Source organism: Cibotium barometz, chromosome 39 (genome assembly GCF_041138505.1).
Source record: "Cibotium barometz isolate CiBa-2024 chromosome 39, ASM4113850v1, whole genome shotgun sequence".
NCBI classification, from domain to species: domain Eukaryota; kingdom Viridiplantae; phylum Streptophyta; class Polypodiopsida; order Cyatheales; family Cibotiaceae; genus Cibotium; species Cibotium barometz.
The window spans coordinates 21,394,561-21,455,508 of NC_141084.1; the positions used below are offsets into that span (position 1 = coordinate 21,394,561).

The 60,948-nt window shown below is 41.8% G+C and overlaps 1 protein-coding gene across 12 annotated transcripts; it reads left to right on the top strand.

Moving 5' to 3' along the window:
- The first annotated feature begins 16,024 nt into the window (after window positions 1-16,024).
- Window positions 16,025-44,883, top strand: LOC147615865 (putative pentatricopeptide repeat-containing protein At3g15130). Of its 12 annotated transcripts, none has more exons than XM_086778476.1 (9): window positions 16,025-16,171; window positions 27,712-27,867; window positions 28,025-28,083; window positions 28,176-28,266; window positions 39,475-39,638; window positions 39,759-42,950; window positions 43,972-44,072; window positions 44,227-44,404; window positions 44,547-44,883. In XM_086778476.1, exons 4-6 carry the CDS (start codon window positions 28,243-28,245, stop codon window positions 41,872-41,874), a joined length of 2,304 nt encoding a protein of 767 aa, XP_086634602.1. In that variant the 5' UTR covers window positions 16,025-16,171; window positions 27,712-27,867; window positions 28,025-28,083; window positions 28,176-28,242; the 3' UTR covers window positions 41,875-42,950; window positions 43,972-44,072; window positions 44,227-44,404; window positions 44,547-44,883. The 12 variants fall into 12 exon arrangements, with proteins under 12 accessions (XP_086634602.1, XP_086634601.1, XP_086634603.1 ...); XM_086778475.1 differs by having other exon boundaries at window positions 44,269-44,404; XM_086778477.1 differs by lacking the exon at window positions 44,227-44,404 and having other exon boundaries at window positions 39,759-42,367; window positions 42,495-42,950.
- Window positions 44,884-60,948: the final 16,065 nt, after the last annotated feature.

Sequence of the window (60,948 nt, forward strand, 5' to 3'; positions counted from 1 at the left end):
TCCCATGCATCCTTGGGACTCTCAGCATCATGTATATGTATGAGTATAGCATCTGAGATACACATAGACAAGTAATGCAAAACTTTGTATCCCATGCATCCTTGGGATTCTCAGCATCATGTATATGTATGAGTATATCATCTGAGATACATATAGACAAGTAATGCAAAACTTTGTATGCTCTCTCTGACCATTGTTTATGAGCTACAACTTATTGTTGTGTAGCTTGTCGGGGTAGATCCGGCTCTGGCTCTGCACCTGTACAAGTTTTCAAAATCCTTTTCCTTTCAGAAAGCTTTTAATCCTGTACTTCCATACCTGAAAGTTCTTTCTATCCAACTTCTCACCCACAATCTGTACTGGGTTGTCTGACATATTTGCTCAATGCAAATGCACCTTCCATACATGTTTAATTCTATAAATGAGCCTTCCTCAGCTCAACCACACTCTAATAAGTGTTCCAGATACTCCAAAGTACTCAACGAACTTCACTGTTGATGTAGAAAATCACACTAATTGCATTCAAATTGAACTAGCATACACAGTCCAAAGTACCCCATTTTGGTACGCTTTCCAAGGCTTTAAATTGCAATGTAGTGGTTCAATCAAGTGTGGATAACTTGCATTGACACCTAAACAAGCTCAATGTTGCATATTAACACCAACCAAGGTGCATACATTCCAAAAATATCAAATCCCCTTCTCTGTTTTGAGAAAAACCAGTAGTAAAAGTACTCTAATTTCTTCAATTCTTATCTAAATTGAGAGACCAGGCATTCATTAGCTTAGCAATGATGTCTACTAACTCCATGTAAAAGGAATTAGATCAATTGTAAAAGTTGAGAGAGTAATTAGCCAATTGATGACCCTCTGTTTCACTAATCACTGTATATAGCCTGTTTAATCAGCTCATAATTAGCTCCAAAATGCATAATTGCTTCAGCCAACCACATAGAAACCTTCTCATCTGTGTGTATCACAAAATTGCTAAGAAAATTTTGATGTTAATCAATCAATCACCAAGCCTGAATTCGGCCTCCACTTTGCAGCAAGACTTCCAACATATTTCTGGCCTTCAGGCTGCGCCGCCTGCTGTCGAGGAGAATTGGGTGGTTTGTTGTGGCTATTGAATGCATATGTAGGTTCCCAACACTCTAGGCATGTACACAATACACCAATGTATTGATTTTTGCAAAAGACCGGCTTCAATTGCATCAAAAATGGACCTCTCTTCTCTGTTTTTGTGAGGGCTTCAAAACAGTAATTTTTCAATCACTCAAATGCATCAAACTTGCTCCAAATTCATTGTAGGGCTTGCACATGAGTTGCCAACACATTCCCATTTTCCAGATACATGATTCTTTGTGTCAGATTTGTTATTTGCCTCATACATTCACCACACTCAAGCTTCAATGGAGAGCTTGCAAAACAAAAATTTTTCCTTTGCTTTGGGCAACTCAAATCTGATGTTGTTTGTGTTTTTGCACCTGCAAGCCGCTCAAGGATGTTTAGTATTCCTTACCCGGTAGGCCAAGCTCTCAAATTTGATGAAAATCAGTGTGCTCCAAGCTTCACAGCTCCAATGGCAAGCTTCCTAGCTTTTCTTCACTCACAGCTTCTTCTCCCTCTTCTCTCATAAACCCTAATAGAGAGCACCAGGCTCTGATACTATGATGAAAAACAGGTAGAGGGAGAGGAGACACACACACAGGAGCAAACCCTAATGTATTAATCAAACCCTAACCATAGAGGGAAGCCATGTCCCTTCTCACACAATGCATAAAACCATAATCCATAAGCTACAACACACTACATGTGTTGTGTCCACACATTGCTAACCCTAGCTAATGTCCACACACTATGACCAGCTGGATGTGGTCATTTATGTCTCACACATGTTACTACCTAACATGCCAACACATAGTACACTTGGCACAAGCTGACATCGAGCTTGAATCTCAACAAGGATGACTGCTACTAAGAATTTGGAAGCGGGGAGAATAGGAGTACTTGCATACATAGGAAAAACTAAGTGGGGTATCTTAACCAATTGTGAAGAGAGTAGAATCGTTGTGTCTAAATAGGAGCTATGGCAATGACATGAGGTTCTCAGAAGTTGTGCAAATGGAAGCCACATAGAGGATAAGGGACACTTATCTAAAGCACCGTGATATCTGTGCAAGTAGCCAAGACCAAGCATAAATGGTGGTGAGCCACAACATACTAATCAACTCTAGGAGAATAATAACAATAGTGAATTCCAAGATCAAGAGGAGGAAGACCAGGTAATTTAGGACAATCAAGAATTTCAAGAAGAAAAATGCAATGGTGAAGAATTGCTAAGTAACAAAACAGAGGGTGGGAAGATCAAAGGGAAGCCATGCAACTTTGACCAATAGCAATGGCACCAAAATCCGGATGCTCATGTCTTCTCATTTGAAACCATATTTTTGGCCTCAAGATCTCTAGTAGCCTCAAGATCTCTAGTAGCCTACAAAATAGAGTTCTTTGCAACAACATTTAGTGTGGTAAGGCTACCAGAAAATGGTATGCATATTTTGGCCTCAAGATCTCATTTGAAACCATATTTTTGGCCTCAAGATCTCTAGTAGCCTACAAAATAGAGTTCTTTGCAAACATTGAGTGCTAAGGCTACCAAAAAATGGTATGCATTATGGTCTAGATTACTTCAAGATGTTTGATGAGCTTAACAGTGACTTCCTGAAGAGATTTCAGAAGGACAAAACGACCACGAAAGTGCTAGTGAAGGTATAAAGGCTCACTCAAAAAGACAAGACCCACAGAAGACTATGCTACTTAATTCAGATGATGAGACTATATTAATTTGATAAGCAGTACCCTAAGTCAATGGTTTGTGGGTGGTTTGTAGATAGTGCTCCAGATGGTTGTGGTATCATCTTACCTAGAAACTCTCACATTTGAACAAATAGTAGAAGGAGTAATGAGAGTAGAGAGGATCTTAAGAAAAAGTAAGAAAGAAGAAGAAGAATTCTGAGAAAGGTAAAGAGAAAGAAGGAGAGTCCTCAGTGTCAGAATTTGATGACGACACTTTTGAGTTAGACTACAATTCAAGCTCGGATACCAAAGAAGAGAAAAAACCCCATAAGAAGAAAGGAAGGAAGAAGTAGTGGATGTTCATGAGGAATTAAAGCCTTAGCCAATCTTGTTGGACGTGCAATGAAAAACCCCATATGAAGAAAAGAAGGAAGCAGTAGTGGATGTTTATAAGAGAAAAAACGCCATAAGGAGAAAGTAGGGAGACAGTAGTGGATGTTCATGAGAGGAGTTAAAGCCTTATCCAAGCTTGTTGGACATGCGATGAAAAACAAATATGGACCAAGGATAGATTTCTAGTGTACAATGTGCAAATATCAAGGTCACACTAAGGAGGAGTGCCAAATCACAACAATGATCGTATTATTATGATAATACTTCAACTATCATGTACAATGCTTTATATAGGCACCAAAGCCCTATCATATGTTCTCTTAACCCTTTTGAATGGGAAGGAGTATCATCTAAGAGAAAAAGCTTTAGTATGCTAATTTGGGCTTTAAATTGCAATCCTGTGATGTAAAAAAAGAACACAATGATTTAGATTTTGGGGGACTTCCTATTGGACAGAGAACCCATGACTTATGCCAAACAAAAAGGACTAGAAAGCCAAATCATAATATTCCTCGTTAAGAGAAAGATTCACCATGATAATGAGGGCTTTATCTTTGGTTGACATAGATATTTGAACTTCATCTTCATCTTCATGCTCTTGCACCAAGTTTGCATGATCTTTTAATTGCTCTTTGGCCATCTTCTTAAAACACGTCTTCTGTATATTTAAGATTTTTTCAATAGGTACATTTGATGGTCCTTCTTTCCTGTTTGCCTTTTGTCTTGAAGAGGAAGTCTTTCTCTATCTCAAGTGTTGCTTCTTTGGTTAGCTCTCTAAGATGACGATGATCTTCATCAATAAAGAACTGCTATTAATAACTCATCAAATCTCATCTCAAAGACATCCTTAGTATTAGTAGGATCTTATTGTACTTTGAAATCCCTTCTATGATGGTGAATTAGATGGCTTTCATATCATCTTCATCAACTTGTGCTTTAGTGGCAACAAGTTATTAAACAATGGAGCTTAAGTTGCTCAAATATTCACACAGATGGCTTTCATATCATCATGGTGAATTAGATGGCTTTCATATCATCTTCATCAACTTGTGCTTATGTGGCAACAAGTTATTGAATGATGGAGCTTAAGTTGCTTAAATGTTCACATAAAGTTTGATTCTCATTCATCCTTAAACTTAAAAACTTCTTTAAGTTGTTTATTCTTAATGCCAAATAGGTTCACTAGCTTCTCCCATAATTCTTGGGCTGTTTTGTCAAAGTCCACATGGTGCATAGGGTTGTTTTAGTAGGCCCCCCAAGCCAACAGTGCCATATATTTGTCATTCTTATCCTCCGTTGTGAGGGTTTTCTGGGCATCTTCTCTAGGCTTCTTTGTCATTCCTTTGACAATATTCCATAATCCTTCTTGCATTAAGGGAAGTCGGATCTTAGTTTGTCATGTCGGGAAGTTTCCCCCCGTAAACTTCTCAATTGACATATTGCTCATCTGTCCCTCCATGTTGTGTAGGAAGCTATCAAGTGGTGATATGGCTGAGTTAGAAAGAAATTCATATGTTGGTCGGTTGCTTTTTGATGAAGAGATAATCATGTTACGGCAACATTATTGTGTGCAAAAATGCATGTCGGAGACAGTAGCAAGAGACATCCCATGATGAAGAGGTGACATGTATGGCTAGTTATAGTAGGGGACATACTGCTTTACAAGTAGAAAAACAAGCTACCTTATACTTAGTTTCTATAGAAGAAAGTGCCAGTATAGATTGTGTCTTGCTGGTCTAAGAGAAAGCACCAGAACCAAGCGAAAAACAATATGTAGAAACTAATTTCTTGGAATCACAATCTCCTACCCAATCTGAATCACAGTATCCCATAAGTGTGTCACTTGCACTATAAGTGATGCCATAGTCAAGAGTATCTTTGATGTACCTAAGTATTCGCATCCCTTACTTCCAATGACTCTCCCATGGCTTGTTAGAAAACCTACTCAAAACACCAACTGTGAAGCTGATATCAAGTCTAGTGTTAGTGAGAAAAAATAAACTCCCCACCAGTTTCTTGTACTTTCATGACGTCTACTAATGCTAAAGAATCTTCTACAGAAAGCTTCACATTCACCTCCATAGGAATTGACATAGGTTTGTAGTCAAAGGTCTCATCTCAAATGCTATGTAAGAATATCCCAAGCATACTTCTACTTGCAACAACGGATTCTTGGAATGGATTGGCTCATGTAGAATCACGCTAATATTCACTATCACAAAGGAACCATTTCCTTCATGGATATTTATGGGTCTAGCACATCATGTAAAAACATGACTCAAATCCAATCCAAACAATCATACACGCAAACCTGGTCCCAAAAAAATTCATCTTACCTTTCCAAACATACACTAGGATTCCACCCTTACTCTCTAATCCAAACAATCATACACTCAAACCTGGTCCAAAAAATAATAATCTTGCCTTTCCAAACATACACTACGATTCCACCCTTACTTCTCTCAATGATTTTGGATAGGCTGCAAGGGGAGTAAGGCCCTAGTAGGGCACACAAGGGATGGGAAGTAAGTTGTGCTGGGTTTTCCACCATGAGAGAAGGCAAGGGCCCCTATTTCTGCAACATCGGGATGATGTCGAGATCCCAAATCTTGATTTAGCTCTAAATCAGCTGCTCATCTCTTCTTTCTAGTCTGAATTTAACTCCTAGTTACCCTAATTAGAACCATCTTTGCTTTTCGTGCACCATGTCACCCCAGCATCTAATCTCTTTTTTGGAAAGTTTGTGGGCGCATGGACTTGTACCTCTTTGGGAATACAATTATTTAGGACTAAGGAGTACCAGATTGAGTCAAGGTGGAGAATCTCCCCAAATTTACATAGGTTTCTAGTGAAGGAGAGCAGAAGTTTTAAAGAAACAAGGATTACGAAATAAGAAATAAGGAATTTAGAAAAGCTGCAGAAATATAGGAGATACGTGGAGGGGAGAGCTGACAACCATGATAAAGATATAGAAATCAACCCCCCTTTATAATTAAACAAAAGCTAAAAGTCAACTTAAGAGGAAAAGTATGAGAAATTAATTATTGATGTAAAAAATAATATTTTGGTGCTCTATTTAAGGTCTATGCATATTCACTAGAAATTTTGTTATTTATGCATATTCACTAGAAACTATCTCGCATAGTCCCAAATTAAAAGGAGACTAAGGGCGAACATTAACCATTAAGAGAACCTTATAAAATTAAAGCAACCAAACATCAAGAGGAATCCACTCAAAAAAAACAACACTATAAGGAAGGTCATCATCAATACTTGTTGGGGCCAGTGTTGATGTGGGAGACATGATCCGCTATGAGGTGATGTCTATTAGGCCGTAGTAGAATTTCAATACTTATTGTTGGGGACAGTGTCGATGTGGGAGATATGGTCCACCATGACGTGATGTCTATTAGGCCGTAGTAAAGTCTCCTTGTCTATAGAGCGCAGCCTGTCTCCTTGTCTATAGAGTGCACACTGCTACAATGGACAGCGCACCGGTCACCGTGTAACATGTACCGACCACCGGCGAACACACCGACACAGCAGCAGACAGGTGAGCATAAGGGACACCTAGTACAACTAGCAACAAACGCGTCGGCAATAACAAGCAGCGAGACAGATGGTAAGCACTTAGGTGACGGACGACAACAGCATCGCTAGGCGACAAGCGCACCGACGACCTCACCTCCCCACAATCTTCAATGTGGGTGTCTCCTAAGAGAAAAAGGTAAGACTACTCTCTTCTCCCCTTTATACTTAGCACGTTTCCCTTCTCCAATGATATGTGGGATTATAAGATGCTTGTGTGGTAGCTTGTGGTGAAACCGTGAGGAGAAGAAGAAGTAGGAGAGCAAAAGAGAAGAAGAAGAAAGAGAAGAAGTACATTCTGGCCAACTCCACATACTAGCACTACACTAAGCTCAAGCTTTCAGAAGCTTTCGACATTGGATTTTGGTATTCATTGAGTTTTTACTATTATTACTACCTGTCTGATTACTGGCATTCAGCTTTTAGCATTGGACTTTTGAGTGCGTCAATTTTGTCTGGTCAGTCATTTTCTACTCCGGTAATGGACTTCTGTGTCCATCGATTCTTTCGGGTCTACCATTAAGCTGCGTCCATCAGCTTAACCAGTTTTATAACTAAAATTTTAAAATTTTGAATCTTTAAATTCAAGGCTAAGCAAAATTATAACATTTTTTTTCAATTTGAGTCGTGAAAATCACACTAGAGGACGGTTTTTTTTTACAATGCTCATGACTATACTACATACCCATGTATTTACCTATATGTGCATCATAACCAAGGAAGTGCATATCTTTAATGAAGATGGGAACTAGATAAATATGGTATTTCACTCGACCATGGTTAGTGGCTCAACCCATGGCTTCATGGACTATAAGTACCCCCCTCTTAAGGCACCCAAAAATCATACCCCTCATACCCAATTCAACCCCAAGCACCCCATTAGCACATTTTCCTTACCCCTAAGCACACCCAAGTATCCACAGCACATTTGCACCTTGCATCTCATGGAGCACCCATCATAAACGCGCACTCCAACCATGAATTCTCTCCATGATACTTGAATAGTATCTACTACTAAAGTGTTCAACTTGAAACTAGTAAAGTACTCATCCAATTTGTTAGAAGAATTTGTGAAATTCTCTATAGTGTTGAAAACATTATCCCCTAAGTGTCATCCCATGTGGGTAAGGTTGAAACAAGTGTTATATCCACTTTGGTAGTCTCCGTGTCTTCAAAGAAGTCTACGGTTAACTCATCATGTTGAGATAAAGAATCTAAAGACTTTTCAATATCATCCTACTGTTCTTCTGAAGTCATGTTAGAAGAATGTGTGAAATTCTCTACTGTGTTGAAAACATTATCCCCTTGCTTGGTATCAACTATGTCATCCCATGTGGGTGAGGTTGAAACAAGTGTTGTGTCTTCATAAAGAAGTCCACTGTTGGTGACTCATCATGTTAAGATAAAGAATATAAGGACTTTTCAATATCATCCTCTTGTTCTTCTGAAGTCATGGAAGAATCCTCAGTGTTATCTACTTAATAAAGTTTATCGTAGATATGTCAAGGTTAGGAGAGCCAACTTTACTTTAAAAAACATGTTCCATGTCCGCATGTGAAGTCTATGAAGAAATTATTAAAGCCAAGCTATTATTAACATGAAGTGCATGCACTATTGCATGTTTTCCTTTTGAATTATCCGAGTAGTCTTCTGAAGTTAAAGGTTCCACATTATGGTTTTGAATAACATTAGGTCGTTTAGGACATTCAAACCATCTATGGTTTTGCCATGACAAATTGTGCACAATCCCATTTTTTGTTGTTCACAACAAGAAGACGAGGTTATTATAGGGGTGAGGATTACGAGGCTGATCATGTCACGAGTCCTACATCCATAGTCAAATGCACGTGGTTGAAAGAACTTATGATGCTGAGAATGATAAGGAGATGACCCTTCCTGTCGGCGTCGAGGTTGCTACAGATGTTGCCAAATGAAGTTAGGCTGGAATTCAAAGTTGTTTGATGAGAATTCTAAAGAGAATGTGGGGAAGAGATAGAGCCTGAGTTCCTTGCAAGCAAGCACACATACACAAGAGAGAGCAAGACATAAGAGAGAGATGGATGGCTGAATTTTCTTCTATCTTCTTCTCTTCTCTACAACCATAAACTAAAGGGATAAGAGTACATACTATAAGGGAAAGTACTCTCCTACTATAACATCAGTCCATAGCGTAAACTCGATTATATGAGTTGGCACTATAACTATGCCATAACTCTAGTACTCCACAGTGGTGGCTGCTGTCACATAGCCTGTCATCCACTGTTGGTGGCATATCATAACCATAATCTCACAAACTATGCCAAAGGGATAAGTGCAGAAGAAATCACCCAAGTAGGTCATCAATGTCCACATCACTAGTTGAGCTCGATATCTCAACACTCCCCCTTGAGCTCAACGTCACACACTATACTCCAAGTAAGCTCCTAAACCTACGAAGCTCCTCTATACTAAGTGCCTTCATGAAGATGTCAACCATTTAATCCTCTGTGGTGCTGACATATACCAAATCTATATCACCTGCTGCTAGTAGAATATTCTCTCTCAAAAAGTGATAATGCATCTCAGTGTGCTTCATCCTAGCATGATAGAGTAGGTTTACTCACTAGCTCTATACTACTCATGTTGTCACAATAAATGACAATAACCCTATCCCACGGGCTCATCCATATCACCAAGTAGCTTATAAAACCAAGTTACCTCATAAGCTGCCATATCAGCACAATTATACTCTGCCTTTGTACTCGACAAGAGAATTATCAGTTGTTTCTTGCTCCTCCAACTCACAGCAACACTCCTAAAAGAAAACATAAAGCTGTTAGTAGATCTCCAATTTGCAATACTACCAACCCAATCAGCATCTATGTACCCATGTAGCTGTATCACTGTGCTAGCCTCATAAAAGAGTCCATAATTAAGTGTGTACTTTATATATTTTAGAATCCTTCTAGCCACATCTAAGTGTGGCTTCTTAGGGGCCTGCATAAACCGACTCACAAGTCCAACAACATAGCTCAAGTTTTGCCTAGTAATGGTCATGCACCACATGCACCTATACCTAGTAATGGTCATGTAGATTAAGCTGCACATGTACATAGAGAGATCCTCCAAAATCTCACATGTATCTATAGAAAGCTTTGTGTTCTTCTCCAATGCCATTGAATATAGGCTTACAAACTATCATACCATTCTTGGAATCCTAAAAAATCTCACCTATATCTACGAGCGAAAAGCTTTGTGTTCTGCTCCAATGGTACTAAAATAGGCTTACAGCCTATTGTATTGCTCCAATGGCTTACAACGTGTCATACTTAGATAACATGTCTAAAACATACTACCTTTGTAACAACAAAATGCGGTGAGGTGATCTCACCATCTCTATACCCAAGAAATACTATAGCTCATCCAAATCCTTCATCTCAAACTTCTACTTCAAAAGCATCTTGACATCATGTATGCCAGCATCACTATCACTAGTGATAATCAAGTCATCCATATAAATGACCAATAGCATGACTCCTCTATCTACCTTTTTCACATAAAGTGAAAAATATGCATTAGAGATCTGAAATCCAATGGTAACAAGATACTCCTTGATCTTATTTGACCATGCTTTGGGTCCCTGTTTCAAGCCATACAAGGCTTTTGCGTGACCTATACACAAAATTTAGGTGTGCATCACTCTCATAACCTGGTGTGGCTGTATCATGTATACTTCTTCTTACAAAAATCACCATGTAGAAAAGCATTCTTTACATCCATCTAATGTAAAGACCAACTTTTTGTTATAGCCATAGCAATGACAGCTCTCACGGTTTCCATTCTCAGAAGCATGTTGAATGTCTCCTCATAGCCAATGATATAGGTTTGTGCATAACTCTTGGCAACGAGTCTTGCCTCATAGCCAATGCTATAGGTTTGCGCATAACTCTTGGCAACCAATCTTGCCTTATACCTACTCAATGATCCATCTAAGTTATGCTTGACCTTATACACCCACTTACATTTAATTGCCTTTGCCTTCTTTTCCTTATACCTACTCAATGATCCATCTAAGTTATGCTTGACCTTATACACCCACTTACATTTAATTGCCTTTGCCTTCTTTTCCTTAGGCAAAGGCACTAACTCCCATGTTGCATTTGCATCTAACACTACCATCTTCTTATTTATGGCATCTTTTCATATTTTATTTCTAAGTGCATGATTAAAACAAGTGGACTCCAACTCCTGTATTGCTTTAACCATGTAAGCATAATGATGGGATGTATATCCATCATATCTCAACCTGTCGAGAAAAGAGGGAATCTAACCCTCATAGACCTATGCACACCTAGATCATTTCTAGGTGCCACTGGAGTCACTATCCACATATGAGTGGCCTAGTGATAGATCATGCACAAAAGGTTGTTCTACATTTTCCTTCCTTTTGTGTGATACATGTGTATCTATATTTGTCCTCAACCTGCTTGACCATGGACTAACATTGGATCCACTGCTAGAGGACTCTCTAGGTCCACTAAGCACCTGTGTGATTGTTGCTGCACTACATGTGGGCAACATCATTACTTCTTACATCTACGTCTTTTATTGCCTTCACCGATGCATACCAGCTACTCATCTCATCATAGACAATATCTCTACTTACTTGTGGTAGGGTTATAACATCTATAATCTTTCTGCTCCAAATCATAAAACCAATGAAGATGCATTTCTTTTCCTTTAGATCCAACTTTTCACCGTCGGGAACATGCACATATGTAATACATCCAAACACTTTCGACACATATGGTTTTATGCCTGTAAATGTTTGTTCATGTATCATACCATGAACAACTACAGTGGGGTGAGGGTCGTGTTCATAAAATAATGCTTCTATCCAAAAATAATGGCATATTCTTTTCAAACATCAAGGCATATACCACTTTTGTAATGTGTCTATTTTTTCTTTCTTCAACCCACAAGTAAACTACCTCTTAAATTCTTGCTTTCTCAGAACTCATTAGAAACATACTCTCCCCCACCATCTAATCTCATGGATTTTATTTACAAGTCTTTTTCCTTCTCAACCAAGGCTTTAAATCTCTAAAAGTGAGCAAATACCTCACTTTCCTCCTTCATGAAATAAGCACACACTTTTCTAGTGTGATTATTAATGAATGTAATACCTATAACTTGGAATTGTTATAGTCTTGGTTGGTTCCCATATATCCGAATGTATAACATCTAATGGCCTTGTACTGACATGCTTTTTATATGGAAAAGCATGTTTGGCCTACTTATTACCAAGTTGGCATGCCTTCACATACTTTTTTGCATACCATCAACCTTAAACTTCGGTAAAGCTGCTATTTTGGATTGGCATAGACTTTAGTCATTGTATATTCACATGACTAATGAACTTGTGCCATATGTCAATATCTACAATGACACCTGTCCCATGCGCAAACATGGTTGCCTCTACCTCAAGCATGTTCATATCCAAAGTAAACATCCTGCCATTTCTGTTATCTTTTTGCAACCAAGTGGCACCGATTTTTGTCTTCCTCCACAAAATATCCTTCAGGAGTAAACCTCACTTGCAGCCCCTACTCAACCATCTGCTGTCCAACAGAAACCAAGTTCTTTATAACATTTGGAACACAAATTATGTTTGCCAAGTACTTTATTTTTCTATCCTGCATAGACAATGGCACTTTACCAATATGCACAATGGGATGCACAATATCATCGCTTGTTTCTACACTTGTTTCTACATAACTTGGTCTTTTCACTTTCTTTATACCTCTAAACCACTCTCACCACCCATGATTGGTCATGCGGTTAGAGGCCCCAGAATCCACATACCAAATATCTCTTGATCCTGATACATCTTCTATTATGGAACTGAGGATGTGTAACATCACAAACAACTGTTGACTTCTGTATTCACCACCTTGTTTACTTGATGATGCAAAGTTACCTTATTGTAACTTTTTACTTTTACTTTTGATATCATTTTGCTTTTTATAACAGTCCTTTGCCATGTGCCGCGGTCTGCCATAGTAATAGAACTCTATGCTATTTGCACTCTGATTTCTTTGACAACCACCTCGGCCTCCCTGGCTTCTCTTTCTTATTTGTGCATTTGATTCCTCCTATTGTTTGGCTGCCCATGATTTCTGTTCCCAAAACAACCTCCACCTCGGCCTCTAGATGATGATCTCCCTTTGCCTTACTGTATCTAAGTAGAAGGCTTGCTCATTTAAATTTCTAGAGAATGAACCTTCCCCAATATTTATCTCTTCACGGATGGAGGAACAATCAATTCGTGAAAATTAGGAAAGTTCTCTTGAACTCCAATGGAGATCTAAAATTGATTATATTCTTTTCTAAAACCATTCAAGGTCATGGACAATGCCATATCATCATCATTACTGGTGATCCAATAGAAGAAAGGTCATCTGCAAGCCCTTTAACCTTCATTGAGTAATCATTTATACTAAGTTTTTCCCTGGTCACATTGTGTAGCTCCTGCTTTAGCTGCATCTTCTAACTTTGGATATTTGTACTGTACATCTTCACCAAGGTGTCCCAAGCTTCCTTAGGTGTTTATGCATCATGTATATACACAATTGTAGAGTCTATCACACTAACAGATAACCAATGCTTTATATGTTTGTACTTGCTGAGGGAGGTGTAATTTTTTTCACTAATCTCTGGCTCCTTTTCATCACTTCTGATAAACTTCTAATATATTTTTCCCATAAGGAAATTGGGTATCTTGAACTTTCATGCTTGCAAGTTATTCTTATCTAGATTCTCGCTCACAATTTGAGACAAGCTATCAAACATGATTACGCGTAACAAACTTACATGATTACGCGTAACAAACTGACCAAATGATGCTTTCCAAAAACTTCTACACTTTGCAACAAACCTATAATCTCTAACAATGTTGTACTATAAACCTGTTATACAACAACTATATGTGAACCAATCATATAAACATACATCCACCAACGTCTGTAATACTTAGACTATTAAAACAAACTTCTCTGCAACCAAATTTTTGTTGCAACTTTTGCTTCGACCAAAAATTGGGCATATATAATCAAAATTGACACTTTCACAGAGTGCAGTGAAAATCTTGTAGAGCCAAAACGGGGCATGAAACACGCTCGAATAGCGCGGAACACATTTATCTAGCATGATGTTGTTGCCACCAAAGTAAGGTAATATCCTTAAGTAAGGATACGACAAATATAATCTTCTTGGCATCGATAAGAACCATCAAGTCAAAATATAGGTGAAGTTTGTAAAGCCATTGTCCAAGTGTACGCTTATTGCGTTGTCCTCCATAGGATATAGGGGGATTGATTCCCAATTTCTTTGTTTACTAGCTTGCAAAATACGATAAAGAGTCTTAAGATCGTCACCTTCCACCTCATGGAGAATGTTGTCTTCATAGATCGACTATTGGTATAGAACTGGTATGAGAATGGCGATCCTTCTGCACAAGTATTAGATCTAAGAAGCCAATGTGGCCATGGACTCTTGAAGCTGCTCTGTTGGAACTTTTGATACATCTATTGTTGCAAAGCTTGCAGCTAGTCAATTGGAGTAAGATTGCCAGGCTAGTGGATTTGGTCCTCCAGAGTAGTAGGCTGGAGATGAAGACTTTGAAAGTTGAGATTCTGAGGGTTGTGGTTGCTACGCTTTTAGGCCCTAGTGAGAACAATCAGTAAGTAGGCAAAGGCATATTGTGCATTGGAAAGGGGCGGTTTTTTTTATTTTTTTCAACACAGAGAAGTACCTATTCAAGGAGAAGGGTGGGGCTGATCGTTTTGTGTGTGGTCCCTTTTTTTTGTGTGCGCTAGCTATTTGCATGAATGGTTGTTTTTTTTCCTCTTAAATGTGTGTAACACGTTTTTTAAAATTTTTTAACCGATATGGCACCAAAATGTTTTTCACATTTCCATTAAATATATTTTGTGAGATTTTCAAGAATAAGAGTGTTTTTCTAAGGTTTCATTTTAGTATGTAATGATTGATGCTTGAAAAGTCAATGAAATGATGACCCCCCCCATATCCTCTCTATTTAAGGTAATAAAATGATGACCCCCCATATCATTTCTATCTGCATTCATTCACCCATATCATTTCTATCTGCATTCATTCACCCATATGCTTTCTATTTGCATGCATTCACCCATATCCTTTCTATTTAAGGTCCACAATTCTCTATAAAAAGCCTCAAAGGGCTCACTCAACGAGTAAAGGGAGGGAAAGAGAGAAGGAAGAGAGAGAGGGGTGGGGAAACTCATGTTCTAAAGTTGTCTAAATATGCGACCAAAATCTTTTTCTGCATTTAATTAAACAAAAACACACCATAATATGTTACCGATTCTAAGGTTTTTTAAGTAATTTTCAGCTAGTTTGAGAGAGAATAAGCAAGCGCCCATGCCCTTCTAATTTTGGGAAGTTCGAGAGGTGGATAACCACGAAGATTCTTCCTTGCTGCAGTGCAAGGAGGGATAGATCGAAAGACAGAGGGTGCGCACAAGGAGAAAGACGGAGTGACCCATGTCGCACAGGGAGAGAGAGAGAGAGAGAGAGAGAGAGAGAGAGAGAGAGAGAGAGAGAGAGAGAGAGAGAGAGAGAGAGAGAGAGAGAGAGAGGGGGGGGGGGGGATGGGCGCATAGGGAGGCTACCTGCATAGAGGGAGAGTTGAGGATGAGGGGGGAGAGACAAAGAGAGAGAGAGAGAGAGAGAGAGAGAGAGAGAGAGAGGGAGAGACAAAGAGAGAGAGAGAGAGAGAGAGAGAGAGAGGGACGTGCGCACGAGGAGGTTGTGAGAGAGAGAAAGAGGCAAGCGCGCACATGGAGGCTGACAAAGAAGAGGAAGAACCTTAGTTGTGTCCGTTAATGCCCGGTAAGGCATTAATTAATGGGGATAACATATCAATTTACCAGCAGCGCAGTAGAGCAATTGGTAAAGCATGTGTGTGTTTGGGGTAAGGTCTCGTGATCAAGTCTTACTTCCAACTCTCATCTGTAAGGATACTGCTTGGTACAAATAAAAAATCTCGCATTACAAAAAAAATTTGATGGGGATAACATATCAATATACGTGTCAAACAATTGTCTAAAACTGCGTTCAGAGGGTTTATTATTATTATTTTTTTTCTTTCCTGTGGCTTAATAATGAGCCTTATTTAAATAACGCTAAGGTAAGAGCCTTAGTAACATTACTCATAATCTTTTTTTTTTTAAAAAAGAGCAAAAAGTCGTGTCATTTCGGAGTGAAGAGCGGACACTCCTTATGGGTGACAATTCAACCTGGGCAAGGAGATATGCACAGAGCGATGCTTCGTACAGATGGAGAGGGAGCCCCTGGAAGGAACCCATGCTTCTTGGTAAACCTAAAGCTTCCTTTCGTTTTTTTTGGTGATGAAGGCTTACTGCATATTTGGGAAAAATCATAAATCATGCAAAATTGGGAAAAGAGGTAAAAATTGGAGCACGTTCTTTCATACAACCCTTGCTAAGGCTGATTTTTAGGGTTAGGGTTTTCTGATTTTTAAGGTTTGGTTTTGGTTGCTATCATTGTTAAGCTCTTAGTCTAATCAAACATTATAAAACATAATTGAGTACATAGCAGAAAGTTGTGTTGTTTGCATTGAGACCCAAGGCCTTGTTAAATAGGGACTGAAGAGGTACCAATGAAGAGGCACATCCCTTAGTGTAAGGGTATTACTGTTGAATTGAAAGTCATGTCTTTTGGACGTGTGTCTCTTTGAATAGAGGTGTCCTTTGGTGATGACCCATGTGACACGGTGTGACCCTTCACTTGTGCCCTTTCAATGTTAGAAGACTAATCAAGAGTAATTAGAGAAATAAAGTCACAATCGTGACATGGGTCAAAGGAAGAGCTACATCAACATAAATATCTATAAAGCGATGATGATATAGCTGGCGTGTCTGACAAAGACTTGACTCTTCACTGGTGTCCTTTCAATGTTTGAAGACTAATCAAGAGCAGTTAGAGAGATAAAGTCACAATCGTGACATGGGTCAAAGGAAGAGCTACATTAGCATAAATATGTATAAAGTGACGATGATATAGTCGGCGTGTCTGACAAAGACTTGGGTTTCTTTGGAGCAGATGGAGGGGAGGTAATCTAAGGATGGTGATGATCTTGTCAGGGTTGGGCGCCAAGACTTCAGAAGAGATGATGTGATCTTGGACCACCAAGAAATGACACTATAAAGGGATTGAGACATAACGACACTTGGCAAAAACTAAAGCTAACTGTGTAAGATGTCCTAAAAAGCTTCTATGCAGGAGACTAGTTGAGTGCCTATGAAGTTAGAAAAATCATTGATGAAAGTGCTGAGGAAACTGAGAAGATACTCCTCGGAGAAATCGGTGACGATCTGTTTGAAGGTTGCTAGGCGTTACGTAGCCCAAAGGGCATCTTGTTGTAGATTATGTAACCCATTACGTGATAATTGCTGCCTGTTAGCAATTGGCCGGGTGGATGTCTACGTGATTGTACCTGTTGAGACCATGCATGAAGCTGTATAGGGCATGTTTGGCCACAATCTTGTTGGTTTTCTTCTTAGGAGAGATGACCATAGGGTGAAAGCCATTCAGAGGGTTCCACTAGGGAGATGATGCGGGCTTCCTCCATTTTTTCCAGCTCCACCTTGACTTTGAGTTTCTTTTTGGAGGGGTATCGTGTGAACACCAATGTTGGCTGGGACACCATTCAAGCCTTTGGATGTACAAGCAAAGACATCCTTGTAAGATTGGAAGAAAGCGGCAGCTTGGTCAAGTAGGATTGGGTGATCCCCCAACCAAGAGGCTAACAAGATGGGTCGTGGCTCCTTTGTAGTACTGAGGTTGAATTCCTAGACAAGGTCTTGGTAGGAGGGAAAGGAGACATGGGACACTATCCCAAGGGCACTTGTGCAGATTCTTTGTGCTGGGGCATTTGGAGATCGGTCAGGCCCAGTGCTTGTCGACCTTATTCGAGAGAGGTTTGACAAGCCTGCACCCTCTGTGGCGGCCCATAACATGCTCCCCTAGACCTACTATCTCATAGTGCTTTGATTTGAGAGTTGTTGGAGTCACTTGGTACCTTTGTGGTGTCCACCATGTAGGATGTCAAGCCTTTTGCCGCTTGGAGCCAATCAAGGAGTTGTGACTCAGCACCATGGGGTAGACGTGGTCGGCTAAGGGATGGGAGATGAAGTGGGGGCTACTGTGGACCGTGGCACCACAGTTCTGTTGGATTATATCATCTCCAGAGGTCTACATCACCTTTTCATGCTCATACTGGTCATTTTATGAGACCCTGCATTGGCATATTTTAGCAGATATTATTCAACAATTTTCTATCATTTTTAGGCATTTTTAAAGCATTTTATGCTACTGGTTTGTTGTCGGCCTGCTATAGTTGGCCGACTAGCACTCTGGGAGAGTATATAAGGGCTAACCCCCCTTTCCCCCATTTCATCTCATTCTCTTGCATCCACTTGAGGTCATTAGCAGCTGCTTTTGCTTCTTACCATTGTACAGCACCTACGGGCTTCCCTCGTGCTCGGTTTTCAGCAATAAACATCAGTTTCCAGCATGTACAGGTCTTGTACCTGGGCCTACATTTGTGTTTTCTATTTGCTTCACTTTCTTTCATGGTATCAGAGAAAAACGCTGACATGTGAGTAGAAGAGAGCTGCATTTTCTGTTTTGGAGCAGAGGCTTCGACAGTTTGCTGCATTTTCAGCAAATTTCAGGGTAGAAGGTGCTGCGTTTTCTTCCAGGAGTAGAGGCTTCCTCAAGATTGCTGTGTTTTCTTCATCTGACGCTTGGGACTATTGTATTTCTAAATTTTCAGCAAAGATTGCTGATTTTTATGCTAATTGGACTGCTGAAGCCCTCTTTAGGTGCTGAGGGCAGGGATCTACAGCTTGGAGAGATCTTCCTTCTTCCACTCCTTTCAGTTTCCCAACCTCCCTCCCTTTCTTCTTGCTGTGCACCGCCTGAGAGGAGGATTTGCAGTCCCTTTCTTAAGAGAAGGTTTCTTGTTAGAGGACATGGCTTCACGAGGTTTCTCTACTGCTGATCCTTCTCGTGTTGATTCTCGAGCACCATCACAGCTTGGATCCCCTGCTCCCGCTCCACATGCGGTTCCTATTCCCAATCTTTCCTCTCTAAGTTTCTCTCATCCAGGTCTTGTTCCCACCCCTATCCATATACCATCCTACAATCCTCCCCAAGTCAGTGACTCCATGAAGCTTACAGTAACCAACTATCATACTTGGTCTTTCTACACTTAGTTGTTGCTGGAAGGAGCCGGTGTGTGGATGGCTATCTCCACACCTCACTTGGTGGACCTTGCTTTGAGAAGCATATTAGATGCTTGGGCTCGTCTTATTATCATCCATTGCATGACTCCATCTATACAGGCACAATTTGTCTCTACCTGGAGTAATGCTCATTAGATGTGGACAGAGATCCAGAGGAGGCATGGGAGAGTTTCGACAGTGAAGATTGCCAAATTGAAGTCAGATCTGGAGAAGCTTACAATCAATGAGTCAGATAACTTGATTGAGAAGATTAAAGAGTTCACCCGTATCAAGCTGCGGCTTGAGGAGTACAGGAGCACCATCAACAATCCCATCCACAAACTACTTGGTAAATTGCCTGCTTCCTTTGATTCTTTCAAGGATAATATTTATTTCCGTGATCCTCTTCCCCCTTTTGAGGAAGTCGTGAGTTATCTCCATGACAAGTGCATATGCTTCGCGGAAAAGGCAAGTTGGAGTTTGCTTTTGTTGCCTCTGACAAGGGCAAAGGCAAAGGCGGAAAAGAGAACTCCAACAATAACAACAACACCAACAACAAAAACAAAGGCAAAGGCAAGGGTAAACAGGATTCTAAGGAATCCAAGGACAAAAGCAATGAAGTGATTATTGTGGTAGGTCAGGTCATACTGAGGCTCGTTGCTTTGCTCGGCGTGATGATTCTCGAGCAGCCAAAGCCAAGTATAAAGCCCAGGATGCTTTTAAAGCATCTGACAAGGACAACAACAAAGATAAAGGCAAAGTTTCAGAGAAGGGATCTACCAAAGTTGCATACATGGCAATCACAGATTCATCCACTTCTTCACAGGATTCACTTCTTGTGATCACATATATGACTTCTCCTGAAGAGGTTAGTGACACACCTGAAGCGGTGGAATGGGTTGGTGATAGTGGTGCTTCTGTCCTTATGACCAATCAGGCCCATATCTTGGAGGACTACTAGACTCTCTCTTCTTCATTTCGCATTGGCGACAACTCTTCACTTCCTGTCCACCGGTGTTGGTAATGTTTCTTTGGGTTCCTCTGCCACCTTACACGATGTTCTTCATGTACCATGGAGTTCCAAAAATCTGTTTTCAGTATACAAAGCTTCTCAGCAGAAGGGACTTGGTGTGTATTTTGATGATGAGGTCATCGAAGTAATCGACATGAAGACTCTCTTGGTTGTTGCCAATGGAGTCCATGATGGGGGTCTCTACAAGATCACCAATTTTTCTTCCCAGATCCCTCACACTGATTCCCATATTCATCAGCTTTTCTTCCCCTCGATGGCTTCTGAGACAGATACTTCTCTGTGGGATTTTCGCTTTGGTCATGTACCCATTGCTGCCTTACAGAAGTTCCATTCTAAGCAAGTTGTCAGCGGACTACCTCAGCTCAGGTCTCTCTCACACATCTGCTCATCTTGCATGATGGGCAAGCATCATCGAGATGCATTTCCAGAGGAGGCCACTCATCGAGCAACCCGAAGACTGGAGCTTATACATGTAGATCTTCCAGGACCTATGGAGGTTGAGTCTCTTGGAGGGGCTCGATATTTTCTCCTTCTTGTGGATGATTTCACTCGCAAAGTCTGGGTATGTTTTCTGGCTCATAAGTCAGATGCTTTTACCAGTTTCAGGACTTGGATCACGATGGTGGAAAATCGATCTGGGGGTAGAGTTTCTGTCATGTGCATCCCGCACTTGGATGCCCCACAGACATATCTGAACAACAAGGTGCAGGACTTGGAGTGGACAACTGGTCCCAGGTGAGCCCAGTTCGGGACGAGTCAGCAAGGGTTCTACTCTATGCGTCTGAGCCTCGAGGTCAGGTGTGCATTGTCCTGCACATGAAGCAGTGCCAGTCCACGTTGTGAGCCTCCCTCTGGAATGATGTCAGTGGTTTTGTGTATCTGGTATGATACTGGATGCCAGACCTCTATGTAGACATGTAGCTTGCATGTAGAAGTGGGTAGCCTTTAGGGTTACCCCAGAAAGGGGTATTATATCCCATGAATGGACAAGGGGTAGGCCTTAGGCCACCCCAAGAGGCCCATGGCCTCTTCCCACTAGCCAAGGATGCTGTGGTTCTGTCGGCGGCTAGGCCATAGAAGAGCCTGGCCAGCCAGCCGACATGCTTTGAAGGCCAGCCCAGCCAGTCGGCTAGCCCATGGGCAGCCAAGACTGTAGGCGGCCAGGGCATAAGGGCTGCCCAGCAGCCTGGACAATATGCGCTTAAGTGGCTGGCTGTCATAAAGTGTGAAAACGCTGATTATTAGTATAAAGTGCTGTTTTAAACCAGTCGTGGAGAATAAAACTGCCACCCAACCCCTGTAAGACAGCCGACCAGCAGCATGAATGAGTATATAAAGACCAGCCATAAATCAGGTCATTCATCTCATAATTCACAAGGGTATTTGGGGAGGTCACATGCATTGGGGCCACAGATTCATAATGCACATGCCACCGTGCTTCTTGAAACATCTTTGATTGCCCATGAAGCCCATGCAGAGAGGACTGCCCCGTTGGATAAGGGGAAGAGAAAAAGAGAAGGACATGTACCACATCCCAAGAAGCTCAAGGAGTTCAAGGCAGGGGACGAGTTCGTGAAATTTGATGCCATTTATGGAGAGTATGATGCCTCTAAGGTGCTAGCTTTTGTGGCATAGTTTGACATCGCTTTTAGTGATGAGGATTTCACTTTGCATGATCTTACAAAGAAGAAAGTCACCTTCAACTGGACTTCGAATGAGCAAGATGCCTTCTTGCAACTCAAAAATGCTATCATTTGTGGACCCGTGCTGATTCTTCCCGATTTGCAAAAGCCATTCATGGTGGAATGTGATGCATGTGGGAATCGTATAGGGGTTGTCCTAAATCAAGAGGGTCATGTGGTTGCTTATGAAAGCCGTCGATTGCATGATGCCGAAATCCATATGGACATTTATGAAAAAGAGCTCTTGGCTGTAATTCATGATTTTAAGATATGGAAGCATTATCTTCTTGGGGCTGAATTTGTAGTCAAGACAGATCATCAAAGCTTGAGATATTTTCTATCTCAAACAAAGCTTTCGGAGAAGCAAACGAGAATGGCAAACTTTCTTTCCATGTTTCATTTTCAGATTGTACACACTCCGAGAAAGAAGAATTTGGTGGCAGATGCTTTGTCCAGGAAGCCTTATATAGCTGCAGTTTCAGTGGCCTCTCATGGAGACTTATCTGTCATGCGTGATTTGTATCATTTGGATACTGATTTTTCCCATATAGTGGTGAAGGATATGCGTCCAAAGGTTATGGAGGAATGCCATGCTCCACCTTATGCTGGTCATAGAGGTATCAGGCCTACTACACGCATGATTGAGAAATATTTCTTTTGGCCCAACATGCGAAGGGACATTGAGACATATGTACGCGCATGTATTACTTACTAAAAGGTGAAATTTGATAGGCAAAAGCCTCTAGGTTTGCTTCAGCCATTGCCTATTCCCTCGCAGCCATGGGAAAGCATTACTATGGACTTCATTATGGATTTGCCTAGATCCCAACATGGGAATGATGCTATTTGGACCATAGTTGACAGGTTTAGCAAGCAAGCTCACTTCTTGCCTGTCAAGAAAACCATTAAAGTTGATCATATGGTGAAGCTTTTTCTTGCTCACATCTTCAAGCATCATGGTATGCCTAAGTCCATTGTTGGGGATAGATCATAGAGATCCCAAGACTACGAGCCTCTTTTGGAGGGCTTTATTTGATAACATGGACACTAAGCTTGGTGCTTGGGAGAAGTATCTTCCACTTGCAGATTTTGCTTACAATAACACAGTACATGCCTCCACGAGAAAGGCCTCGTTTGAGGTTATTTATGGCAGAGTGGTCTTGCCACCCATCCTTCGTACAAAGGATGAGATTTTTGCAGCCGATCAGTACGTGCGTGACTTGGATGTAGCCTTTGCTCAGGTGCGGACAGCCATTGCAAGGTCACAAGACAAGCATAAGAGGGCTGCTGACAAGCATAGAAGGGACATACAAGTCAAGGAAGGTGATTGGGTATTGCTGAAATTTGAGAAAGCTAGGCTTCGGAAGAGGCCAAGACGAGAGGGATCATATCCAAAGCTTTCTACCCGATATTATGGACCTTTCAAAGTGGTTGACAAGATCAATGAAGTGTCCTACAGGCTTGCTTTACCCAGTCATTGGAAGATTCACAATGCTTTTCACGTGAGTCTTTTGCGGAAGTATGTGGAGCCAGATCCAGAAGAGCATGTCACAGAAGACCCGTCCGAGATTGATGAGCTTGAGGAGATCCTCCAGCCAAAGGAGATTGTATTTCACAAGGAGAGAAAGCTACCACATGGGAAGCTTTCCAGGAGATACCTTGTGAAATTTAAAAATTATTTGCTAATTGATGCAAAGTGGGTAGACGAGGATTATTTTGCTGACTACCCTCAGCTTTTGCAAGCATATCTTGAGGCTTTTCAGTTGAGGACAACTGTTTAGAAGCCCGGGGAGATGTCACCATTTGGTCCATCTCCATTTCTGGAGCCACTTCTATAGGATTGTCACTCCATAGAGCGGCCAAATTTGTGCCATGTTCACATGGGGCCAAGCGGGTGTCCCATGTGAAAGGGCCAGTCTTTTGGTGTCACATGGATGGGAGCTAGATTCGTGCCACCCGTGTGTGACCAGTACTGCATCGCATGGACGGGAACTAGTTTTGTGCCACGCGTGTGTGACCTGCTTCGTGCTGTATGGATGGGAGCCTGTTGGTGCCACCCGTGTATGGCCAGGATGGCGTCTTACCTGTGGGATTGTCACTCCATAGGAAGACCAAGATATATATTCATATTTCTATCGCGCCAATTTTGTGCCCGACAGGAACTTTTTGTATAAGTTTCATGAAAGGGAGATTTCGTCCATTACATGTGCACATGCATTTATGACTGCATGCATAAACTTGTTTTCGAATGATTTGTTTGCGTGTGTTTGCCTGTTTTGCCGTGCTAGTACACCGGACGGGGACGCCCCCAGTGTACCATGGGAGTACTGCTTGCTGACACATTGGTGTGGCGTGTAAATAGGTGGTAAGTATTGTCATTTTTCCCCTTTTTAAAAAATCCATAAGCTATGGTTAACTTTAATGTTTATAAGCTAATGTGTTCACACACATTTTAAAAGAGGGGCTGGACATTTTCTTTGGATGGTGCCCATAAGTGTTAAATAAGTATTAAGGCTTTATAACCTTAAAAAAAAAAGGTTTTGCATGGAACTTTAGAATATTTCCCCCACGTGGGTGGTGGCCAACTACTTTCTCTCCATCGCCTGTTTCACCTTTGCTGTACTTGCGTGATCTGTACCCGCCTCCCACTTGCTGCCCGTGTGCTGTACGACTGTTGTACCTGCCTGTACTTGTTGCCCATGTGCTGAACAACTGCTGTACTTGCCTGTACCTGTTGCTTGTGTGCTGTACAATTGCTGTACCTGCCTGTACCTATTGCCTGTGTGCTGTACGATTGTTATACCTGCCTGTACCTGCTGCCTGTGTGCTGTACCTGCGGTTGTACTTGCACACGTGTGTTGTATCTGCCTTGTACCTGCATGTAGACAAATCTGTACCTACTGTACTAGAGCTGTACCAGGCTGTACTTATTGTATCAGCTTATAACACCTTGTACTTGTACCAGATTGTACCAAGCTGTACTTCCTGTATAAGCTTGTACCAGATTGTACCTACTGTACCTGAATTATACCTATTGTACCATATTGTATCTTATTGTACCTGAATTGTACCAGGCTTGTACTTATTATACTAGGACTTGTACTTGTAGTACTAGGTGGATCTAACTGCATGGTGAAAAGAATGCAACTCCATTGACTCCTGTTGCAAGCTTTACCAGGTGCCTCATATTTCTTATTTGTATAAAACTATAATTTGCTAAATTAAGTTCAAAGATTTCTTTAAGTTTTGTGGAGAGCAAGAACAAAGCATGTTTATGCTAACCATACTCAGGAAGCTTTCCTAGTTTGGTTAGTTTTTCCTTGAGTGGTAGTGCTAACTGTGCCCTCAGAATTTCTGAGAGCCAGTGAAGGTTAGAAACACTAGGGAATCCGGGAGCAAAGCTTATCTGGGAGAACCAGGCAATGTTCCCTGCGCGGTGTACCCCGTTGCCTATGCTAGTAGAGGCGTGCCTGTTGGTGTGCGGTCCCAGAAGACCAGTGAAAGGCAAGTGTGCACCTAGTGAAGGTGGGAGTGTGCCTGTGACTTGGGACTTCTTCGACTGCCCAGACTTCATCGACAAGTACCCAATTGTTTGAGTTGTATTCACTCCATGTGAGGAGAAATCTGGCCTATTGACCCATGACACTTGTACATATAAATGCTCCAAGAAATACAAATGTATTGAGAGGGGGGCCGGCCCTTTCCGGCCCCAGTGTTGGTGTCAAGTGTTATTAGTCATTTTCAGTTTTAATGTTGCTAATAATGTCCATTGTTGGTATTAGTTAAGTGCTCTAAAAATGTGTATTTTGTCTTCCGATTTGTAGACCTCCTGTAGAGAGCGGTTACATGTAATCTCTGTGCTCGTGTCAAAGATTGTGCTGAGAAATTAGCAAGCTGATGAAGTTTCATATTGGAGAGATGAGAATCACGAACAGTGGTTTCCAGCCAACGTGGAATCTTGGGGGCAATCCTCCGTTGCACAGGAGCAGGAGGAGGAGAAGCTGGGGAAGGAGGAAGTGGGGGTGGAGAGGCAGGGGGTAAAGAAGTTGATGGGGTAAGGCTGTAGGAGAAACGCAGCAAAGAAGTGCTGTCCATGAGGCAAAAAACAGCCTCGAATCAGTGCAGAAAAACGCATGCTGAAAACTCTTCTTGCTGATCTGTGGAGGCACAAGATCTCTAATACCATGTGAGAATATGTGAATATCAAGCGGAAGCAAATAGAGATCACGCAAGAGAGAGTAGACAGCCAAGAGAGATCCAACACTTGAGCCAAGAACTGAAAGTATTGAATGAATTATGAAGGCACAATGGCCATGCTTATATACATTTCATGGAGAGTAGTCGGCTAGTAGCAAAAGGCACACGGCTGTAGCAAAAGTGATAAATACCTAAAAATAAGCTATAAAATAGTGGGAAAATATGGGAAAAATCCCTAATGACATCAGATAAATATTTGGATAAAAAGGGGCATAAAATGGAGTAAAAGAGAGCTGGAGATGACATGCCCAACACAGTCCTCATAGTTACCAGGTCGGAAGGTGCGGAGGAAGGTGTTCCTCAAGGTGGCCCAATCCACAAAGTGGTTAGTTGGGAACTGACTGAACCATTTGTGTGCAGAGCCTTCTATAGTGGACTGAAAAAGTATTAAGAAGGCATCCTCCCACTCAAGACCTCAGCTCTTGCACATAGAAATGAATTGCCGGATGTGGTCATCTACATCTTCAACGGTGGATCCTTTGAAAGTGGGAAGTCTGACATTTACCTGGCCCAATACTTTGGAAGGGATTCCGGGCTAGGGGGGTTGATTGGACCAGGAGGGTTGGGTGGGCCTACACCATTGTTACCAAAGGTGGGATTACCAAGGTTGGCCGCCGTAGGGAAGGGTGAAAGGGAATCCTTGGGAGGTACGTAATTGAACCTCTTCTTGCTATAGCATCGTATTGAGAGGGGACTCTTGGTTGGCCAGACAGGACTGCCACGAGAGTGTGTATTGGGCATACAGAGGACACAGAGACAAGAGGTGAGCCAATAGGACTCCAGGTTTCAAGTATCCCACCCAGCGTCGTGCCAAATTTTTAGTGTACCTGTAGTAGGGTTGGTTGCCAGCATACTAAAGGTTTTCCCCTGGACAGTGTGTCCGGAGTTCTCAATACTCACAACACAATGTATAAATGAATTGACTAAGACAGATTATAAAATGACAAGAACATTGTAAACATTACTCGCATCACTCCCAAAAAACTGTTACATGCCCTTCATTGTACCGTGCACACCGAGCAGTGGTCACAGTGAGTAGGACGATGACACACAGATGGCAATGACTAGTGACTACAACACTCAATGAATAGGACTCAATGAAGAGGACTGGATGAAAAGGGATGTCCCCAAGGATGAGCTGAGGGGCCATTTTAAATGATTCGTGCGAGGTGGTGGAGTCAGTGGCATCTCCTATCTCTGGTAGATGCCCATAGGAGTAACAGTGCCTTAAATGCCGGTGCGTGCACCTCTCATGTATCCGTTGGTGGTGCACTTCTGTTTCTGGATGGTCCAACCGAATGCTCCGGGATGGTCCAGTGGAACGGTCTAAGTTCAGGATGATCCAGTGTGGCACCTTGGGATGGTCCAGCCGGAACAGTCCAGTGTGGGCACCCTTAATAGGCTGTTATGCTCCTAAACTAGCTATGGTTTGGACTGGTCTGAGCGAAACCATACAAAAGCATGTTTATCCCAATATGTGGTGCACAAGCACAACAACTCAGATCAACTGGCCAATGGTCACACTCACCGGTTTGTGCACAAAGGAAGAAAACATTCTGTTGTAGTATGGGCTTGCTTCTTTTAGAAGTTGATGCTTTGTTGTGTGGATACTTATTAATCATTGCTTTAGCAGGTACAGGTGTCACATGGGATTTCTGCACCACCTTATGCAAGCCATACAGGACTTGGTCAGCCTCAGGGTGCCATGGCAGTGGTTGATGGAACAGCTGGGCCCTGTGTAAGGGCCCATGGCAGCCAAGCCATAAACCCACATAGCATTGGGAAATGGGTAGCTATTTGAGACTAGTTTGTTGCAGTTTTACATGTATTTTTCCGTACTTTTTGTGTAGTTATACAATTTGTGGTTGTAGTCCTTTTAAGCCTAGTCACGGTCAATCATCTTCTCTGATGCTTTTGATGCATGCCATTGATTTGGTATAGCTCAGTCGGGAGAGAATTGTGAGACTATGGAAGCATTACAAGCACTCTTCCAAACGCAAACAAGGTATGCAAAGTATTTCTGGCCTAGAACTTGTAAGAACAATAGCTTGAGATGCTCTATACCTCATTAACATCCTGGGTGTTTTTGTAAATCAGGATTATGTTACATACCTGTACATGAGCAGGTCGAGTGCTCATTTATGCACCCATATATGAGCAGGGCATGCATGCCATTTATGATTTGATGGTACATCCACTTACATATTCAAACTTCTAGACTGTTGTCAATGATTCCCTCTTGGAGTGTAATATATAAGCTGTCAGGGTACTTTGTTGCTTGACTGTGAAGTAAATCACAGGGCACTTTGAGAACATGCATGGTGTTCAGTGACTCTTCTTGGAAATTTGGTTATGTGGATCACATCATCCCCACACATGATGGTAGATCTATGATCGTGTTGATATTTCCCATACCCTGAATTCTGTCTTGTCCAGTGTGGTACTGTGTGCTGAAAAATTTCTAACTTTTCTTTGCATTACATAGGAGTTGTAGATAGGTTGGCACACATTTGCACACTGTGGGAGTGTGTACATAGCACTGGCCTAGAACACTTTGCTTTGATGGTCTCTGGTGTTAATCATGAGTTGTGTATATGGTAGAAAAGGTGTGTCGTCATAGATCTAAGAGTCAGGGGGAGGGGGGGGATGTAGATTCTCAAACCATTGTTCACATGGTAGTGTTTAGAAAGAGGTGGGTTTTATAAGGGGCCTTTAATTGCATTCGAAAGGTAGGCCACCTTAGGAGATGCTTATTAGTGGGATCATCAAAGGTTGGGAACCTTAGGGATAAAAGTCTATTTTAAAGGTCTAGAAGGCATGAAGGGTGTGAATGTATGCCATGTTGGGAAACTATGGTAAAGCCACTCAAAGCTAAGAAATCCATGTGAAGGCATGGAGTAAGCATGAAAATACGTGAAGGCGGCATCAAGAGCAAAGAGCGCTTGGTGGCCGACTGTGTATAGAAGCATCAACATGAGAGTGAGGGGGCGGCAACAATGTTGGAGAGAGCGAGAAGGGCCTGGTACACCAACAGCTGCAACAAATCCCTCTTTCTTTAACCCCCCATAACAAAGCAAAGCTTGACCCTCTAGGAAATCAGGTATAATGTCTTGCCTCTCACTAAACCTAGTTTTGATTCTGAAACACCTATTAAAGCTCCTCTGGAAAGCTACAGGATCGTCAGCCTGTTCACCTCGGAACATGGCCACCTTGGCCATCTTCAGTCTTCTTGCTAGTCCAAAGACTTCAAAATCTTGTCCAACCTCCAATCTCCACCCTAGTTTCAAAAGGTTGTTTCTAACTGAATTCTTGCCATGCTACCCACTCCTAATCACAACTCAAGTCGGCCCTCCCTCTAGCGCCAAAAAGGATGTTTGGGGATTCTTTTTCTGGATATATGTATCAAGATGTACATAGATCCTAGCCAATCAAGGCCTCCCAAAAGGTAATATCTATGCCTATGACCTGTCCCACCTACGAGGGATCAGATGACTAATGAATGATCTGACGCTTGCTATTTATAGGCTCATGTTATTGCCCCTACATCTACCCGACTGCTGTCAGCCAGCTCCTTGGACAGCAAAACACCAAAATCACATAAATAGGCTGGTCAATGCCTAAAAATCTCCTAATCCTAGCTAAAATAGGAGAGTTATGTCCACATCTGTGCATGTGACATCCCCTCGTGCTAGGCTTGATGAAGGGAACTTGGATGACTAACATCATCCCTTTACTCCATGCGGACTACATCTTTGGCATCCTACTGCCAAAACTTGAGGCACTCTTGACCACTTGGATCTTGTCTTGAAAACCTTTTTCTGCAACCTTGGATTGCTCCAATCTCTAAAGCTCTATTGTGCGTTGAGAAATGTGCACCTTTTCTTCTTTTCCCCTGCTTACCTTGGGCTGAAAACCTGCAATCCTTGTTCCTCCCATCCTTGTACCATGGCTGTCTCGCTGAGCATCTGGGGGCTTCATACCCCATGGTGCCCTCATTCTGGCACCACTAGAATACCTAAACTTGGCTGCATTTTCCTGTCTGGACTAAAAACAGCCACCTTTGTACCATACCTTTTCCAAATCTGCACTAATTCAACACCTCTAGAACTTCCACTAGGCTCTAATACCAATGTAACATGCGGAAGAACTGCTTGTATTAAGATTGTGCAAAACGTAAAGATGAACTGAGAGAAGAGAGAGATGTTGCTGAAACAATTTTTTCTGTATATATGTATCAAGATGTACATAGATCCTAGCCACTCATGACCTCCAAAAGGTAACATCTATGCCTATGACCTGTCCCACCTATGAGGGATCAGATTTTTCATGACTCATTTGGCCCTTGCTATATATAGGTGCATTGTTACTGCCCCTACATCTACCTGGACAACAAAACACCAAAATCCCATGAACAGGCTGGTCAATGCCTAAAAAGGCTCCTAATCCTTGTTAAATTGTGAGATTTATGTCCATATTTGTGTCCCCTTCCACTTTGTTCTTCATCTTCTTCTCCTCTTCCTCGAAGGAGGTTATGACCCCTTCTAAGGTGAGACTGGGTAGGTTCTTCAATGTGGTGATGAGGTTTCCGTAGAGGTCATCTGGTATTGATTTGATTAGAATGGCTATGGCCACATCTTCCTCCACTTTAGCTTTGAGAGTAGCAAGTTGGTTCATGAGGAACTTCATTTTGTTCACATGAGCGTCAAAGCTCTCACGTGGTTGCAGGATAAGTCCATAGAACTCTATCTGCAGTGAAATTTTAGATTTCTTACCTTGAGCTCCAAAGAGCTTATCCAGTGCTTCATAGACCTCTTTGGATGTTGGGAGATCTGCCACATGATGGATAGAATTGTCAGAGAGACCAAGGGCTATTAGGCCAAAGGCTCTTTGATCACTTAGTTTCGAAGCCTTTTGGGCTGTATCTTCATCTTTAGGCATCTTATCTTAACCCTCGATAAAAGGCCAAAGACCTTCTCTCATGAGGTTGAATTTTAGTTTTGCCTCCTCCCATGTGTGAAAGTTTTCTCCATCAAACTTCTCAATGAGCTTATAGGAAGCCATATTTGGCAAAATGACGGGAAGGTCTTAACAAAGGATGGAATCCAACATCAGTGTCTAGTCTCTTATAGAGAATGCCCCAAAAATTAGGGTTTTTGAAATTAGAGTTTCAAAATTTAAGAATTTTTAATAATGATCCTATAGAAGGCTATACCAACATCTTAATGTAAGGAATGCACCCTCAATTTTGAAAATTGATGAAGTATTAGGGCAAGATTTTTGCAAAAGAAGAGAAATGCCCAAATTGCTCTTTTGAAATGATGAAAGGCCCCAATGAAATTTGTACTTGCTTTGTACCATTTTAATGGTTCTTGCTGAATGTTGAGTTTGCAGGTACAGAAGCTTGCATGGACAACTCTTCTTGCTTGCGTGGACTGCTCTTCTTTTTCTTTGTGCAGGTTATGACATTGGAGTGTTGCTAAGCACCCCTGAATCACATAGATGTGAATGGATGGATGGATGTGATGTGAATAGAGGTGATGAGATGTGAGGTGAATAAATGTGATGAGATGTGAATAAATGTTATGAGCTATGATGTGAATCAAATAGGTGATGAATGGATTAATGGATATGATCTAAATAGAGGTGATGAGATGTGAGGTGAATAGATGTGATGAGATGTGATGTGAATCAGATAGATGTGAATGGATGGATGGATGTGATGTGAATAGATGTGATGAGATGTGAATAAATGTGACGAGATGTGAGGTGAATAGATGTGATGTGAATCAGATAGATGTGAATGGATGGATGGATGTGATGTGAATTGGGCTGATGTTCTCGGGCAGCAATAGGCAGTGGAGAGAAGTGGCAGCAGATGTAGTAGATGGCGGAAGCTTCACAGGGCTGAGCAGCATAGAGAGGATAATACACTCTAGAGAGAGAGAGAGACTTGCACAAGTCAATGATGGGATTGTTGTGTGTATTACTTCAAAGAAGTACATTGCTTTTATAGTTTTAGAAGCATAGGATGTGACATCACTGCTTAGGTCAAGATATCATATAATATCTAGATATTATGCTTGAGTCCTTAAGAGTGTGTTCACACACACAAATACAAGAGCCCTTTGTAAGAGGCTGTTCACACACAAATCTATTGTACTTTGATACGACTTGTATTTCAACATGTATCAATGCATAAATTTGATGCCTAAAATAATGTCTTGTGTGTGAAAGGAACCACCGTGATAGTATTGACTGTAGGTTTCTCCATGCTTGAGCTTCTTCCTAGTTGTCCACCTTTTGGGAGAGAGAACCACTATGAAGGATATTCTCTTTGCCTCCACATCTAGGCAAAGAAAGCCCTACCTCTTCACTTCCATGGCCATGGAAGCGTTTTTGTGTAACAATGGACCATCATGCATCTTGAGTTCTACATTCTATACCTATAAATTTGCGAACAAGCAACTTATTAACTATCGTAAGTGTTACTGGCACTTCATTACTTTGGGGGTATCGAATCTTCGTGACCCCATGCATTTGGACAAAGAATCAGAGAGTCTCCATTTTGTCCCTCTACAGAGAGGCAGACTTGTCAAACCGGGAGCAATGTTGCTCTTCCAGTTTTGCAAGCCTGCTTCTGTCAATGGCTGGCAAGGCCCCTGCCTATCTCACCTACAAAAGCTCCACTTGAGCTCCGACTCCTCACCTCAGCTCCAACTTCTCAATTGGCTTTGGCGGCTCCAACACCCCCACTTTGGAGAGAGTGGGCCATCTCAACAGCACCACTAAGTCCAAGGAGAATGTCACTGTTACCATCCACTTCCGGCCCTGTAGGTGCATCACATTCTGGTCTCATGTATCGTGCATCACATTTTACTTTTATTGGTTGGTCTTCTGTATGTCCAATCCAGGCATTTGTGCTTACCATGGTCTATATGCCTATGATTCAGCTCTAGGGAGATCCGGAAAGGAGATGCAGTAGCTTTGTACACAGATAGTGGCACCACAGTTTCTAGTGAATGATTTTCAATGTGATGTGAATCTTAATTCTTGTATCACGCTTGAAGTATTATATACTATAAAAATGGGGAGCACAAGAAGTAAGTATGATCTGCATTCATGAGTTTTTTTTTTTTTTTTTTTTTTGGGAGGGGGGCGCGCGGGGGGGGGGGGGGGGGGGGGGGGGGGGGGTCGAGGATGTGTTGGGTTAAGGCCGGGGAGCCCATCAAATAGTCAACTATACTAGAGCCCCGTTTATGGTGAAAGCATGTGAGACCTCCTCAGGTGGTCCAACTATTCATGCCATTATATATGATGAGCCCATGTGCGGCACCCATCTCCAAGAAAGACCTACCATAGGAGGTAGTCGTTTGATATCCTCTGAATGCCAATGTCCCCAGGATCCAAGTCATTCAAGATGATGGCATCCTTGTCAGTCAGACAGCCTGACCTGATTGTTCGGAGTCGATGTATTGAAGTCCCCAAGGTGGAGGATGTCCCCCAACCTGGGAAACTCCGTAATATCAGTATATAGTGCCGAGTATGGTGATTGCCCATTTACTCATAGCTAGTGTATCCAGCAGAAAATAGCATACCGATGTGTACTACCAAGTGGCTATTCGTAGAGCTGAAATTGTCCCACAGACACCATACCCCTATTTGGGGTGATGCTCGGCCATGACTACGTGGTCATCATCATGGTTTAGGACCTGAACCATCCTGGCTTTCCTGTGCTCCACCTGTAGGGCTTGAGGTCATCTCCAAGGTATATTCACATATACCGGGCCTCCTTATCCTTCCGGATAACTGTAAGTATGGTGCGGAGATGTCTGAAGAGAGCTGTGACCCCCTTGGACCCTTGGACTTCTCCACATGTCCTGGACTCCCCCCTGTATACTGACTCATATACATACCCTGGAACCTGTGACAAACCTCTCTTAGGGCTCTCTGTGTAGAAGATGATGTCCTGCCCTGTTTCCGATCAGGTGACATTGCAGTTCCAAGTGGCTATTCGTAGAGCTGAAATTGTCCCACAGACACCATACCCCTATTTGGGGTGATGCTCGGCCATCACTACGTGGTCATCATCATGGTTTAGGACTTGAACCATTCTGGCTTTCCTGTGCTCCACCTGTAGGGGTTTGAATTCATCTCCAAGGTATATTTTGTTGGTTCGGAGGGTGACCCTCTTTTCCAAGAAGGCCAAAGGGGATTCCACATCCTTGAACTTGAGGAGGAGAGGCCTCTCCCTAGTCCTTTCCTGCTTTCGCTGACCATCAATAAATGGGGTGTCGAGAGAGAGAGAGAGAGAGAGAGAGAGAAGAGAAGAGAAGAAGAAGAAGATATATTAACATCTTACAAAAGACCCAACGGCTCTATGAGACCAAATGTGTACAATGTGTCCATGGAATCTCATCATGGAAAAAAAAAGACAACATAACAAAAAGAATTAACACTAATCCCTATGTATATGTAGATATGTATGGATCATGATCGTCATCCTCATCATGGAGGATCACCATTCTCATCATCGTGGATACAAAGTGGCTGTAGAGGATATAGGGGGGGTGAATGTGGAGAGGAAGCTATCCATTGATGTGTGGTAGGGGTCCATAAAGGATGTCCAGTACAGATGCTCGGTGGCGGGCGAGGATCTCATCAATTTGGCGCTGGTGAATTTGGGGTGCTTGAGGTCTAGGAAGGTGAGGTTGTCTGGCTCTCCAAAGTGCAGTGGCACGAGGCACCTAGAGAGAGCAGACTTTTTAGATTGTGCCACGGAGGAGTAGAGTCTGAGGAGCATCATATATGTCACTGCCCAGAGTATTATGAGATCAGGGGGAGAATTCCACTGCCTATTCAGAGAGGGGTTTGGGCCATTATCTTGGGTTATGGAGTATCCAGATTAGCGTTATCTCGGACTGTTCTTGTTGGAGATCCGACAACACAGAGAGTTACCCATCTCAGTCTACCATCACCAGTTTTTTCCACCCACAAGAGGAGGACACTTAGGCGGATGAGGCCACCACAGTAGCGAGACGGGGGCCCACCATCTCGCCCCTTGGCTCAGTTACCCCCTGATCCCTGCTGCTCTGCCAACCTCAATCTTGAGCCTATGGGATGAGACCCTGAGCTGACAAGTGTTATCCTCATGGTATGTGACATGAAAACATTCAGGTATCCTGGCTTCTATGTGAATCCATCCTCAAAAAATGGTCACTGTAGTTCTGCATCTTGGGTGGTAGGGGCTCCCCTGTGGTAATCCATGTATCTCGAATGTGTAACTGTAGCAAGTCATATCGAACTACCCGGTTCCTGTCCACATGTGTGAACCTGGTGTAGGGGAGTTTGGGTCATACTGAAATGGGGGTAGTTGGCTCATCTGTAGTCCGTGTGTGGTGAACCATGTGAGGGCAGAAGTATACCAGGATGGATGTACCCCTCTCTCAGCTAGAGAGAGAGAGAGAAATGAAATGATATATTAACGTCTCTAAGAGGCCATAGTGGCCTATGAGACCAAAACTGAGAGTACATCTGAAGTTGGTGTCTCATCAAAGAGAACAACTAAATGTGACTAAAAAGTACAATAAACTGATTGTCCTACAGTTATAAGAACAGAACTATAAGACTCCGAGATGATACTGAGTAGAAAATACTAGAAAATACTAAAAAATGTATATCAGGTAGATCCATGTATGTTGATCAGTTGAAGTGTTGCCCTCTCCTTAGATCAAGTATCTCCGCCATGGGGCTGTCTAGAATGGAGAAGTCGTAGAAGCGAGGTAGGCGCCTCCGATGCCGAGCAATAATGGCTCTGATCTGGTGATGGTGAGGATGCCGTGGTCGGGATCCTGGTGGGCGTGGCCGACGAGCACGACATAAGATAATTGCTCTATCAGTGGTGACTCCCTGGGAGCGTGGTCGGTGCCCTGATGGCCCAATGGAGGAGGTATTAGGAGGTGTGTGGGCTGGGTTGCTCGTGCTGGTGCCGAAGAAATGTGTCAGGGTCCTCTGTCTAGGTACATCATGGCTCGGCCTCCTGTTTGCCAAGAGAGTCTCTCTGCGTCTCCTGAGCTCAAGTAGAAACAATCCCAGGCATCTCTGATCTCCTCAAACTCCATGACCCTGCGTAACGGCCCAAAACCCTCTCGGAAGAGGCAGTGATATCTCCCTCGGATCTCATTATAGACTGTACATCGGCAAATGTAGTGTTCCTCTGTCTCTACCTCCTGGTAGCATAGCTAACAAATGCGGTCATCCAAGATCTAATGCACATATCGCCCTGTCTCAATCCGCAGCTGGTGTGATGAGGTCCGGATTTGTCCAATGGCACAACGTATCCCATGTGATAGGTGTACATCCATGTACGCCGAGCGGGTGATAAAATCATCCGGTGAGAGGTGTAGAAAATGGCTCTTGTAATGAGCCATTTTCGTGCCCAAGGGCTCAAGGGGGCTAGTCCATGTCCTCTCTGTGTCCACTCTGATGATATCCATCCTGATCACGCTGTTTTGCTCTGAGCGGGTGAGATCCACAAATGGACAATCCAGACTGTACTGAAAGGGTGGTAAGACCCCATGGGCCTATGAGACCAAAGCGATACAATAATGCCCATGGCATATCTCATAATGGAACGGAAAATAAAATAGAAACAAAACAAAACAATCTCAGTGGAGTGATACAAAACTGTCCATGGAAATCTCATCATGGAATACTAGGAACATGAAACATGAAAGGAGCATCAACCCCTAATAGATGGTATACCACTCCAAAATATCAAGCATGAGGCTAATGAGTATGGCCGAGAGCTCAGCTATGTCACGTGGAAAGGTAGCTCGATGGCGATAGAGCATGTCCTAGATCTAGAGTTGATGAGGGGATCGGGGCCGGGGGCCTCGGGCACATTGAATGAGGAGGCCCGGTCTGAGGTGGATTGAGGTGGGTCCACGGGATCCAGAAGAAGCTAGTGATGGTTGGCTGGGGCTGAAGCTCTCTCACAAGAACTTGTGTCTATAGAGCTCGAGCAATTGTATTTAGGTAATAGTTCTTGTACTTTAACTTTAGATGACCTTTTGATATCCATAGCTATAAACACTGGTCTTGGAAGTCAATGATCCTAGAGGGTGGACTAAATCCCTCATGGAATAGACAATGAAATCTCCGGCAGATCTCGTAGTATACTGGGCAGCAACATATGTAATGCTCCTCTGTCTCAACCTCAATGTTCAGCAGATCCTCTCCTCCTTGGGTCTCCGTATGAGCTCCCTGGCTTTGAAGACGCGCTCAGCTCTTCTTGTCTCCACTTTGAGGTGGTGGGATGAAACCCGTATCTGGCCAATCGCAATCCACATGGTGTGGGATACCTGAAGACTCAGGTAGCCCAACTACTGGATGAATCCATCCTCATTGAGTGTGAGGAAGTGATCTTTTTAGAAGTGCATCTTCAGTGGGAGCTCCGAAGGTGTGACCCATGTACAATGGGTGTAGAGGCTAAGAAGATCTAATTGGATAATCTGGTCGGTGTCCTCATGAGAGAGCCAAAGAAAAGGGTAGTCCAAACTGTACTAAAGGGGTGGGACGCAGTCCATGCGGAGCCCATATCCTAAGAACCAAGTGGAAACTCGGGCGTACCATACTCTAGTGTGACCCTCGAGTGCTAGCTGTCTCCAGAACTCGAGGGCAAGCCTTGGGTACTTGTGGGGATCCATGTGACTGATGCAATGGAGGTATGTGATTGTTTGGAAGAGTGCATCCACTACCATCAGGGCTGCAGTAAACTCTACCTAGATAAACTGTTGTGAGACCGATGGTTTGGTGCAGATCATACGGGAGAGCATCATGACCTGGGGCCTCTCAACTCGCTGCCAATCCTCATCGGATAAACCTGGCCACCAGATACATCAAGGCTAGTGTGACAAGGGTGTCAAAAAGCCAACCCTTCATCCTGGGCCCTGGAAGCACTGCTACTCAAGTAAGCTTAAGGCTGAATATCCCCGTGTCACTCTGGCATGTGTTGTGGGAAGCATGGTGAAGTGTGGGCCACTTAAAGGGGGGGTGATTTTGAACTCCATGCTTACAACGATTCGGATTGGGTTGGTGATTATGACACAAGGCAGTCCACAAGTGGGAATTGCTTTTTCCTTGGGAGCTCATGCATATCTTGGTTGAGCAAAAAGTGACCTATTGTGGCTACATCTTCATGTGAAGCTGAGTACATGGCAGCTTTCACTACTACAGTTGAGTATGTATGGCTGAGGAGATTGATGGCAGATCTTCATGAGAGTCAATTGACATCACTCCCATTCTCACTGACAATCAGTGTGCTATGGCTGTAGCACAAAACCCAGTCTTCCATGCTCACACCAAGCACATAGAGATATATTTTCACCATGTCAAAGAGAGGCTACATGCAGGGGAGATCAATTTGATTTATCGTCCTACATTTGAGAACATTGCAGATATGTTTACTAAGGCATTGCCTAGAGAGAAGTTTGAAGCTTTTCACAAAGCTTTTAGCTTACTCCCATTTGGAGAGTGATCTGGTACCTTGTACATATTCACACTACCATTACAGGGAGGGATTTGTAGGAAAACTCATAGTGGTAGTGCTAGGTGTGAACATAGGTTATAACAGGCACTTTTTACCTTCTATACTGAAGGGTTTTTTTCCCCCTAACCACCTGGTGTGAAAGGACACCATATGGACATTATTTTATTATTATGCCTTGTACTTGTGGTTGTGTAAACACAACTTTATCATTCCAATACATTCAGCATCGTGTTGCTCTTCCCTTTCTCCCTATATCTCCCCCCCCCCCCCCCCCCCTTTCTTTTGGCCCCCATTTCCTGCACATTAGGGCTAAGCCTAACCCAACATCATATGATTCTTATGAGTGTAGGGTATGGGGGCCAATTATTGGACGGCTCCCACTTCCAGCTCATTGGCTAGCCCCATTTTCTCCCAACACCAACGCTTAACTTTGGGGCAAACAAAGCTCATTCGAAGGGCACAAATTTTGAGGTGGCATCTGTGATTGGCTGAAAAGGTGTACTTGCATTCTTTGCAATCCCTTTGACTGTGCAACCTTAGAGACTTCCAATGAAAATCTTAAAATTACGAATTTTTTTTTTTGCATAAAAGAAGTAAATATGGCTATATATTTAGATTTTGAGGTGTCATTTGTAGACTTGCATGCTTTGCAATGTACATAATTGGGCCCTTTGACTGATCAACCTTAGAGACTTCCAGTGAAAATTTTGGAATTACGGTTTTTTTGTGTGTAAAAGAGGTGAATATGGCCATACATTGAAAAAGGGTATGAATTGAAGGCTTGAAGTGATTTTTTCCCATTGTGTCCATATATTGGCCCCTTTACCCTGGATCTGTTGGGTCTTTCAGAAAAATCAACCGGATTTTTTTCATGGTGCAACAAGAGTGGCCTTGGGGATCGATGGTCAGAAAAACCCTTCTTGGGTAGGAGCAGCCAAGTTAAATGGTATGACAATGGCCAGGTCACAAGATACGAGCTTAAAATACAGACTTACCTCTGGGAACACTATAAGGTAGTGCTTTTAAGAACCCCAGTACGCCCCCCGACCCCCCCGCCCCCCCCGCTCCCCCCCCCACCCGCCCCCAATTTAGCCTTAAGATCATTAACGTGCAGAAGTGCCATACTTCTCCAGGAAACTTTTAAAGCATGGACGGCTCGCTGATGCATTTCAAGCTGTCGACATAGCAGCAAAGCAAGGATCTCTGGTATCCACAAGCATTGCCTTTTGTCTTTTACAAGGGTGCATTGATAAGAAAGACCTTTCAGTAGGCAAGAAATTACATGGCTTCCTGGCGCGAAATGGTTTTTTGTTGAATTCCTTCATAGGTTGCCACTTAATACGCATGTTTGCCGCATGTGAAAGCTTATTGGGTGCCCATCAGGTATTTTGTAGTCTGCCTAAACAGGATGTCTTTACATGGACGGCAATTATTTCAGCTCACGCACAGCTTGGGCAAGGTGAGCTGGCCATCACATTGTACCATCAAATGCAGCAGTCAAATGTGGAAGCAGATGAATACTTATTTGTTGCCGTCCTTAGAGCATGCACCAGCATAGCGGCCCTTAGTCAAGGTAAGCTAATTCATGCTCATACAGTCAGAAGTGGCTTGGAGATACATGTATATGTTGGCAGTGCTCTTGTTGACATGTACTCTAAATGTGGAAGCCTCGAGGACGGGCAAATTGTGTTGTCCAAATTGCCTAATCTAAGTGCGGTGACATGGAATGCAATAATTGGAGGCTATGCTCAGCATGGGCACGGCCACAAGGCTCTCCTCCTTTTCCAGGAAATGCAACAACATGGCATGAAGCCCAATGCAATTACGTTTGTTTGTGTTCTGAGAGCATGTTCCTACATGACAAGTTTAGGGCAGGGCAAGCTCACTCATGCCTATGTTGCTGAGAGTGGGTTTGAGTCAGATGTATTTGTAGGGAGTATCCTCATTGACATGTATGCCAGATGTGGAAGGCTTGCAGATGCACAGAGGGTGTTTGAAAAGCTACCAAAACATGACCGGGTGACATGGAGTGCAATGGTTGCAGGGTATGTTCAACATGGGCGGGGTGAGGAGGCTCTCCATCTTTTTGAGCAAATGCTGCAGGAAGGCATGGATCCGAATGATGCCATTTTTGTTAGTGCTTTGAAAGCTTGCACCAGTACATCAGCTGATTTTAAGGGCAATCTTATGCATGGATTTATTGTTGAAAGTGGTTATGATTCGGATGCATGCGTCAGTAGTATGCTAATTGATATGCTTGCAAAACTCGGGTCTCTTGAGGAAGCTCGGAGAGTGTTTGACAATTTGGCACAACAAGGTGTGGTGTCGTGGACTACTATGATTGCAGGATATTCTCAACATGGACATGGTCAAGAGGGTCTCAGACTTTTTGAACGAATGCAGCAGGAGGCGCAATTGCCTAATAATGTTACTCTTATCGGTGCCTTGAATGCATGTTCAAGTATAGCTTCCCTTTCCCAGGGCAAGCTGGTCCATGCTCGCTTGATGACAAGTGGCTGTAACTTAGATGCAGTGGTCGGGATTGCCCTTATCAACATGTATACAAAATGTGGGAGTCTGGAGAGTGCAGCCAGGGTGTTTGAAAACTTGCCAAATCAAAGCTTAAAGATGTGGACCGCAATCATTGTAGCGTGTACAGAGCATAGCGATTATAAGTTGGCTCTGCAGTACTTTGAAAGCATGGGACAGAGAGGCTTGAAGCCAGATGAAATAACATTCATTTGTCTCCTTTCTGCATGCAGTCATGCAGGTCAGGTCTATGAAGGTTGCCACCTTTTCAGGTCCATGGTTGAAAAGCATTCCATTACACTAAGACTTGACCACTACAATTCTATGGTCAATCTTCTAGGTGGTGCTGGGTACTTGATGGAGGCAGAAGACTTACTGCTAACCATGCCGGTTCTTCCCAATGTTGTGGGTTGGATGGCCTTACTCACTCACTGCAAAACATATAATAATGTGGAACTAGGAGGGCGTTGTTTCGATGAAGTAGTTGTGATGGATCAAAAAGGTGCTTCAGGGTACATGCTCATGTTGGATATTTATGCTAATGTCGGGATGCCTGAGGATGTAGATAGAGTAAACCGTTTGAGGAAATCTTTGCATGCTTGGAAGATGCCTGGAATGGCCTGTGTTGAGGTAGAGAACAAAGTGCATACTTCTGTGGTTGGAGACATTCATGATGATGACATGGACAGGTTGCTCTCAAACTTCAGTGCAATTGATTAGTTTTGTGCCGAACGGCGTTACAATTGTCTTACGTGCACCCATGTATGCATGCACACAAGTGCATGCGTGTGTATACATCAATGCCCGTGGGTATGCATGCAACACACATGCACGTGCACGCGTATGCACTTGCACAGATGCACACCCCCCCCCACCCGGGTCCATTCTAACCAGCACCTTTGAAGCATTTTTGAAGGTCTTCTCAGCTTCAACTTACTTCTTTTATTTAATTGGCAAAGGGGTGTTGATGTGGATTGAAGTTCTAAACCTCCTCTCAAGTATGAAAATAATTTATAACACAAACATATCAGCAACAGTTGACACAATTCGATCGCAGGCTAAGGCAGCTTTCATTTAACCATTAAAACACCCCTGCAAGGCTACATTTGAATGCCCATTTTTTATGGCACCTACCGTTAAAGCAAATGCCAATGATTGATAGGCAAGTAAATCATCCCTAACCTAACCTGATTACGGAATCCAAGACAAAGGGGTAAGCTTTATTCCTGATTACGGAATCCAAGACAAAGGGGTAAGCTTTATTCTTACTGTTGAAGCTAAAGATGTCTAATGCTTCAACGTCTATTCTGAATTGCATTACGTTATTCCTTATATTGAAGGTGCATAGAGTGGTAGGATATGGAGTAATGCTAATTGCCATCCATATCTTTCATTCAAGAGAGAAGCCACAGGTTTGAAATGAAGCAAAGCCAAAGGTGAATTAGGGAAAGGTCGTTGGGAAGCCTTCACAAGGAGGGAAATGGACAGACAGCGACAGGCATGGTATGGCCGACCTTTGGCCTTTACTGGCTGCCATGCCTCTGGAAAGGGAGCAGAGTGACGATCATGATGTGACATGCAAACTTTTCAGTCTCGCAAGACAGCTTCTTGTGGAAAGCCAACATGTAAAGAATCAGGAAATGACCTCCAAAAGACTTTTCTCTTTCATAATATGGTGAGGCATAATAAGTTATTTTCTGAAGGGATGGCTGACTTTTACTGTATATCTTTGTCCTTTGTCTGACAAGGTAGCGCTTGGGCATGGATTCTGAGGATAGCGAATCAATTTTTGACAGGTTAGTGTTGCAGGAAAGGATTCTTAGGCGGCCTATGTGTTTGAATCTGTTGCATCCATCTTCTGTGGAAGAAGAGAGATCAATTAGATGGTGGAGATAGGAATTCCGTTGAGTGACTGAGGATAAAGACAAGGTCGGGCAAACACCAGAGAGTTTCATTGCATGCTTTAGTGCTAGACTGATGACTAGATTTTGAACTTTGATTGGATGTATGACGAACATGTGATTGCATCTAGGTTTTCTTTTCTGAGTACAAATTTGAATCATCTCCAGAGGCAGTGCAAAGTGGGAACAAATTATTAGGAGAGGATTGAGTGGAGCTGCCCATGGTTTAAAATATTTTTGTATCTATGATGGATTAAGGAAAGGTCGAGGGGAATCTCCACACGCCCCCCCCCCCCGCGCCCCCCCCACGCCACAAAAGAAAATGGCATTTTCTTGAGAGGGAGAAGAGGGCCATTGTCCTTTCCCAACCATCATGGAGTAGGGAGGAACGGCCACCAGGAGGCCGTTTTCCCGGTAAAGGGCAACTGGCGGCAGCTGGGAGCCTTTTTCTGCCAGTGACCCGACTGTGACGGCCCTGGAATGCTTGCTTCCCCAATAACCAGTGCTCGCTAGGAGGCTGGGGAGAAGAACTCCCTTGTACCCAGGCATAGCAATGACAGGGTCTCTCCTATGTTGGAGCCTTCACCCGAGAAATATCCCTGGTTGGTGGGCACCATGCAAGTGATCACAAAAATGACCTGAAAATGACAGTGAGGTGCAGGTGCTTCTGACAACTCAACAGAGGTAAAGTTGATGTGACAGGCCTTGGTTTCTGCAGCTTACACATCAGCAACTCTGGAAAGCACTCTCTGGTCATGCAGCATGCTGATGTTGCAAATATCTGAACATAAACCTTCCTAATTGCATGGTCCAGATTCACCCAGGACCATGATTTCTCAGAGAAATCATGCACCTGCATTGGTCTTTTTGTTGTGCATTGTTTACATTAACCTGTGTCTCTTTATGGACTTTGCAGATATGATGGATTACACTTTACACAGATTGACATCATATAGTAGTTGACCATTCAAGGTTGCAACGCTAACAACAACAATAAGTGTCTTGACTCGATGCTCAGTAAGCACTTACATTCGGGCAAATATTTTTAAAAAACAAAATAATCACCTTGAAAATATCATTTCATGTGCATGTTTCATTAGTGCTGGAATACCACCCCCAAGGATCATTGAATAACCTCAATCATTATTTCTGTTGTTGTTTCCAAACCTAGTCCCATAGGTAAGGCACTCAAGGACAAATCCATCATTTACAGGTGAAGATGATGGACTTGCTGAGAAATCCATGGATTTTTTTAGCAAATCTATCCATGGATTTAATTGCAAATCCATGGATTTGCTAAAAAATCCATCATTTACAGGTGAAGATGATGGATTTGCTCAAAAATACAGGTAAGGCACTCAAGGACAAATCTATCATTTACAGGTGAAGATGATGGATTTGCTAAAGAATTCATCATTTTCCATAGACACAAAGAATTCATCATTTTCTGTAGACACTCTTTGAAGGAATGATCATAACAATTACTTTCAGTTCTATATCTGCTCACCTTGTTTAGAAGGCATTATGTAGCTTTGGGGACTACAGAGTTTTGTGGAGTTGGAAGGCAAAGAAGCTGCTTGGACCCTTATCTAAGGGTCCAATCACTACCTCTACATTTGTATCTTAAATCACTATCAACTTTTTTTTTTTAAAAATGTAGTGAAACTCATGTCTGTGAGGCTCTGTACATTTTTGTGGTTTGGCTAATTTTGCATTAAACATGGACAAAACTTGGTAAGGCTGTGTAAGAAGATACAACATGCGGTGTATGCATGGTAACCCTTGCAAAAATCGATAAGCAAAGTTTGGAGAACTTAAATGAAGATCACACCATCTTGCACACTTTCACTCTTGGTTGCTAGATTTTTTTCCTTGTTGCTATTTTTTTTTTCTCCAGAAGCTCCTTTCAGGGGATGCAATGCACCACTCACACACCACGGATGTCGGGGTTTTGAACTTGGGTCCATTCGTTTTGGGTAGGCCTGGGCTGATCACCGGGGCTAGAGCCTGTTGACTTCCTTGTTGCTTTTGTATATGGAAGGTCATTAATCATTCATGGGAGTGAGCAGTACTTCAGGACCAAGGTTTGATGTGTCTTCTCTTGAGGGCTCATATAATATACAACATGGAAAAGGGCACACCTAAGGGAGTAATAGCATGTATCTTCCTTGATCACCAACCTTGATCAAGTTCCACTCAAGGTTATACATGGGAAGGGGAAAATGTTGTAGTTCAACACTTTTTCAACAATCATCTTGGAGCAACAAAAGACAAGGTAGTAGAATCTATTTGGTTAGAGGGTTGCCTTTTGTCATGTAGTTAGCTTGGACAAATGAGTTACATATGCTTGCAAAATAAATAATCAAGGAAAACCTAGTTGAAGCAGACACATACTTGACGTTTGATGAGGTGAAGATCAATGGTGCCATTGCCTCTTATTCGATAGGATAATGAATTAGTAAAAATGGGCATTTACTCTGTTGGGGGTCGACAGAGTAGAGTTTAATGAGATGTCTGCAAGTTAATGAGAGCTGTTGCAAAGCTTAGAGAGGAGCATCATACCAATCAGAGGTGCTAGAGAGCTCAGAGAGGTGTTGCAAACCCAGAAGAGGTACTACAGAGCTGAAAGAGATCTTGCAAAACTATGAGAGATGCTCTAAAGCTCCGAGAGATGTTGGGGAGATCAAAGAAGTGCTTCAAAGTAGATGACCAAGAGCTCATAGGGATGTGCTCGGGGTTATTGTGGAACTTTGAAATTTGAATCTCCTTTGGTTTTAAAGTGTTTTTTGGGACCTAGTCTCATTGCTATATTATCATTGAAATAGGTTAATTCTTATGTTTCGTTACAATCATACATTTGTAGTGATAAACTTTTTGCACCAAACCGAAATCATATGACATCTCAGGTTAGTGTATGACTAGGCATTAGATCACTTTTTGTTTTGCGATGAAAAGATACCCAAATTCTAAAGGTAGATCTTCCAACATGGAAAACTGTTCAGTATTTTTAGCCTTGCACGTAGGGTGCACACCATAAATGGATGACCATACATGGATGTGATGAAGTGGAGTATGTCAAGAATTGGGCTCCAACTCTTATCCAAAGTCAGAATGCTTGGGAGGCAAGATTTGATTGCAAATTCCATTTTCTCAATGTTTCTTTTGCTTACCCTTACCCTTACCCTTGCCCTCGTCCTCGTCCTTGTCATTATCCTTGTCTTTGCCCTTGCCCTTGCCCTTAGCCTTTCTCTTCTCTTGCAAATTTACTTTGGAATGACAATAATAAAGATGCATAAACATTGTGTTGTCCTTGTGTTTGCATCCATATATACATTTAAAAGTCTTCAAATCACATACCAAGTGCCACTCAATAGTAAATGCACCCATGCCACCTACCTCTACATGCATCTTGCTCTCTAATCATGTATGGGATAGATGTCCTATCAAAGTACCATTTTAGGGTTTTGCATAATTCTTTGAAAAGCTTGAATGCATCCCAACCATGTTTTTATTTCACACCAAAATATTTTCTCACTTCATTTACTTATTTTTTACTTGAAAAACATGCCCTATATCTCTCTTTTGTGTCTCTTATATCTCCTGTAATAACTTCCCCTATCATTGGATCTCCAATGACAACTCAAGATGTTCCTCTTTTGATGTCTCCTTACTATTTAGTGCTCTAATCATGAGTACATTAGCTAATCCTCTTTAACTTATGACTAATCATGAGTACATTAGCTAATCCTCTTTAACTTATGACTAATCATGAGTATATTTAGCTAATCCTCTTTCGCGTATGACCTTGGTTACTTGGCATTCATAGAGGTTTGATGCAAAAATAATTGCACTCTGTAATAATTTTATTGACACATTTAGCACATGCTTAGTAAACCAAACCTTGTTTCCTTGGCTCCAACAACAGACCTCATCATTTCACCTACAAAATTTATGCAGCATTCCATAGCATAGTTCTTAATCCTTGCGTCATATGGATTATTTCTAGATTAAAGGGTTTTTTTTATAATGATTTTATTTTGTTCTCTATGTGAGTTTTTGAGCTTCCAATGACTTGACATGCTCTATTTGCTAGCTGCAATTCTTCATCATGCCTTTGGTGTCTCCTTTGCATTGTTTGATGATAAAGTATAATCAAATTTTCTACTTGCAACCTTCTTTAAGCCTTGGCATGGGTAAGGGAGTGAAGCCTACTACCATATCCATGAAAACCATTATGACCATATTCTAATAGCATAGGTATGTAAGCATAGGGATGTAGTAACATTTTGAAACTTGGTTGTTGAACCTAAAAGAGGGTCTATTGGGTAAATCCTACCATCGATAGCCCAAATTCATGTTTGGTGGTACAATAGTACATTACATTGATGAGGAAGTAAAATCTTTATAGAATTTTATGTTTGAAAGAAAATTAAGTGATAATGACAAGACATCAAAATTTAAGCACAAAGCCACTAGATTTGATTTTCAACTTGGACATGTGGTATTGGTTTTAACTAGAACTTAGATAATGAAATGCAATACTATGTAATTTGTCTTACCACCAATCACAATATAGAGGAGTGTATGTACAACAGGAAGAACAAAGCACAAGATCTAAGTATAGTGATCTTAATTGGAATCAATGAGGTGGAAGTAGTCGAAGACAACAATAGGAGCATTCATAATCCAATCCAAACCTTTAACCCATATATAAACCTTACCCATAGTGGAATGGATTGCACATAAAAATTTGAGGAGGAGCAAAAACTATCAATAAACAAAAATCCTTATCACATAGCCAAAAATTAATAAGAAAGGAAAATTAGCACAATTTTAAAAATGGTGGAAATTATTGTATCCTAAGGAAATATTGAAACAAAATGGTGGCAATAAAGACACATAAGAATGAATGACTAGAGAAACAATGGGCCAACATAATGTGGCTACTATAAACAAGAAGTCCACACAAGACCAAATATTTGACTTATCTTAGACATCAAATAGAGATTTAGAACCCACTAGATACATGCAAGCACTTGAAGCACATAACGTAATTGTCCCAAGTCAAAAAGGGTGTAATCCAGTCTCAATGCCATTGGAGTAAAACACAAAGTTGTCTTATAGATATAAGTGATCTCTCTTGGAGGACCCTACTATGTACAAACACATAGTAGGTTATTTGATTTACATGACTATCATCAGGCCAGATGTGAGCAATTATTCAGTTAGGTTAGTGCATCACGTTATGTAGGCCCTAATAAAGCCACATTTAGATGTGGTTAGGAGGATACTTAGGTACATAAAGTTCATAATACATTATGGACTTTTCTATAAGGCTAGAGTACAAGTACAAGTATATGTGTACAAATGCAAATTGGGTTAGTATTGTCTCAGGTAGGAGATCTACTAGCAATTTTATATTTTCTCTTAGAGTGTTGCTATTAGTTGGAGCAATAAGAAGCAACCAACGGTTGCTTTGTTGAGTACAAAAGTTGAGTACGATGTTATTGCTATGGTGACATGTGAGGTAGCTTTGTTGAAGAAGCTACTTACAAATATGGGTGAGCCTATGGATAGAATAGTTGACAACATGCGTAACATATAGTTGGCTAGTAACCCAGTGTATTATGCTAGGATGAAGCACATTGAGCTGTATTATCATTTTATGAGGGGGAAGGTTATAGTGGGTGATGTAGATTTGGTTTACATCAGCATAAAGGATTATGTAGCTAACTTGTTCATAAAGGCATTAGGTGCAAATAAGCTTCACAGGTTTAGAAGCTTACTTGTAGTAGTGCAAGGTATGGAGTTGAGCTTAAGGAGGAGTGTTGAGATATCGAGCTCAACTAGTGTGGATATTGATGAGATGATAGAACTTATATCACTTACATGGTTGGTAGAGATTATGGTTGATATTCTACCATAGTGATTTACATGCTATGTGATAGTTACTTTGGTTTACCAGAGTTATGGCATAGTAATAATGCTAGGTCATATAGTCGGGTTCATGTTATGGGCAATGTATGTTTGAGTAGTTAAGTACATTCCCTTATATAGAGTATGTTTGAGTAGTTGAGTACTTTATCTTATGTATAGTATGTTCTCTTATCTTCATGTTATGGTTATAAAGAAGTAAGAAGAAATAAAACAATTCAATCAGCCATCTCCTTTTGTACGCTTGTCTACTCTTATGTGCGTGTGAAATTTTTTGCTTACAAGCTTCATGTTATGGTTGTAGAGAAGTAAGACGAAAGAAGAAAATTCAGCTATACATCTCTCTTTTGTACACTTGTTGTCTACTCTTATGTGTGTGTGAAAAAGTTTACTTGTTTATAGGGAGCTTAAGCTCACCCTTCCCCCCACATTCTTCTCACTAGCTAGGGATCATAGGATTTTCAATGAAATAAGCTCACAAATTTTGACTCGTAATAACACATAATAGAATCGTAGGAAGAAATGATGGCATAACACACTAAGTAATACTTAAATGTATTACTGCCAATCAATAGTTACAATCACTGCGCTCACTACACCGTGCACACCCATCACAGTGAGGGGATAACACACTTTGCTTAGGACAGAATGACACAGTGAACATAGAACTCAAGTACAATGGAACAACACAGAGTCCAACTTTTTCATTTCACATCTTGAGCTTTAGGTATAATTTTTTACCCCGGTTTTTTTACGTTGTGTTTCAGTTTGTGAAAACCTTCTGATTCATTAATGTAAATATTACTCTAGTATTTTTACCTTGTGTTTTAGTTTGTGAAAATGTTCTGATTCATTAATGTAAATAAATTTTTACCCTAGTTTTTACCTTGTGTTTCAAATTGTGAAAACATTTTGATTCATTAATGTAAATATTTAAACAAAATAATAATCATTTATTTTATCAAGTGTTTTAGTTTGTGAAAATATGCTATTTTACTTGTAAATTAAATTTACTAAAAATTAATTTTAAATAAAAACACATTTTGACACCATGTGGATCATTTTGTGTACATAGTTCACATCTTTTATGATGTGATTTATATTTATGTTTAATTTAATTTAAAAAAATTAAATCAAAATACATATTTTAATTTAGTGTGGATATCTTACATTCATGTATTATATAAAAAATAAATTATAGCACATTTTGATCTCTTGTAGATCATTGTATATGCACATATTGATATCTTGGTATCAACTTGTGCTTACCCCAAATCCCAAGCTTGAAAACATTGATAAATTACATTTGATCTTCTTGTGAGATATTTTGTATGTATTTTTATATATTTGAGACCCTCAAATATAAGTTCTTTTGACTTAGACATCATTGTCAACAAAAAATGATAATGTGTACTTTACCTACACATCATAGGACTTAGGACCTTTTCAATAAATCACTTAAATGTTCAAATCTAGTCATAAAAAAATATTTTTGTTGATATCTTTAATGCTTTTTTGTTTGTTGGGTCAGCCGAAGGATCTGTCTTAGAGCAATCACGCCGATGCCCACCAACTAGTGTCCCCCCACCTCAAATCCCTTGCGCCCACATAAAATGTCGGGGGATGAAGACAAGAGAGGTGATCTATGGCTTTATGACGCTCCATCGCCACCTTCAGTGAAAATTCTACACGCCAAAGATCTAAAACCCTCTCCAGAGACAAGGTTGGGTTCATGTCTATATAGTGACATAGTAAAAATCATTGTCATGGAAATCTCTTTTCCTGACAAATTTTATACTGCTGAGATAATCAAGTCAAGGCCGGGAGGTATGACTAATCCAGAGTTATATGAAACACTTCAAGCTACCTTCTTGAACTTCTCACATCCTCGAGTTGTTGCTCCCTTGTGGGCAGCTTGCACTTTGCACGCAAATTTTCAAGCTCTTCTAACCTATTTTTTGCTCTATAGGTGGATAACCTTTTGTTGTTATTTTATCTATGCTCATGCCCCAATCAAGAACACCGATGTAAACATCTTCAAACTTTTCTAAGAAGTGAAACGTGATGTTTCTTAAATGGAGATTGTTGTGCAACACACCAATTTTATGCACATGACACATGGTACAACAAAAGACATAAAACCAACTAGAATATCTTTTTTTTTCACTCTTGGTAGAAGCTCAACATCATTGTGCAGTACGACAAAATCCACCGACGTCCGAGATCCATCCCATGTTGCAAGGAAGAACTAATGCTCTAAGTGAGAGCCATTTCAATACTTAAAAGTTAACATCGGCACCGAAGCTCTATGTATGTGCTTCAGCACAAATCCACCTACTTGGCATATTGCTCAAGAGTGGTACTCTATTGGCTACCAAATAAAGTGTATGTTAAGGTCATTTGTATCAAAGAATATGAAACACATATATTTTACTAACATGCTTCAAAAATGGGCCAATAGGTTCTTGGATCATGAACCATATACGCATTCTAGTACTTTAGATTTTTTGAACATTTTTAAGCATGCTTCAAACTATGATATTGAAATATGTATTGACTCAGGCTTGCATCTTGATGATGAATGAATCATGTGTAAAAATCATTTTGATGTTCTTTTCATATCTTGATGTTTAAAATTTTGTTTACTCAAATTTTGATCTTGTTCAAAATCGTATCTGTATTGATGTTTAATATTTTATTTAATCAAATTTTTATCTTGTTGAGAATGCCTTTTATGTCTTGATATTAAAACTTTTAAGTATTATTTTTTAATATATAATATTATAGATTTAATCAATATTTTATTTTAGAAGTTATATAATATAAATAATATTTTTAATGAAAATAACAAATACTAAATTGTCGGTGGTCAATCCGACGGGCAAGACAATACCACTGTTTAGAAGTAATTTTGTCAATGCTTAAGCCCAATGGGTTCAAAACTCACGAGCTGTCAGCAAAACAAAGAATACACACAGAACTACAAAGCTCACTCTCTCACTCTAGACAATACACAATGAAATAATGCTTAAGGGTTCTGTATTACTGTTAAACTTGTTTAATGCTATTCTGCTCCAGACTAATGTTCTCTTCTATTCCTCTTTATATCTATCTCCTAACTACTAACTACTTCCTTCTTTGCTATATTGGAAGGACCTTCTTCTTGTTCCATCCAACCATTGTCCTACTATTACAAGACTCATTTTGTTATAAAACTATTACAATAAAATACATATGATTACAATAGGCACGTATGTGCGCTACTGTCTGTGAATGACTATTAGTGTGCTGGCCTTTTATTGTCGGCCTATGTCCTCCAACCAATTCTTCAGGTCCCACCAATCAGCTCCTATTGGACGCTCAACACCTGGCATGCTCGCCAGAGTAGCTACGTGAGAGGTGGATCGAAAGGTTCGATGAATGGGTGGAGGTGGTTAATGGTGGGTTGACTTGGACGAACCTTTATTTTGTCACCAGTACCTTTCTGCTTCTTGTGGATCACATCCTAAACCTCCCCTATTATCTTGGGGGTAAATCATATATTCTCCATCAACATGTACTACTTGGTAATTTAAAGAATGAAATAGTAGCTTAGTAGATATTTGTATTTGTGGGTTGGAGGGCCTCTCTATCTTCATCACAAATATATGGTTCTTCTTTGTCTTGCCCTGCGCTGAAGATCCTAGAGCCTGGGATGTGGACCTCTCCTCTGGTTTGTATTTGTGGAGGAATTCATTCAGCTTGTATGGGTTGATAAGCAGATCCCAATCTTCATCTTCATACCATTGTTTGAATTTGGCAAGCGAGTAGGCAACATATTCTAGATTCTATGCTCTGGCCTTTAGTTGTTCTATCGCTGATGTGCCTCCTAAAGATTGACCAGATGGCTGACAGAGGATGTTCACTTGATTGTTTGTAATAGCTAGTGGAGTTGCTAATCTCAACTGTTGCTTGGCCGTTAGCAACTCTCCGTGCAACTTCGTGTGTTTGCTTTGTTCTTGCATGGGCTACGTTCGGACCTTTTGCAACTCCAGCGCCACCTTGGTAGCTTTTTCCAACCTAATGTCCTTTATCTAGATTTCTCTGTGCAGATCTGGCAAATCCTCTTCCCACTACTCCATTAGTCCACAGGCCTTTGGACTATGGGAAGCTCTTCTTGAGCCTCCATGGCCTCTTGTTTCCGTAGCTTCCCTTTCACAAGGAGTTGCGATCTTTTCCTGCTACTAGCTCCACATTGCGGATCATGTGAGTGGCATGATCCACAATGCGGGTTGCTTTTTTCGGTGTTGATTGACGTGCTTGCTCCACTTGCTGCTGCTTGCTTTGGATGTCATGATTTGTTGTTCGGAGATCAACGACCACCATCTCTAACTCATCCCCTCTCCTCTACAATGTTATTGCTTCCTCCTCCAGTCTTGCAATGGTGTCTTGCTGCTGTGTGCCCAGAGCAAGTTCTGAGTAGCACGGATTGTTAATTCTATTATTGGACTTGAGTGGATAGCAGCTGCACCTATGCTTCCACCTAATCTATTTTGGCAAGACTTTCTTCGTTCTCCAGTTTGTCAATGACACAATTTGCTATGTTTTCTAGTGTTGAGAGAATGCTCTGAGTGGCTGGATCAATTGTCTACCTCATCTTGCTCATCCTGTCACTTAATGTGGCTGGTGCTTTTTAGATCTCCCCCTTTGTCGCTACTTCTACTACTCGTTCACTACTCGGGGACAGTCCACTCTGCACCAGATGCTTTCTGATGCCTTCAAGTTACTTCTTTTTTGCTCCTTAGTTGCTTAGGCCTCCTTTTGCTTCTTAGTAGTGATGTCATGAGACCATTCAAACTTCCTTTTGAGAGATTTTGCTTTGGAGGTCTCTTCTTGTGTTGTCTTTTCAGCTTCTTTTAAGGCTGTGGGGCTGCTTTGTTCTTGGTTGTAGATTCAGATGCAAGACATTTTTGTTCTACCTCTGGCGAGCTTGGTTGCAGATTCGGCTGCAAGGTGTTTTTGTTCTGCCTCTGCCAGCTTTTGCCTATCAGCTTCCTCCACTTGTCTTCTCCTGGCTACTTCTTCTTCTAGCCTTTGCCTATGAGACTCCTCCTCTAGTCTCTTCCTTGCTACTTCTTTTTCTAGCCTTTGCCTCAGAGACTCCTCCTCTAGTCTCTTCGTCCGCCACTGCTTCTTTTTCTAGCCTTTGCCTCTAAGACTTCTCCTCTAGTCTTTTCCTCGCTACTTCTTCTTCTTGGTTTATAGTGGAGTTATCCTTCTCCAACTCATTGAGCTGTGCCGCCAAGGCTTTTAAGTGACCTAGCATCTTTGTGTGACGTCCTGATAGCCGAAGCTTCTGAGCTTGCCTACTACATGTTTTTGGCCATCACCACTACTGCCTAATTCACCTTCTGGCCATGTTCAACCACCACCACTGCTAACATTTTGTAGTTGGTTTTCCTTATGTTGGTGTTCTTGGTGAGTAGACAGTTCATGTCTAGGTAAAATTTGAATTGATTTTTCATGTTTGGATCACAACATTGGAGAGCTCCTCCTTGATGTCCATATCATAGGAGTCGGCGGCGTTGGTGATGCCTTTAGTGGGAAGATTGAATTATTTGGCTATGTTTTTTGGCACGTGATAATAGGCATAGCCTTATGTCCTGCCATCTTTATTGTGTTGTTCTTCGACAACTCTACTAGTTGCACTTTGGCTTCAATGTTTTCTTGCAGGCTTGGCTAGTTTTATGTTGTGCAAAGTCGAACAATCTAACCTTATGCAGCTACTCTTGTTGAAACACAAGGTCCAACATGGCATTGTAGGGATCAAACTCCACTTACTTGTTGCTACTGCTAGCCATGGCAAGTTTTGGTTGCAGAGTTTTGCAGCAGCACGAGGGAAAGATGTGTGATAGTGAGAGAGCTTGAGGTGGCGAGACAATGAGAAAGAGAGAGAGAGAAAATTGCAAATGATTCAGGGAGAGTGAGGGTAGAGGAGTTTGGCCGTGGTAGGATTCCTTCATTGGGGCTATGTTTTTGAGGCATTTTCTCCTTCCCATGATGATTTTCTCCTTCCCATGATGATTTTTCCAAAAGTGAGGTAGCTGCCCAAGAATGTCATGATTCCCATGTGTGTGTGCAGGAGTTTGGCCGTGGTAGGATTCCTTCATTGTTGGGGCTGTGTTTTTGAGGCATTTTCTCCTTCCCATGATGATTTTTCCAAAAGTGAGGTAGCTGCCCAAGAATGTCATGATTCCCATGTGTGTGTGCCATATTTTGCATTCCATATTTACTTCTCTTTGCCCCACGTTCCCATTCCTTTTCTTTTCATCATGCATTTTCTCTTCGTCCGATGTCACCCATCGAAGTGTTGTGGAAGTGTCTTTATCTTTGCCCCACGTTTTCCCATTCCTTTTCTTTTCATCATCATGCATTTTCTCTTCGTCCGATGTCACCCATCGAAGTGTTGTGCACGTGTCTTTATCTAGTTGCAGTGTATAGATGGAGATCGACACCATCATGCACTTGTCCGTTGTGTTTACCTTTGTGTCCTCTTGACTGAGGCTAACTGAGGCTTGGGTAGTGTTTCACCACTTAGTGTTTTCAGCCTGAACGTGCCTGAGCTTAATTTTTCTGTTATTTGATAGGGACCCATCCAACGTATTTTGAGCTTACTTGGGTGTTGTCTGAGCTTTGAATTCAATAGGAGTACCTTGTCATCCTCCTACAATATCTTGTGCTTATTGTTTTTGTCCACCCACTTCTTTCTTCTTTTCTGAGTAATGTTTGCCGCCCATGCACTATGTAGCCTGCTTTCCTCCATCTCCATGAGGTGCTGCATCCACTGGTGGTTGATTGATTTCTCTGAGCCTTTCAATCTTAGGGTTTTTTTGAGGCTTGGGACAACATACTCCATTGGAACTACTGCTTCTAAGCTATAGACCAAAGAAACCAGGGTGAATCCAGTGCTTACCTTGTATGTTGTGTGGAACACCCACAATGCGGAGTGCAGCTTCTTATCCCAGTCTGCTCTATTTTGATTAATTATCTTTATGAGGATCCACATGAGCACCTGATTTGTAAGTTTTGCTTGACCATTTGCCTGCGAATAGTAAACAGTTGATTTTTTGTGCAAGATCATGTGCTGCTAAGTCAGTTTCTAAATCACCTCATTGATGAAGTGTCCTCCTCTGTCACTTACCAGCTCCACTGGACATCCAAATCTCATCATGATGTTCTTGTACAAGAACTTAGCTCTACTCCTAGCAGCTAAATTGTCCTTGAGGGCCTTTGCTTCCAACCATTTAGTGCAGTAGTCAGTTTTGCCACATGAGGATGTAGCTACCAGTCCTTCTTGCTGAAGGTTTAAATGGTCCTACAAAATCCATTCCCCACTTGTGAAAGGGTTCAAGTGTGGTGGTAGGACTGGTTGATGAGGCATCCAATCAACAGCTAGTTGATGGCTATCCGATCCCACTGACACACATGATCCCGTGCATTTTTAAGTACAATTGGTCACCATAAGGTAGCTTGCAAGACTTTTATGCTTGTTTGTTTCTCTTGAGTAGTGCCCACCTGAATGCCCACCTAACACTCCTTGATGTGCTTCTGTCTCAGCACAATTGTTTGTTCATGATATGGCACACATCTACGAACAACCTGGTCAATGTCTTTTTTATATAGAGCAACTGCAATCTCAAGATAATGCATGCTTCAGAGGGCTAGTTTCTTCCGTTGATCTCTGCTCATGTCACCGGGCAATGCTCCTTCTGTGATGAACTACAGCATGTGAAAGTACCTTACCTTGCATGGATGCGGACTGAACAGTAAACAGGCTTGCATCCAAAAATTGATCAACCAACCCTACAGAGGTTTCTCTCTTGTGTCTATTCTACTGAGGAAATCTGCTATTGCATTTTGATTGTCGGGGGTGTGCACGATGGTGAACTAAAATTCTTGCAAGAGAAGCATCTAGCTTGCCAACTTCTCGATCAAATTTGGCTTATTCACTAGATACAGTAGGGCTTGATGATCTACATGGAACACAAAGTGATTCCCGAGCTGATAATGATGAAATTTCTTGACTGAGTAAATTAGTCCTAGGACTATTAATCCCATTTTGGATTAACAAGCAGGCTCCTCCAATTGAGGACATTAATAAGTGTCATGTAAGGAACTAAAAAAGTTGTACATTATGAGATATTGGCCACCCAAGGCCTTAGTTAAGTAAGTTTTGGGCGCCCAAGTGTGAATAATGGCCAAATGTATATAAGGCATTTTCTCATAATGAAGAGACATAATCCCCCTTCGTGCTATTGAGAGATCTTCTTTGTGTCTTCTTGAGAGAGATTGAGAGAGAGCATTCTAGCATTTGTGCCTCTTCTATGCTTGTATGTTTCATGCTTGTGTGGGAGAGTGAGAGAAAGTGATTGCCTTATGCGACGGTGCGAGCGACTCTACGGTGATAGTGTGGAGAAGGAGCTTGGAGGTTTTGGAGCTTAGCAAGTGAGCTTGGAGGCCTCAAGGGACTCAAGTTCGTAGCATTGGTAAGTGCCCTGCGACAGTTGTGTTCTATTGCTCTTTCTTTAGGTGAATGCATTGAGTTCCCTCTTGGAGGTGTGGTAGCCCATAACATTTTTGGCGTTGCTGCCAGGGAAACACCTTTGTTTCTTCCTTCCTCTTGGAGTTTCAGCTCCCATTGCAAAAGATTCATGATTGCCTTTGCATTCTGGTAGTGCATTACGTAGGAAATGAACGGATAAGATTTGTGTAAAAGTGAAAAAATCGTGAGAAATTGGTTGTGATTGTTGTATTTGTGTGGTGGAGTGGTCTTGGAAGAGAGCTTCACTATTTTTTTTAGTTAATTTTGATGTTTGCATCACTGGAATCATCAACGTCAATGAGCAGGTTGGTGTTTTGTTTTTTCTTCTTTTCAAAAATTCACAAAAATAAAAAAAAATAAGGAGCCATTGTCTGTGCCTTGAACTTGTATTACACTCCTTAGGCATGGCACAATCATTTTGGAAATAGTTAGATAAGTATTTTGCACCTAGAATCACATTAGTCAACGTGGGAAGCTCCCACGTAAAACTGTAGGAAAATCGTCTACGACGTGAACCGTTTTCTGCAACTTCACATCGTGAACCGCTCCCAACATCAACGCCACAATTCACGAGATTTCCTTACCAAAAATAGGTAGCCTTATCCTGACACCTTTGACACCACGAGGTCTAACAAAATTAAGAATCGTGAACGTGCAAAAAATCGTTCACGACATGAACTATTTCAGAACACTTCACGGCGTGAACCATTTTAGAACCCTTCACGATGTGAACTATTTTAGTTCACGACGGGAACCAATTACTTTTCACAACGTGAAACCTTATCTCTTCACGGCGTGAACTTTTTCTGCAACTTCATGCCTTAATCAAATCAAACTCACGAACTTGGTATAGTCAGATTAAGGCTAAGGAAGTCTTGAAAAGAATTGAAAATCATAACAAGGTAACGTGGAATTTTGAGTCCAAAAGCAAAAAATTTAAACACGTAAAAGTGCAAAAAATTGTTCACGACGTGAATTGTTTTTTGACACTTCACACCATGAACTGTTCTCTGCAATCTCATGGCCTCAGAAATAAGTCGACAAAATCTTATCAAAATTTAATTGGGGCAGCAAAATAGCTTATCAAATCATACATACATGCACTTGAGGTTTGGAAAGCTCATCGGAGGACAACCTTACTCTTGACGATAGTGCATCAAATCACCGAGAATCTTGCTATCAAAAACGTGTGGGTTCAACCCACTCAGTAAGCAATCAATCGAGTGTCTTAAGGAATCTAATCACCGTTGGAAACTAGTAGCAAAGAATCCATGGAAGAAGGGTTGCAATATTCTGGGTTTGGGGAGGAAGAGGAGAAACCACCCTCCCCAACCAGATCCAACGGTATCATTGATATCGCCCGGGGATTTTTTGGTCTCCAAACCAACAATGACAAAAAAGCACAATCTACCGGCATGGGTCCGTCAACCAGTGCTGGACTTGGTCCAAAGGGCAGAAGTGCCTATCCAACCGTCAAATTCGAGGTTGTCAAACACTGGCACCCCTAGAATGAGAAGAGACATCGAAAGTGCAGCTAGGATGGGTCAAGTATTCTTTCCAACCTCAGAGGAAATAGAGTTAGATCTAAAAAGGATTGAGGTGGAACGAGAGCTAACGAGAGTTGAGCTTAAGGAAACAAGAGCTCGATACTTGAAGGGCGAGAGCCAAACAAAAGGAGATGGGTAGTGTAAATTTACTCCAATCATGAGGTTAAGAGCCGAAAATAGTCATGGGAAGAAGTGAGAGAAATTCCAAACTTAGAATCCATAAAGAGGGGCAGGCAAAGTGAAAGACTGCCTCACTTGTACACCAAAAAGGACATCGGAGTAGATGATCAATCATCCTACGTTCCTACAGGACATGGAACTCTTAATTCTACAAAGGCATACGGAGGCGACTAATGATGAGCCATTCCAAAGTGAAGTGGCAGGACCATCCCATAGACCGGAGATGCCTAGAAGAGCCAACATAGGAAGAGGATGAGGTCTAGGTAGGGGAGAGCAATTCCTCAAAGACAAAGGGTGTATCCAACCCTCGATCTTAATGCAGCCACAAGGACCGATCTGTTGAATATGGCCACAGAAATGCATCGAGGAATGGTCAGGAAACTAGGGACTGATCTAGAATCCTAACCCTCCCAGATGAAGCCACACATCATTTCCAAGCTAGTTCAAAAATTCTTTGGTGATGTAACAATGATTCATGCTTTCTCACTGACCCTAGAAGGGAAAGTGCATCAGTGGTTCCGAACCCTCAAATCCGAGGATAAGGTTAACTTCACATGACTCAAGAATGTGTTTGTGCCCAGCTTTGCCAGAAGTGGCGATAGATGGAGTCCTGTGGCGGCACACAGCTGCACAATATCAAACAAAAGGAAATGGAGTCGATGAGAGACTGTGTGTCTCGACTAAAGCACTTAAATTCAAGGTGCAAACTATGGGAAAGGCTAACTAACGATCATTTATTGCCTTACTTCCCGGAGAGGAGTTAGAGACCACAAGATGCATGATTATCTAGTATAAGCCTGACCGGCTACTCTAGATGCATGTTGCAAATTGGCAATTGAATATGAAGATAATATGTTGGAATTGCCACAACTGGAAGATGACAAAATATCTTCAGCAACAACAACTTCGCGTGTTTCGAGTCACCCAAGAGATTGGAACTCGGAGCAAGCAAGTCAAAAACATGACTGGATGAGAGCTCAGTAACACAATACTAGAGAAATTGAAGGTAAAGGAGGGAAGAGAAACACCTGGGCATGGGCATACCCATCTTTACCCCCGTAGGGAATTGGTGTGGTACTCTATGTGCAGATTGAATCACACTATCACTGAAATGTCCACAGTTAAGAGCAAGGCCACTACTTTATTGTGCACACTGTGTCAAACTAGGGAATCATGACACTTCCATGTGCAGATATCCAAGGTTCCAAACAGTTGCATAGTTGCCGACACCACCTAGAGCTCCATTGGCCTTACCAGCACCACCTATGCAAATCACTTCAATTTTGCAGAAAATCAACCAAGTATTGATTGAAGAGCCATCATAAGATATTGATATGGTGCGTGAAGTAGAACTTAGTGGAGTGTACAATGAGGAAGCAACGGAGATCGCACCAGAATTCTATGTCCTACAGAATAACATGCCAGTACCTGTGTTCCAAACCACGGTACAATGGAAGGGAAAGGACATAAACTCAAATATGAGGAGAGGACCGCTACACTATTTGGTGGGCCGCATCGAATCGATGATGAGTGTCCAAACAAGAATGTGGTTCATACTACGTAGCACCAATCCCAACAATTGACTACTCCACCCAATGACATGCCAGCACTTACTTGTACTAAATGTGGCATTGATCATTTGATCAAGGAT

Excerpts from the sequence above, each read along its gene's own strand:
- LOC147615865 (XM_086778478.1), top strand. The coding sequence starts at position 28,243 with ATGCATGCCATTTATGATTTGATG. Across the intron at positions 28,267-39,474 it reads ATGCCATTTATGATTTGATG|AAAAATCAACCGGATTTTTT; the intron begins GTACATCCACTT and ends TGGGTCTTTCAG. Across the intron at positions 39,639-39,758 it reads ACCTCTGGGAACACTATAAG|GAAACTTTTAAAGCATGGAC; the intron begins GTAGTGCTTTTA and ends ATACTTCTCCAG.